The sequence below is a fragment of the Agelaius phoeniceus genome, chromosome 5 (genome assembly GCF_051311805.1).
Source record: "Agelaius phoeniceus isolate bAgePho1 chromosome 5, bAgePho1.hap1, whole genome shotgun sequence".
In the NCBI taxonomy this organism is placed as follows: Eukaryota; Metazoa; Chordata; class Aves; order Passeriformes; family Icteridae; genus Agelaius; species Agelaius phoeniceus.
In genome coordinates, this window is record NC_135269.1 from 47,711,154 (window position 1) to 47,783,242 (window position 72,089).

General features: G+C 38.5%; 1 protein-coding gene across 1 annotated transcript; it reads right to left on the bottom strand.

Moving 5' to 3' along the window:
• Positions 1–24,435: 24,435 nt before the first annotated feature.
• Positions 24,436–50,663, bottom strand: PPP1R3A (protein phosphatase 1 regulatory subunit 3A). The gene is made up of 4 exons (XM_054632341.2): positions 49,870–50,663; positions 29,367–29,425; positions 29,122–29,258; positions 24,436–26,907 (listed from the first exon to the last, which is right to left on the bottom strand). Exons 1-4 carry the CDS (start codon positions 50,661–50,663, stop codon positions 24,436–24,438), a joined length of 3,462 nt encoding a protein of 1,153 aa, XP_054488316.2.
• Positions 50,664–72,089: the final 21,426 nt, after the last annotated feature.

Here is a 72,089-nt window from a genome sequence, read left to right on the forward strand (position 1 = left end):
TGATTACAACAGTATTAAATGTGTCCCTTTACTTGGGAACTCTGGTCTTGACAGCAACTAAAATTACTTTAAACCCCATCTCTTCTCCAGACAGAATTTCCTAGCTCCTGCTGTGTGGCATCTACCACTAATCTGACATGCCAGAACAGTGGCAGAACAAAGAGGAAGCCATTGTAAACGTATTTATTTTTTAAATCTGCATAAAATGACTATTTCAGGGATGCACTATTCAACCTCTTACTGCAAAGTTTAGTCACCCCTAATCAGTCTTCAGTGTAGAATTTTATCAGCAATTGCAAAAAGAAGTAGTATCATTTCATAACTGCATCTGGAGGCATCTGTCTGTATGGGGAAGTTACAACAAAATATGTCAGGGCATGAATTTCAAGCACAATAACTGCTATGCTGTAAGTCTCTCTGTAGATGCTCTGCAACACTAAGACTTTGGGGGTTTATTCCAGTTTAGCTTAATCCATTTTCACAGTGGACTCCTACAGAGGAATTAGTGTCCACAGAGAGAACTATTTCTTAAAGGAATTCTGAGATATTTTCCAACTAGACAAGCACTAATTGTTAATATATTTTAAAATATATATTTCCCCATAGTAATGAAATAACAAACCTGAGTACTTTTTCAGAGGAAATTAGAGATCCTCAGAGACTAAATCACCCCCATCTGCTATTTTGCAACCCGTGTTGTATGGCAGCCTCTCCTACTTACACATGCTAAAACAGAGCACGAACAAAGAGAAACTCTGGCACATGCATACATTTTCCAAATTTACATAAAATTAGAATTTCCAGAATGCATAATGTGCCAGCCATCTCGAAGTATTGTTAGTCTGACTTGTCTTTGAACTGGGTTGGTACAGTATCGATTATATATGAAATAGGGTGTTACTTTCCCTGTAGTACAGGCTGTGTTGCAGCAAATGTCACTAAAATATAAAAAAAAAAAGTGCCAGACTGCTCATATAAAGTGGCATGCAGAAAGCATGCATGGTCTTTTTTTTTTCCTTTTTTCCTCTTTTTTTTTTTTTTTTTTTTTTAGCTAGGATTTAATTTCTTCATCAAGGTTTTGGCTTTCCATGCCTGAAAAATGTAAAATGTAAGCAACCAGACACATTTCCTGACACTGAGTTACCTGTTTCACTGATCAGAAAGTCTTATGTGTTGTCCATCAAGATGGGCATCAGCCAGTGAATCACATCACTCCTAGCTGGGACCTTTCAGATATAAATATTATGATGCTAATGTGAGTGTTACTTAGTGTCAGAATTTTAGATTGATTTTCAATATCTAGAAATTTAATCCACTGTCTGAATTGCTTCAGGTCTGCCCTAATGAATGTTACTGGCATATCACATCTTTATTGATGTTATTTTTGAGACAGATATGTGAGAAGAGGGACTACACAGAGACAGCATTTCCCTCCATTAAGAGTGCAGCAAGCCAGCCCAAACAATATCCTGTCTGCTGAGGGTATGATGTGAGATTTATTATGAAAGTTTTCTCTGCCTTTCAAGCTTAAACAACATTATCAAACTACCATAGTTTATTGGGGTTTTTTTAGGACCCACGCTAAGGGAAAACAACATATTAATGCAGTGAAAATTGTTTGAAAATATTAATTTTACTGATATTATTAGTAAAAGGATACATTGCCCCAGCATGTATTAAAAGGGTACCCTAACAATATTTAGAATGCTTAGAACAATGAAATATGGCACATCAGCACTATTTAAAACTGTTTCCCAAAAGAATCTCACTGTTTGTTGAATATTTTCTTGCTCTAAATTGTGCCAAAAATTCTAATTCATCTCTTGATATTCCATTTTAATTCTATTAAAAGAGTATGAATATGAGTAATAGCTGTTTCATGTAACAGCTTTCAGGGTACAAAAATGTCATGGAACAGAAATGAATAGAAAAAAAAAAGTCAAGATTTCCTGGGTGTTATTTAAATATTTCCACTACACTTATTGGGAGAGAATAAATTTCAGGTGCTAGGTGCTAATCAGATGAGAGTAAGTTAATGGAGGGTCTCACAGCATCTCCTTATTTGTGAACTGAACATTTGTGTTACTGATATTTAGCAGTTACCTCTACTAAGCAGAGGTAGAGGACAGCTGAGAGAGGTTTCAACAGCCTCCAACTCTTCTGAGGAACTTCTTTGCCTTTATCTTGTTCTTCACTTCCACAGTAATAGTAGATCTAACCATTTGTTGGGTTTTACTGATTTCAAAATGGTTCTTACTAGACATAAAGTAGATGCTTATTTCAGTTTTTTTCCACATAATGATACTGTAGATTCACACCCTGGTCTTACTGCCATAAATGCCTGTCTTTGAAGTTGAGAACATGATGCTGGAAAAGCTTGCTGACATTATGCAGACATGTTGCTTTTGTCCTTACCAAGTAATTTCTAAAATCAGCATACTTTCACTATGTTTATCTTTCATACATGAAAAGAGTTTGAAGTTTAAGGATTTTTTGGTTTTGATTAGTTTTCTTACTTTTGCATTGACACACCTTCATTTTAGTGAAAAGAACTTATGCAATCAAAGAAATTAAAGTTCTAGGGAATCTTCTGGTGGTCTTTTTTTTTTTTTTCCTAGTACCAACCTAATTGGAAATATACATTTTTCTAGAGATGCTCTATGAATAAACAGGATATGTTAATGAGCAGCCATTAGACAGGATTTCCTCTGTCATGTGGAACCCTCCATATCTCACTAAGGAAATAACCACTTGTGAGTCTTTCCTTGAAACTGGGTGTATCGTATTTTGTGGCAATTTTCATGTCCCCTCTATTCATGTATATCCCTGTTTCACCTGCACATACTGCATTTACATTTAGTGGTACAGTTTCTATTTTGTTGCACTATGACTTCATATATCCTGAAGGCCTTTTGGATGCAGAAATTGTGTCATGGTAAAGCTCCTAATAGCCTAATTAAGACAATCATCTAATGTGAAAAAGCCTATCAAACAGGAAAAAACCCCAAACCAGCACCATACCTTTACCTTTATTTTCCTTTTCTAAAATACCCTAGAGACATAACACAAACCCCAGCTTGGTTGATGGTATCTAAAATGTGTCATGGCACTTCTTAAATGCTGATGGAATAATACACTGTGTAGTTGTAAACTGGTTTTAGACAAGTAGTTTTCATTAACTTATTTTCTAACATAAAATTCTATTTCATTTTTGGTACACCATTCTTCATTAAGTTCTAGCTCCAGTGATCCAGATATTTGATAAGGAATAATTTCAGTATTTTTGTTCAGTCTAAAGCAGCACGACTTTCATGCAAACCTTCTGGAATAATGTAATATTTTGGCATAAGCTTCAGATGGTGTTTCCACATAGAAAATAACAACCATAAAGGATCTGTGAGTTACCCACTTAAAGAAATTTTACCTCTCTTTTGACCCACTGCTCTTTCAAAGGCAGAAAATAGATCTGAGTACAAATATTCCACTCGAAACTGTATTTCTCCTTATCTTGGGAACAGTGATGCACTTTTACACTATATCTGAATTTGTTTTACCCAGTACTATACTAAGTTTTCCTTACAGAGAGCAACACAGTGCTAAACTAAACATCTGACTTGATAAAAGCTGGAATTACCTTCGAAGCCACACCCCATGAGCTGTACTTCTAATTTAAAGATCATGTTGTAAGTACCTTGATGCCTGTGAAATGTTCCTGAAAGAGGTGAAACCTGTGTTAGAGAATCCAAGACTACATGAACGCACCATGAGCACAGTACTACAAACCTGCCTGAGTGGCCACCACAAGGAGCACTTACTGCAGTTCCTAAAGACAGCAGGGAGTAAATAAAGGCAAATCCCAAGCAGCCAAAGAGGAATGATAACCAGCTTTCTGAAAGGTCACAGCAAGGCACATTCCTGAAGAGGAGGCACCTATATTTTCACAGGGGAAATTCTAAAGAGATATGAGATTGTGCTCTCTGTCACACACACAGCACCTAAAACTAGAAAACACAAGATTGAGTCAAACAGACCATGCAACTATACCTGAAATACTTTGGACTCATCAGGATACAAAAGATAGGAGAGAACTTAATAAATTATGATTTTTTAAAATTGTTTTGAGGTATTTTTATCCATGATGGTAGAATTTGGCAGTGGATTGTCTGTGCCCGAGACATGGGTGACAGTTTTGGTCCAGCAGGCGTGGGAGAGCATCCCTTTCCAGCATTGGCATGTGGCTTTGGGAAGGTTTTGACTACTCTCCCTATGTCTTGGAGATGGACTAAAGAAGTCTAGCTGGCCCCTAGAGAATAAGCTCATGCAAACCTGCAAGGCACTTTCAGATCTGGAAATACTCACAAACATCACAGCAACACTCAGCTGATCCCCCTGGATCACGCTGGCTCCTACCACAATTATTTGCTCTGGACATGTAGGGTCTGAACAGGTTCCATGTTGCTCCACTAATTTTCTCATACTCCACAGTACTTTCTACTTGCCCTGCAAGGACACTTTTAATTTGGGCCCAGTACTATTAGGTCACACAAACCATCTCAGGCCCAGAAGACTGCCCAGACTTGCAGGTTTTTGCAGGTGCACAGAGCTCCTTCCTGGCTCTGTGGGAGCCAGAGAAAGTCCAGAAACGTGAAGAAAACCAGGAAACCCAGCTGGACTCATCTGTCTTGGACAGATAACACAGGCCTGTAGTCTCTTCAGCTCTTTTATCTAAGTTTTCATACAACCTCAAGCACTGGTTGCTCATTATTTCAGAGGTGGGAAGCCATTACTTCTCCAGGATGCTTTTGTGTGGAATTAATGATACTGTGGTTTTAAAAGACTGGCAAATGGCTAAACTGCCCTTTTAATGTAATGCCTTCAAGGAGAGAAGGATTCAAGTGCAGAAACAGATTATTAGTTTGCCAAGGTGATGCAGTGAATTGGTGCCAGAAGTATTAGACTGGAAGATGAAAATTTCAGAGGTTCCACAAAATCAAAAGGCTGGTTGAAGCCTGAGGGGTGAAGAAATGAGGCACTGCAGTTGTGACAAAGCCTGCATGTATTTGTTGTTTCTAAAATGAGTGCTGGGCTGTCTAAATAAGAGCAGAAATACAGAATTGGACACCAGACATGACCTCAGCCAGCAGCCACCATCTGCCTGCAGCAGTGCTGTGTCATCATGCTGCCATAGCTTGTGACTGCAAAATTAGTGGGTCTGCAAAGAGTTTAAAGTATAAGGAGAACCCATGTCAAAGAACAGTAGTCCCAGAATAACCCTCAGGATGTTAAAACCATCAAGGTACCTGAGATCTGAGAGATCCTTTCCTCCCAACCACCACAACTGACTCTTCCTTGCTCTTTCAGTCCCCACAGTTTTCTGACTAAAATCAAAATACTGTGTAGCACTTTCTTGTTCTCCAACATGGGTGCAATTTGTTTGGGTTTGGGTTGGTTCAATTTGTTTGGGTTTGGGTTGGTTTTTTTTTGTTTTGTTTTGTTTTGCTTTGGGGTTTTTTTGGGTTTTTTTTTGTTTTGTTTTGGTTTGGTTTGGTTTTTTTGTTTTTTGGTGAGGTTTTTTTTCCTTTTTTTTTCTTCTTTTTTTTTTTTTTGTCTCAACTGGGACAATGGCTGCAATCTCTCTTGGTCTCTTGTATGGATAAGGAATATGGGTACCTCTTAGGGCACTGATAGGTCACATCCCACATGGAGAAAGTCAGGGTAGGGAGGCCCCAGATGTGCCATTCAGGGTTGATTTTCAGGCATGTATGTAACCATTCTTTCAACACACACTGGATTAAACCAGCTCATTGTATTACCATGTATAAACATTTTTTACTCTTACTCTACAATAAATGTAGGGGTGGTTGTAATATCGACTTGAAATAAGGAATTATCATCTTTAAAAGACTGAGGAAGACTGAGCTAGAACACAAAGAGGTTATTAATGCTTTTGAAAATATACCACCTGGGCTTGAGTCAATAGGTAGTGAGGCAATTAATAAAGAGCAAGGCTAACAATATATTTGTATTCTCTTTGTGCACAAAATGTAACTGAATAGACATAAAATCCATCCCGTTATTGTCTTTCTCTTCTTGTGGAGGTGATGGAAAGGAGATGAATGTATTTAAGAGTGTTTTCCTATACACTGTAGTCTTGTACAGTATCCCATTAACATTACAGAATAGGATTGGTACTGCAATGAATTATTGAGACAAGAAGCTCTATTCATACTTCTCTATCACTTGGTAGGGTATGTGCCTTGACTTTCCTACGAATTCACCAACTTTCTGCAGAAATAAAATGCAAATTATGGCTACTCCAGTAAATTCTCTCTCCAGGAAAGCTGGAATCCTAAAGGTTTTAAAAATACCAATTTCAAGGAAATTAAAATACTTTTTCATTAAGACTTTCTGTGCATTTATTTTTAAATGCTTACTTTATAATGGTACATTGCACTAAACCTTTCACTTTATATAAATTGTAGGGTGCATGCTGTCAGCTGGTTTTAGATTGAATTCCTGCTGGAAAGGCAGGTTGCCTTTTCCCCACAGTCCCAGTTTCATGTTTCCCTCCTCTCTTCATAATGGAGTATCTTTCTGTGCAGTCAGTTGAGTTCAGTTAGCAAATTATTTATTTTTCTGGCATTCCAGGTAGACCATGGTATGAGTGACAATAGATTTTACATCTGAGTAGATGGGTGCAAACCAAATTAAGTTTGTAGAATCAGTTTGTATTCCAAGGTAGGTTATTAGCTCAGGCACATTTAGATACCCTGTTCCAAGCCAGAGCTGTATTCCAGCCCAGATCAGTGTATGTTTGTGCATACCTTGAGTGGTCCACTCCCAACCAAGTTTTAAGGTTGTTTTAGAGTACCAAACATTAACTCTAGAGTTTTTTTTGCCAAAATAAACACTAAATCAAACAGAAGCAGACCTTCCTGATAGCCAATCTGTACAGTACTGTTCAAACAGCTGGAACACCTAGTGCTGTGAGTCCCAGTACTGGGAAATCATAAATAAATTGCAATCCGTTTCACAAGGTTACAAGTTATGAAAGTTGCCCAGTTGCTCAATTCTTTGATGTTTAGAGGATGTTAGTGCTCTGAAAGGGTTTACTGAATTTGGTCTGATGCATTGAGCAGTCCTTTTTCTATATTCAAAGTTTATCAAAAATGTTGTTAAATGCTATATACATTCACTATTTATTTTTGTCTGTGAAGCAACACAAATTCTTGGGGGGGAAAATGAGCACAGAGAGAAATCAGGTCCCTGAGGAAAAAAATTTCCAAGCTACAAGTGCTACAAGTGAACCAGCCACAGATTATATAAAGACTTGCTCAATGAGCTCTCAATCTTCTGCATATAAACACTCACCTAATCTTCCATCAACCTCTTTTTGGTATAACTCCCACTTCCCATAAACTACATTTTGCATGCTTAAAGGTGATGACAAAGAAAAGAAAATAATATTTTAGAATCTCTATGAGCAGGATTAATGAGTGGGTTAAACTCAGTCCCTTTGAATGGGAATTTATTGATTCCCACTGTAACGTAAAGAAGAGAATGATGGAGGATTCACTTACTCACTTTGTCTAACTCTCTTTGGTGTGGTGAACTAAAAAGAACTGGAGGTAATGGTTGTGAGATTGTGAAAGGAATATATTAGACCTCAGAAACCTGCATCATTTACCATTCCACCAATTCTTAGTTTTCCTCTTACATTCTTACTTTTATTGTTGGCAGCTTTAGGTGCACATATGCTATTTTAAATTCAGAATTTGAATAAATTCACAAAAGAAAATTATGTGCTCACTTTACAAGGTCAAAAGCATTTTTTTTTCACTGACAACTCAGCCTGATTGTATTGGACATTTAAAATTCAATTTGTGTTATTTCTGCCAAATCTGGTACATAAGCATTAGCAATAATGATTTGGAAGCCACATTTAGCTGGTTTAGCTGTTATTCCTAATGTGACCATAACTATGGCATCTAAGTGGAGTACTGATAGCCTTGTTAAAGATTCATGCAGTGCCCAGGACACAGCTCTATTCTATAGCTACTTCAGTGCTGCTGGACTGACAAATATAGCATTGTTTTTCTCACTGTAGTGTGACTCACTCTCACCATAACAAGATAATACTTTTATAAAATAAGTTTTCTGAGCACAGCAGCATGGAGCAATAATTTGTGAAATAAAAACAACAATAAATGAAAAATTAGCATTTAAAAAAACTATCTGTAAATCTCATTCTTATTTAGCTTATTTTGGACTTAGCAAATGTGATATCTAATATCAAACTGCTTTTAAAACAGTGATGCAAACTTCAATTTATGCTGTCATGTCAGTGCAAACTGTAATAACTCAAGAATTTTGCAATTACTGTTCACTACATGAACTTAGTTGTTTTTCATTTTATACAAGTCAGCATCTTAAATCTTGGAAAAGCTATTGATATACATAGGTGTGAGAACAGCACATCTGTGGATCCTTCTGTGCAGACACTGCAGGTGCAAATTCTGTGCTATGTCATGACCCACGGTGCCCTGTTGGCTATGATGTGACTTCAGCACATATGAGACATTGCAGATTCTATTTCTAAAAGCAGCTCCTGTGTCCATCTAAGATATCTGGCCCATATTCTGCTTCAGTTGAGCACCCCAAATCACAAGGCACATTCAGAAATGTGCCAAATGTTATGCGTCTTTCCTGACATTTCACTTGTGAGCTGCCCTATCACTTCTTCCCACTGGGCAGCTTAAAGTCACATCTTGACATCTTGATGGAAGACCTCGTGCTGCAGTAGACCTAACCTGCCACAGAAGTTTAAGAAACTAAGGAAATGCTTCTAAACAAGTAGATTTTGGCTTCCTGTTCTGCTGGCTTTTTCTCTGCTACTTCTTGTACAACAGTAATTAAAGAGGTGGGCAGTACAAACTACATTTAGTCCAAGCCCCATGTCGTATATGTCCAGAACTCTTTTTAACCCTAAGGTGCAGATTCTGCTACATTCAGAGTTCTGCTGTCTTCTCAGATGCTTCAAGCTCTCCTTGCTAATACTGCATGTGAAAAACAGAGGAAGTACACAGTGTGAGATATGCTAGGATATACACTTGAGAACATAAGGGTGGGCTTTGGTGAGAGAAGTCATAATAATAAAGGCATCAAAAAGCACACCAAACTCCCTCATCTCCGCAGCTGCCCCTGTGGAAGGCAGAGCCTAAGGCATAGTGCTGTCCTCCCATGCCATGCCACTGCCACCAGATGTCCTTCTCATCACTGGGGCCTGTGCCACTCCAGCTGTGTGCAGGCTCTAGTCTGAACCAACACCACCATCACTGCCACCCCTGGCTGATCTTCATGCCTCCTTCTGGGCCTTCAGCACGGGCCTGTTCTGCTGCTGCCTTTCCCCTGGAGCTGGGGCCAGGGGCTGTGTGGGGTGTGCCAGCAGGCAGTGGTGGCACTGCCAAGAGCTCGCTGAGCACGCTCCCACACTGCCAAAGTGCTGGAAGGTCATGAACGAGGGGAAAGGGCATCATGGGCCATGGAGAGGTGGATCAGGCATACACTCTGCATCCAGTGTAGCAACACCACATGGGTCTCAATTGTTACAACTTAATTTTTCATTTTTATTCTTTGAGAAGTGAGATTCTGAAACTAGCTTCATATTCGGGGTTGGTTCAGAACGGTTTATCTCACATAGTGCAGTCCCATTAGGATTGGAAAAAATGCAGCCTCATAGCAGTTAAGCTGGTAATAAACTACTACCTTAAAGTATTTTTTCCAATTAAAAATAAACCCTATATTTTTATACAAATAAAAATGTCTTACAACTTTACATCCTAATTATAGTTTAAAAGTGCCGAATTCTTTGAAAAAATCATTACAAGCCAGCTAAAGGGAGAGTGGAAAACAGTTTTATCATAATTATACAATTGTGAAGTTTTACAATAAAGAAGTTTCTTAGAATTTCTGTTTGTCTGAAGTGCCTTGTAGATTTCTTTACAGTGTTTTAATTGCACAATCAAAAGAAAACACCTGTTTGAAATTAGCAGACATCCAAATAAAGAACAAAGATATGCATTTTTGACAATGAGAATAATTAACCACTGGAAGAAACTATCAAAGGATACAAAGCATTCTCATTCACTCTCCTTAAATCAAGAGTAAGTCTGTTTTAAAAAGACACTGTCTCTTATTCTGGGATCTTTTATTTGAAGTTCCATGATCCGTGCTATGCAAGAGATTGTAATAATGATGGTAATTTTTTGCTAGAGATGTCAGAGAATATTTTGGCTCCTGGGACAGTCACATAGCACGTCCCTGAGCTCTGGCTCCTGTCAGCTGCCAGCAGCCTGCAATCCCTCTTTCCTGCAGATGAAACAGTCAGCAAGTTTTAGAGATATTTATCCCTATTTGGTCTGTAACTTTCACATTGTCCCTAGTACAACCTTCCGCCTTGAAACCTCCTTACTTGTTAGAATGAAAGCAATATTGTAGTTGCTCTGAAAGTATTTTGCAAAAGGAAAAAAAAAATTGCATATATTTAATTAAACTCAAAGAGTTTAATTCAGAGGTGTTTTAAGCATCTTTCATTGATTTCACTATCCCTACCTTTAAAAAAATAGCTGTTCCTTCTTAGACTTGAATATTTGGACCTTGGTGTTCCAAGACATGTTCAAGCTGTGAAAAAAATGTGGTACTAAGCATGGACAGCTTACATGTATGCTGCAAAGCAGTGAACCAAATTCCACTCCAGTTTACTGCTTTTATACCCTAAATATTTCTCATCCACCTGCTTGTCAGCTAAATAACTAGGGGATGTGTCTGCACTCAATAAAGGACAGACCCAGTCGCCTCGGGATTTGTCACCCAAATCCAGCCTACCTGTCTTGTATCCTCTAGGCTCTGCAGGAGGATAGATGCTGAATGGGAAAGCTATTGCTGGCCTAAGTAGTCCTTATAAGTCAGGGAGAGATTTCTGCTAGGAAATCCACTCAGGTACTGTGGGATTATGCTGAGAGACAGTTCCTTTCTGCTATTTCTCTGTTCTGTCTCTTCCTTTCCTCTCAATTCTTTGATCTGCTCCTTGTAAACAGAGTGGATCTCCTGAGCGAAGCAGTGATTCACAGCTACCTTAGCCACAGTGACCACAAAGCAATTTAATTTAAAAATTGGCTCCTGTTGACAGGAGCAAAAGCAGCAAAACTCCAGCTACTGGACATGATGAGGGCAGACTTTGGATTGCTCTGGGAATTATGAAGTATGGTCCCCTCGAAAAATGTTTTTGCAGGTGTTGAAGTCCATCAGTGCTGATCACTTTTTAAACATCCCTTCCTAAAGGCAGAGAAACAGGCAATTCCCAAATGTTGGAGGTCATGCAGGTGAGGCAGAAAGTCAGCTCGGTTGAACTTGATTTCTTCACTTGAAAATAAGGCAAATTAAGAAAGTGTATGCCCAGTGGAAGCAAGGTCAGGTAATATGGGACAAATACAGTGATACTGTTTGCCACTGTAGGGAGAAAAAAATTCACATAACCAAAGCTCAAATGGAGTTGAGCCCAGAACTGTGGAGTACAATAAAAGCAATTTCTTCAAATATATTAATGGCAATTTGCCAGGTGTAAAATTAACATTGACCCATTACAGGATGAGGATGGTCACCTCACAAACATGGACATGGACAAGGCAGAGGTGTTTAACATGTTTTTTGCCTGTCTTCAACATGGATAAGGGACCAAGGGGGTCTCGGTGCCCGGATTTGGAGAACCATGGCTGTGAGAATGATCAACTCTCAGTCAACCCTGAAACTGTGCAGGATCTGCTTCTCCAGCTGGATCCCTATAAATCTATGGGGCATGATGGGATTCATCCAAGAATCCTCATAAAGCTGCTGATGTCATTGTAAAATCTCTCTTCATGATTTTTGAGCAGTCTAGGGAATCTGGAGAGGTCCCAGCTGACTGGAACCCTGCAAATATTTTCTAGATTTTCAAGGACATGAAGGAGAACCTTGGACTATAGGGGTAGTCTGTTGACTGTCAATCTCACTTTGGTACAGTTATGGAGAGGGTTATTTTCAGAGGTATTGAAAAACACCTGAAAGACAAGGCAGTCATTGGTTACAGCCAGCAAGAGGAAAGTCCTGCTTATCAAACCTGATGTGACAAGTCATGACAAGGTAACCCCACCCAGCTGACCAAGGGAAGCCAGTTGATGTAAGCCCTTTGGATTTCAGCACAGATTTGATACTGTCTGTCACAGGATCCTTCTGGACAAAATGTCCAGCACTCAGCTGGATAAACACTTTATGTGATGGGTGAGCGACCGGCTCATGAGTCAGGCACAAAGGGTTACAGTGAATGGGGTGACATCAGACTGGTGACTGTCACTAGTGGGGTTCCACAGGGCTCCATCCTTGGCCCTGTGCTCTTCAACATCCTCATACAGGACTTGGACATTGTACAGGAGGGGGTACTGAGCAAGCTCACAGACAATACAAAACTGGGAGGAGTTGTTGACTCCTTCAAGGGCAGGGAGGCCCTGCAGAGAGGCCCTGACAACACAGAGAGCAGGGTAACCACCAATCAAATGAAGGTCAACATTGGAAAGTGCCAGATTCTGCACCTGGGATGGGGCAGCTCTGGATGTATGGACAGACTGGGGAATGAGAAACTTGAAAGCAGCACCACAGAAAGGGACCTGGGGGTCCTGGTCTATGGCAAGTTTAATTTGAGTGCCCTGGCAGCCAGGAGGGCCTCCTGTGTCCTGGGGTGCATCAGGCACAGCATCACCAGCCAGGCAAAGGAGGGGATTGTCCTGCTCTGCTCTGCACTCCTGCAGCCTCACCTCGAGTGCTGGGACAGTTTTGGGTGCCACAATACAAGAAAGATATAAAAGTATGAGAGAGTGTCCAGAGGCGGGCAATGAAGATGGTGAAGGGCCTTGAGGGAAACCTCCTTTTGAGGAGTGGCTGAGGTCACTTGGTCTGTTCAGCCTGGAGAAGAGGAGACTGAGGGGAGACCTCATTGCAGTTACAACTTCCTCATGAGGGGAAGAGGAGGGGCAGGCACTGATCTCTTCCCTGTGGTGACCAGTGAGAGGACCTGAGGGAGTGGCCTGAAGTTGTGTCAGGGGAGGTTTAGGTTGGATATTAGAAAAAGGGTGTTTGGGCAACAGATTCCCCAGGTCAGTGGCCACAGCACCAAGCCTGTCAGAGTTCTAGATGCATTTGGACAGTACTAACAGGCATGTGGTGTGACTCTTGGGCAGAGCTGAGAGTTGGACTCAATGATCCTCATGGGTCCCTCCAAACTTAGCTTATTCTGTGATTCTGTGAAATCATAGCTCAGTGGAGGTTTCTGCTGCACCTAGGCACCAGGCAGGCACCTCAGAAAATATCCTTGTTGTATCTGTCATTTTATTCAGTGTTTTTAATTTCCACTCATTTACAAGAGATGATTATGTAGCTGCAGCCATAAGAATTTTGATATGGGAAAATATTCAGCCCAAAATATCCACTCTTCATAATACAGAGCAAAAGAAATAATAGCAAATAGAGGCTGTTAATGAGGTATAACAAAATGGTTTATCACTGTAACATGTTAAAAAACCTGTAGCCAAACTTACCAAAAGCCTCCTACAGTGCAATTTGTTAGACCTTCCATTCACTCTCAGGTAACATAAACCTGCTCCACAGGTTGTGTCCTAGGCATGTGGTTTTTAAATAGGATTTTTTTTTTTTATCACTGCTGTCCAATCCTCAAATTTTTATTGGAAGGATTTTTCTGCTATGAATTTGAGTGACTCAGTTGTAAGCATCACTATGAAATTTTCATCAATTTCTTGAAACTGCATTTGTGACATTGCAAAATGACACAATGAAACTTAACTTATGCACATTTTAAAATTAATATGAAATTATAAAATTATATGCACATTATAAAATTTATTTACAATTTATATGAAAAAGGTTTTATGAACAAATCTATGTGAAGAATTTGTCTAAAGTTTATGTATTTCAGACTCAGGTTTGTGGAATAATTAGGCTGGCTTGACTTTGTCCATCCACCTTCAGCTCTTCAGCACCTTCACCATTACCCAGTTTATGTATGTATTTTTGTCTTTGTTTCCTCCAAGCAGATGTGGGCTCATTGTGCCATCCTTTGTGCAAACCAAGGACTGCTTTCCCATCTCAGTAGCTCAGAGCAATTCATCCCAGGGAGGGCTCACTGATCAAACTTGGCAGTGTGCTGAGGCACCTCTGCCCATCAGGAGAGCAGCCTCTGCAGACCCAGAGTATGAGCAGACCAAGCCTCCACTTGTCTGCAATGCACTGGTTTGACACACCTGCATCTCTGCACAGCTGCAGGAGCCTTCATGTCAGGAGGGGCAATTACAGAGTGGTTATTAAACAGCTTTATCTGTGATGCCAGGCATGAGGAAGAGTATTGTGAACACAGCAAGGTAGGTTTTAGAAGGGGAGTTGCAATTTTGAATGTTGTAATTAGAGAGGTTTTCCCTGAAAACTTCAGCAACTGTAGGACTGCATCTTTAGAAGAGAAACCATTCCATAGGTGTTCCAGGCTCAGGAGTTTAAATTCTCTGCTTTTGTACTCACTTCTATCTAGACTCACCATAGCAGAGCTCTACCTGCCTGACTGCCAGGACCAGTGTATTTTGCAGCTGTCCACTTTCAACCATGATTTGTTTACCTCTAATGTAATGGTAATTTATGCTATGGTATGGTTTTATTTGTATATAAGTAAACTATCTACTATATATTTGAATAAATATGTCATTGTACTAAGTTAAAGTAAAAAAAAAACAAATGCAGTCTTCATAATGTCAAATTGAATGGGAGTGCTTGTGGAATACAAACAGGAGGACATAGTTATTAAAGAATGGGTAACATGCAAAAAAAGGAGATTTCCTGGACCCTTAGTTTGGGGGTTTGGGGAGGTTTACTTGAACCTTAGTATTTAATTTATCTGTCAGGAAAGGCAAGGCCCTTGTGCCCAACGCGGTGTCAGCATTCTGACTGAGCAGCGCTGCTGGATCAGAGGGTGGTTGGACTGACTCAGTCAGGGAAACACACCAACAGCTAAAGGGAGACCCCACAGCAGGTCTTTCCACTTTATGATCCCTCTGGATCTTCCTCTTATTTGAGTAGAACCCGCTGCCAGTGCCTGTGGAGGACCCACACTGACAGAGTAACACTCTTTATTAATATAAAATTGTGACAGGTCAAGCTTCAAGGATTGTTGGTGATAGTAGCTGACTGCAAAAATGCATTCAAAGCAATACACAGAAAAGCTCCAAAAAAATTATTTAGCACAGACAGGGATGTCAATAGCCATCCCTACATAGAAGAAGACAGGCCCATTGACTGACCTCAGCAGTTGCAATGGAGCCTTCCCTAATTTTCCCCCTATTCTCAACTTTTATGCTATTTCTTTGTGTTTAGGTGGAGCTTGAGTGACTTTATTAACAAATTCTTTGTTTACTGATGGGTGTAAACTTCTCCCACTTCACTTTTAAAGATACAGTCAAAAAGCATATACAGTGCATGCCCGGTGAGGGGTGGTCATACCTTGGAGGTGGGTAACTTTGGGAGGCAGGTGTGTGTTAGGATTACAATTAGGGTATAATCTGAGGAGAGTGATTTTGCCACCGTTGTTTGCTCAACAGCAAGACATCTCCTATCTCCCCTGGTTGGCAGGTGTTGTGCAGCTTCTCAGCTGCAAAGTACCTCAAAAGTACCTCAGCTCAAAGTACCACCCAGCAAGGATTCCAGCAGAGCCTGGCCACAGTCTCTCCATTCTGCTCCACCCTCTATTCCATCCCCCTTAGCAGGTGCTGTGGTTGTAGATTGTGGCGTGGGGCATCATCAAGGAATAGATTTTGAGTATGCCAACTTCATCCCATCCAGGAACCAGCAACTGTATTTTATAATTTCTATACCATTATAATTTAGATTAAGATGTGAATCAAACTTCTTGGTTTCCTCTAATTGTATCCCCAGCCATCTTTCACCAACTCGGCATCTGAAAAGGAAGTTGTCTTAATTATGGCTGTAATGCCAGACAAGAGGCAAATAAGGTCAAGAAAGAGACAAGTTAGGTATTGAAAGGTAGATGAAAATTTTTGTTACTAATTTAACTTAAATTAACATTAAATTTTCTTTCAAAATACTGTCTCTTCTCATGCACTAAGGCCAAATAATGTTTATCTAAATATAATTAAGGTCTCAAATGCTTAAAACAAGAACCAAGTAGATCTGAGTAATGTAAAGCCACGGTCATAATCCAGTGAATCGTGGAAGGCAGGGTCCAGAGTGCCCCAGGTTGTGATCTTCTGGTCACCCTAATCAAGAGACCTGGCATATACTGATGTCATTTCCCCTTTATGACCCCAGAGAAGGAAATGAAGATGTGCAGAGGAGTGATGGGGCAGCCCAGTCATCTCCAACCTGGAGTTTGGAGCAGGAAGCTCTCTAGGGCTAAGACTCCCAGAGTATTGGGACATCAGCCACACTGTGTACACTGGACTGCAGCTTCTACCTAATTCTGAATTCATTTAAATTCACTGAGTACCTTTCTATTCAAAAGGGGAATGAGTCCACATCCAGTGGGTTTCTGAGATGTCACTCTGGAACAGCTCATTTTCCATTGTATTACACAGTGAGCACAGAAACGTTATTCAGGGCTCTGGGTTGCACTTCCAGCTGATGGGCACCTGAGCTGTCCATTGCTTCAAGCCCTGTGGACTGTGAAGAAAACTTACCCACAACAGTATGACTGGGGCTAAATATCTCATGGAACAAACAAATGTGAAAATTGTGATGCCTAGTGCATAGCAGAAAATGTAGCTTTGTATCCACACAATGGAACACAGTTCAGCATTGGTTTATTAAAAATATAATAAATGAGATTACAGGTGTCATTAATTTAAAATCAATTTTTATTGAATGTACAAATTCTTGACTTTTGCAGAATTAAAAGGAAAGCACATGGCAAGTCATGCTATTGCCTTATGAAATATCAGACAGCACACTTTATAAAAAACACCATGTTTGTTTCTCACTTGATATGTCTACATTAAAGGATGATGTACAGCCACAGGTGTAAGTCTGTTTAGATTAGTTAGTCTAAAAGGTCATGACTGCAGTTGATAGTGTTGAGTTTCTTACACTGTATGTCTTCAAATGTTTGATAATTTCAAGATAATAGCAGTTTATTTAAACATTTCTTTATACCAAATTGTATATCATGTAATGAATAACACAGTGAATTGCTCTACATGCAGTTTACCATGCACACCAGCATGAGATTGAAGGCAAGGACACAGGTAGCTTAAGTGGTTGCTGATGGCCACATGAGAGGGTGTATGTGAAACACACGGAGCTGAGTCCCAGCAAAGCAGAGTGTGAGCACGTCCTGGCCACACCATCCAAACACTGCATTTACAGCAGCCTGCCCACCTCACCTGCAAGGTTAAGAGAGGCATTGCCTCTGCCCCCAGGAGCATAGCCTTTATTTAACTGGCCTTCTAATACTGATGGGTTTTTTTTTGTTACTAACATACCAGGAGGGAAATGAAAAGACTTGTCTGTGTTTGTGCCTTTTTCTGGAGTGCAGCATGGCTTAAAGAACAGCGATGTGGTGATCACAAATTCAACCTGAACTTCGAAAAAGATAATTTTCCCATTTATAAATCGCTTGTCTACTATGGAACAGTGCAGGCACATGCTTGCTTGATTGCTTTCTTGCTTTCTCCCTCTCTTTTCCTCCAATTTTTATCTGCCATTCTTTCCTCTATTCTCTAGGTTTCATTAGTAATTCTGCCATAATTCTACAAAAATGCTGCATTATATAGAGGGATTATACACTAAAATTACATCACAAAATTGTATAAAACTGCTTGATAAACCAGTAGTTTATCAAGTAGTATTTGTCTTTCATACCTAATCTTATAAAGCTCTTATAAAAGCCTGATTTCTGTCTCCCAAAACATGAATTTACATAGGTGCAAGCCAAGACCCTTTGTGGCTGCTGAGACACTTCCCATAGGCATTGCTAAGTGTGCCTAGCTGCCCCAAGCCATTCAACAGCCTAGACCATTCAAGGAGGTATGAAACTGCACAAGAGTCCTCCTACTCTTGTCCTTTATCAGTCATGGATCTTGGCTCATTCATTGCACAGAGGGATAGACAGGCACATAGCTTGTATGAATAAATAAGGAGTTTCTGAGGAGCTTAATCAGGACTTTCCCCCAAGCCAGTCATTGTTTTTTGTCTTTAAAGCATTCAGGCCGCTCCTAATTGTCCATGGTTGCCCTAAAACCAGAAAGGATTCCTCCCTAATAAAGGGGACTTAATAAGGTAGCTTTTGTCTTTTCCTCAGCAGTTCTCATTTCCTCGTCAGAGACCCTGGAGTCTTGCAGTATGGAGCTGCCTTCTGTCCTCCACTGGAGAAGGTAGTGCCAGGAGCACAAGCAGCTGGCAGCCCCAGAAAGATCACTGGTAGACAGGATCAGAAATTTCCACATAGATACAGCTTGCAGAGTGGCTTAAATGAGCCTGTATGCTCTATGATCTCCCTGTCATCACACACACTCAAGACATGCTCATGCCCTGTGGTCCTTAGGAATCTAAATGTCCTCCTGCAGCCATACGTACTGCGAGAAAATCAAAGCTCCTACATGGCTCTGAACTATACCAGAAAACACAGGGATTGTGGGAGCTTTACTATTTACAGACAGTTTTATATTTCTGCACTAATAAGCACAGGCTGACACATATTCTTGTTTTCTCCTCACACACATAGCTCATGTCATTGGGGACTGACCTGCATAAACAGCCATGAGGCAGGTTTGTGGCTCCAGCCTGAGGCTGTCCCCCCTTGGAGGATTATAACATCCTGAGAAGGAGGCTGTCTTTCTAGTCCTCAGAGCAATGCTCTAGTCTTGAATCATTGAATATTAAGGTCAAGGGCAAGATATTCCCCACTATAATTCCATTAAGTGGCGGTTCATAAGTTACAAAAAGAAGTTAGTGTGTATTTCAATTTTTATACTTTATATAACTAATAACGTATTTGTGTTATCTGTCCAACCTACTCAGAACTTATTAAACTTTCACGTCTCTAGAGAAAGCTGTTCAGAAACTTTCCAATTAGACATTCTGTTTACTATTTCTTTTCCATTCTTCTATGGAATCCTGTTGTCACCTTTCCATTCCCCTTTCCTAGAGCCACCCATACACTCATGAGCACATATATCACATGTGTACCACCAAATCACACATATCACACTAGTTGGATATCTCAGCTCACCTAGTTCATGCCTACTCTGAATGCAGAAATTATCTATTCCCTTCAATCTCCCCATGTTTTTGAGAAATACTGTCCTCACTCAGGCATGGGTAGTTTTGGTCAAAAAATCTCCCCTGACACCTACCTGAATTCTGAATCCTCAGCAGCATCAAGACCTCCTAGATCAGAAAACATCCTGAGTCCTGCCATTATCCCTATAGTTCTAAGGTCTCCTTTGCAGACAGTGCTCTCAGAGGAGCTGCCAGTGTTAGAAAACTCTGCTGGGAGTCACAAAAGGGCATGATTGCCTGAAGTGGAACTGATTGAAGCACCTTTGTACCTCTAGGAGAGAAATTCACAGTTCATGGCTAAAACAATTCCCCAGGCCTGGTTCATGAGGCAATGATGTAGGCCTGGAAAAGTAAATTTATAGTCTAAGGAAGAAGTAAACCTCACTGAACATATGTAAAGGTCTTGGTATTGGTTTTGTACTTTATCTAAATAGAATTTCACATAAAATGCATGATTTATTCTTGAAACAGAGTTTATATCCAAATATCCCTCCAGTCTATGGCTTAAGGAGTTAAACTTTCTCTTTCTCCAGTCCCAAAACTCTGTTTCTGCAAAAAGTCCTTTTTCTGAAGGCAGCTGTTTATGTATATCAGTGCATGAGAGGTCTGCAGAATATGGAACCTGACCTGAAAAAAGCATGTCCCTGCCATCCAGCAACTAAATCCCACTGGCAGGGCATGCATGTAAGACCTAACTCTGCCATCAGAGGTTTTTATTGGAAAACTTTGGCAGTTCCATATTTAACACATTGTCTGTTTTGATTCTCATTCATATTTTCAATGACTAGAGAGTTTAGGTGTTTTGTTCAGGGGTGTAGATACCACTGGGCATATAAAATTTAGTTAAGTGACTCAGAACATTTTCTTATTAACCTTCCTTCGTGGATCTAGTTCATACTCTGTCCTCTTTATTTTTTCATTTCCAGTATTAACTAGGCCTTTAAAGGCTGTAGCTTGTTTCAGAGCCTATCCTCTGTTGAGCCAAAAGTCACTGATTGATAAGAACCAGCAAGCAATTAGCAACAACAAGTGCTTAGGTCATTAATGATGTAGCTTGTTCTGACTACCTCCAAGCAGAATGAATCTGAATGCAGAAATTCTTCTCACTCCTCTCTCTTCTGCCCTGAATTTATATTTAAGCCAATCCAACAGATTAGACATGCTGCAATATGGAAATTAATTTATTTGTTACATGTGCAGATTGGATAATAGCCATGGGACATACCTCCCATGATATGGAATGTAGCTACACCTCATATACCTTGCAATAATGCAAGGAAGTCTTTGCAATTATATTTTTTTTGATCACTATATTTTAGTAGAGTTGAACCCTTTGTGAGCTCAGGATTACCCTACCATATAGGATCACACCTTTCTATTGCATTGCTTGAAGAAATAACTAGAATCTACTAGAAATTAAAGTATTAGTAGAAATATGTTACTGCTACCTTGTAGGCAAGCTTATTATGAATCACTGCAAGAGCACAACACACCACTTATTCCCTGAAGTAAGTAAAACCCAATATTTTGCCAATGTTATAAAGGTGTTTCTTCCATACTAGAAACAAAAGTAAGAGGATTTTTAAAAGATAGCCTATCAAATAATAAATAAAAAAAAGATAAAATTACTTGCTTTGTTGTTTTAAGCACATACATACTTTAAAGTTCGGGCACCTGTGTTCACAGATCAGTCTAGAGTCCTGTTTTGCAATCATAAGGTATGATATACTGATTAAATATTTTAAATATAGAACATAAAATCCAAATCCAAATCTGAGAAATGCTAACAGTATTCCACTTGTGTGTAGATGAAATATGCTTACTCTAACACTCAAATATTTACCCTAAATTTCAACTCTGAATGACTGTATGTGTTAAAATGGCAACCTCTAATGTTTAACCTGTTGGATACAGGAATACAGCTGTTTAAAGCACAATTTCTGTAGAGACTGAAGTAATTTAGCCAAATGATAGCTGATATTTAGGAATCGTTTAAAATACATTGTGACACATATTAAAAGCCCACTAATTTTTAATGAATGTCTGTATTAATAGATCCTCTCTATTTATCTCTTGCATTTTTTTTTCAGGTCATATTGTCTCTCCTGAGCTCTCTGCAACATTTTTCTGTCCAGAGACTGAGTCAATTAATTGACTTTCCTCCATCCATGGTCCTGGGCCCACCAATCATCCCTAACCCCTTTCCTTGCTCTCCAATCAGCTGAGCTGAGCCTTTGACAATGAACCAAATATTTTGTGTTGAAATGCATGAGAAACAAAATTTTCACCTTGCAGATTACATACAGACAACTACCACACAAATGTATAGTTCTACTATGGGATATCCATATTTCCATGTGAAGGAGCAAAAGGATCCTTAAAACACACACTGCTTAGAATCCCCAAGATTCAATACAAAAACACAACCAGGCTTTTCTACTTCCATGCTGACTGAATTGTTCAGCTCTGCTTAAAATAAGGCATGTGTCCAAGACCTTTAAAGTTCTTTAGCTATGTCAGTGCTCAGGGATTTAGACTGTGTCAGATGAAGTCCTCTCTAAAAAATGGACATTACAAATTGCTTAAACTAAATGGTTAAATGGTTAAACTAAATTCTGCTGCATGAAAGGCCTAGGTTTGGTAAAGCTGAAGATATCTGAAGATGGATTTGAATCCTGTAATCCTTTGAATCCTGTGTATAGAGCTTTTATGTAACTGGTCAGGAACCTGGACTTTGGTCCTTGCTCTGAAGTTTATTAATTTTGTTTTAAAGAGCTATGTGGTAAATTAGATTAGAGGCTTTTAACAGCTAACTGAATCTAAAGATTCTAATTTCTGCCATGGTTGTTTTAACTGAAGATTGAAATGTGTCCAATATCTTTGACTTCTCTCACTTGAGGAATCTGCTACTTGACTTCATTGTGACACTTTCAGCAGGACAGGTGCAGGATGCTTTCTTCACTTTTTATCCCTCTATCTGAGGACCTTGATTCTGTCAGAATATATTAGATGTTATTTCAGAGCTTCCACCACGCTGGGAAGTAAAGCAATACCTGATGTCTCTATCCCAGTGAAGCTGAAAATCTGATCCACTTAGACCAGGGACTTGTCATTCTGCAGGAAATGAACTACCAGAAGTATGGCAATGTTGTGACTTTTGAAGATGTATAAACATCATGAAAAGGATAGGTTCTTTCAGCATTTGTGGTCTCCACATAAAGGAAGGTCTGCAATCATTACTTTGGACTTACTTTGATTTAACTTCAATCCTGCTTTAAGTCTAAGCCTAAGCTTTTTATTGGATTCATCTCCTAATGCGTATTGAATTCATTTCTTTATCTCTATGAATATTTTCCTCATATATACCTTTGAACATCTGGACACAGCCTTCCATGTAGCTCCTTAATGCCTCTAGTCCATCGCTATAACTCGTTCATAGATTGCTGTCAAAAGTTGCCAAGGTATCCAGCCATCAAAACACAAACCAGCAGTAGATCACACACATACTTGTTCACCCCACTGAATGCACTACTAAATGAAAATGTTTGGAAGTTTTACCCCCCAGCAGAACAGGAATGCCAAGGTGCCTCCTGTAGCAGAGTGCCCTATCATCCTGAATCATGTGAATAAGTTTTACATGGACTTTAAAACATTTATTTAAGAGCTAAGCTAACAATGAAATAATTTTGCTATTATGTCGCTTCAGCCATATAATGCAACCAAGACTTTCACAGTTCTGGTATTTCACAGTGGCAGTAAGGAAAGTGAAACAAACAGAGCTTTAAAACAACTCTTTTTTATTTCCTAATTTTTATGGCTTCAGCAACATTATGCAGTCTTGGTGCTTCTTTTAATATCCTACCTGTGATAGCATCTGTGGCCATCCTCTGGGAAATGGCTGAAGAGCATCATAACCTGTCCATTCTTTTCTTTATGGACAAAATTTGGGCTTGATCTTGTGTGGGACACCCACAGTGTTGGAAAGCTGCCCATGTGCCTGCCCCACAGGACTGATGCACAAGATCAATTTGGGATCTCCTTAGTCTTTTCTGCCTCACTCAAACCAGACAAAGCAGCCTCACTGAACAGGAGGGTCATGCCCAGTGTTTTCTCTTGGTGTTTGATTAGCTCTAGGTCGCAAGCCATAGGAATAAAACAGTAAATCTAATTCAGACATGCTCCACACAGTTATAGCATTCATTTGTAAAATTTATTTAATGCTTTGTAGATATGCTCAAGCAATTCTGATGAAAAATATCACTCAAAGGCTTTGCTGAGAATAAAAGTTCAGTAAAATTCTCAATCATGTTACTCAGTCCTCATTTGCAAAACCCAAAAACTTTTGTACATGTGAGTGATCAGTAAGAGGCCTGTGTCTGTGACCTTCAATCTTTACAGGGTGGAAACAGCACATCTATTCTGCTATGCAGTTACATCCTGGAAGTTACATGACCTTACTAAGTCAAAGCCTTACATTTTTCAAACAGGAGTACTGCTGAAGCTCTAAGTCGAAATAATGAAATAAAAATTTGGGAAATTGTATTAAACTATCAACAGATGCATTGCTTAGAGCATTGGCTAATTACACTAGCAGATTATCAACTGCAATGTCAGCACCAAAATACTGACTTAGGTTTTATGTTGTTTCTTGTGTTGTTATGTACCACACAGAATCTTGGGAAAAAAATTCCCAGAAAAATATGAAGCTTTAATGCAAAAGAAATTAAGGCAAGTAAATGGTGGGTTTAAGTACTACAGAGACATGAAGCATTGCTTTTTCATATCCTGCTAAGAAGCAACAGCTGTACTTCATTTTAACTTGACGTGCTTCAGAACTCATACTCATATAGGTATTTAATGATCCAAACATAATGGTCCTGCATAGTTTAATTACTTATATGAAGGCTCAACTTCATATGTAATCTCTTAATAAAAGATGCTGCTGTGAAAATCTTACTTTGGTTCTAACAAAGAATAAACTCTTTAACAGTGAAAATGCTTTGGTGGAATTGAAGATTATTGACCATGGATCCTGAGCACAGCTGACAGTCAGTGTTATTCCTTCTTAATAGACTCCTTGTTTCTTCTTCCTTCATGGTATAGCCAATACAAGGAGAACAGGTAGAGTGCAAGGCAGACCATCAAATCATAGTGGTAGAGTGTTGCAGCAAATAGAAGAAACGAGAAGAAATAGAATATTTTGAAAGCATTATGTTTTAAACCTGGAGACTCCCTAGGTAAGTTAAATGCTTCACTCTTCTGGTTGGAAATATCTGCAGAATCAGAAGCGTGTTGGCTTTCTTTCTGTGAGTCATCAAGCCAGTTTAGTGTTTTCCCCCCTGTTATTAAATGATCAGCTGGAGAGTCTGTTCCTCCATTTTCTTTGGTAGACTTACTAATTAAAACTTCTGGCCTCCATGACCTCTCTTGTTGGAGCTCTGCTTGACAGAAAAATTGACCTGTATTCCTTCCTCTTCCTTCTCCAGAAATTGCTGAGTCTGAAGCAGAAGGTACTTCTCCTTTTTCAACTTCAGGAGAGAAGCTTTTGTTAAGACATGTTATTTCATTTGTTAGATTTAAATTGTACCTTGATTCAGCAGCAACCTTGGATTCAAATTGTCTATACAGGTGCTCCATGCCTTTTTCCACGGTGGGCCCTTCTGAAGATGGCACTGATGAGCTTTTATAATGGTAACTAGGCACAGTATTTGTACCAGAAGGTGGCATTTTTGTTTCAGCTTTAGAACAGAAACAGGAAAGTGTATCACCATCCCTTTCTTCCCTATAGAGCTCTTCTGCTTTCTCATGGTATAGAGGCTTCTGAGTGCTCAGGGAACTTTTAGGTACTCCTGAATATGAACCCTCCTGCAAATCTTTCCTTTCCATAGCAGAAGCCTTTACTGCTTGTCCTACAGGTAGAATATTGTCTGCTTGTGCTTTGGCACATTTTTCCCTGCTATTGCAGACAGACTTCGTTTCTCCTTGCAGTGTTTCATGTACGCATGCATTATAAATACCTAAAACTGATTCCTTTTCAAATTCAGTGTCATATAATACACCCACTGTGTTGAGTTGACAAAGAGCATAATGTGAACCATCATTTCTCCCTTCATGTGTATCAAACGCTGTTTCCTTTTCCTCTGTGGGCCTGTCACTTAGTGCAGTCTCTCGAGGTAGCTTAGCAATTACTGCTTTTTCACTGCCAGGCATTTTTTCTGGAGCACTTTCTGATGTTGTTTTAATTATATAAGCTGTACCTGCCTCTGCTTTCTCTGTAATACCCTGCTCAGAGACAGAAGACTTTTCACAACTCTCTGCCTCCTGGCAGGTAAACAGCTCCTTTGTGGAAGTCGCGGTCTGAGGTTCCATGCTCTCCCTCACTCTCCACCGAACCTCACTCCCCGTTTCTTGCCACCTCTGCTCTGCAAAGTTTGCTTCGCTTTCCCTTCCGATTGGTCTCCCTTTATTTATGTTGTCTGTCTCTCTGTCTTTTAATCTCCTGAATCCTCTGTGCTCCTGAGTGTCCTCAGGTCGCTTTTCATCCACCCTGGTGGCCCTCGGTGCCTGCTTGTTCTCAGCTGGCAGAGGTGCTGGGTTCAGGGCTTTGGCATTGTGTTTCCTGAGTGCCTTGAAAGGCTTGGAAGCTTCCTCCTCACCGATTGATGTCAAGTCTGCTACTTCAATTACTTTCTTCTGCTTCCCTAAATCTGTGTTTCTTTCTGACATTTCACTAACTCCTTTTTTTTGCGTGGAATCTGTTGAGACACCAGCACATGCAAAAGTGCCGGCATACAAATCTTCTTTTAAGTGTACCTGAACTTTGCTTTCAATCATCTTGATTTTTCCTTCATTTTTGTCAGCATCTGGCGACAATGAATCCAAAGTTTGGTGAGACATTTGTGGTGCCTGGTGCTCCAGAGCTGGATTAGCATTACCATCCAGCGCCCTTGCTATGTGTGCATTTAATTGCATGGATTCGTCATGCTCTGGTGAAATGGTTTCTGGTCTCGTTTCACAGGCCCCTTCTGAGGTACCAGCAGCATCCTCACTGATGAATAACCTCTCCATCATCTTACTTCCCGAGGAACTGTCTATTTCATCTTTTGAAATATCTGTGTGCCTCTCTCCTTGTCGGCTTGAGCCAGTAGCCATAACATTGGTAGCCTCATTCTGCTTTGTCAGAGGAAAATGTTTTGCCGATAAAAGGCTTTCACTGGTACCAGTATGTTCCAAGGACCGCTCATAGCTGTTTACTGAGCCAGCAGTGACTTCCTTCCCTGGTAGCTGATTATTATAATCTTTTACAGAATACTTAGCTTTATCTTTTAATTCTTCTCCTATCGCATGTAAAGTGTTTTCAGATGAGGAACCGATAGGCACGGGGTGCAAGTCACTGCTTCTTTCTATACAGGTTAGCTTTTTCACCAATCTTTCAGTTTCACTTGGAAAATTAATTGGTTCTGTTGTATATAAATTCCTCTCATCTCTGGAAGAGGTACCTCTAGCTCCTGTGAAGTGCTGATTTAACTGAAACAATAGAATAGAAAAGAATGATGAAAAAATGCTTTGCAAAAATATGCCGAATGAAGGAGGCAGGATTTCATTATGGAAAGTTTTGTTTTCAGTAACAAAGCTTTTATGGAAACATGTTCCAAACCATTTGCAAAATTTGCATTGCGTGTATTTTTTAACATAGGTAATGAGCTTTATGGTGGTGCTGAAAGGAGCAGGAAATAAAATAGTGTTCAGAACCCTCTCTCTTTATTCATGAGTTCAGTAAGCTGCTAGTGGATTTTATACAAATTAAATCTGAAGAGAATATTTCCTTAAAGGCAGGCTAATTTGTTCACTATGCATTTGATTCTTGATTTGGAGAGAGGAAGCCATGGGGTGAGGGGGGAGGACTGGAGCTTAAACAAGGGCATTGATACAGTACATCAGTGTCCGGTAATGTACAGTATTGTCCAGTAAAACAAAGACACATTTCACACTGACAAATACTGTAAGGATTATCTGAGCTTCATTTCTCTCAGGGACCATTTTACAGGCTTCAAACCAGACTGTTTTTAGACAATCTGGTAAGACATGAGTTGGAAATGAGATTAGCGAAGTAAAAGGCCAGAAACTAATCATTCTCCCTCCCAGCTCCCAAATATCATATTGTATTATTCAGCTATGCCTGCTTGTCACTGCACTCTCTTCTCACTTTAGCAGTCACACTGATAGCACTGGCTGATCAATTAGAGGCTAGCTTCTTGGGCACCCCTTTATACATTTGCACTTGCTGTAGATACCCCCATTACAGTTTCTCTTATTAATATGTTTTCTGCAAAGCCTCTGCAAACTATTAATAGTAAAACGTCACTCAAAGAAAAGTGAGGGAGCTAATGTCTCTGCAAATTCTGTTTTAATGACCCTCTGCCAACCAGTGCTCAAGTGTATTTGAGTTCTTCGGTGATGCCAACTGTCAGGATTTAACAGTGAGATGCCTGTGTTTTTTTCCCCTCCTCATAACTGACATTTGCATGATCTCAATAATTATATGCAAATCTTACGATTTCCCCTTCTTCTCACATAAGGCTCATGTTACTTGTCAACTGCACAGCTGTCTTGTGAGCCAATGCCTGTGTGTTTCAAAGATTTGGTTTTATTTCCATGTATTATAAGCCTTCATTGTTTAATTCATTAAAGAGCGCACAGAGCAAATTAACATCTAAATTATAGCTCCCCCTTCATTTATTGTACGGACAAGTCTGGCAATTGATAAACAAATGGTTATATTTGATCCCCTTTTTTGTAAAAGGGTGGACTGAGAACAACAAGGGATTTAGAGGTCTTCCTTTGCACATTTCGCCATAAAGAAAAAAGAACCAAAACGTTGACTTTCAGGCAGTGAAAGGTCCCACAATAGGCAACAATTTTCAACTTTTTAAAGTAAAAGACAAGAAAATTTTATACTCAAATGAGGGGAATTTTTTCTCTCCATCAGCAAGAAAAAAAAAGAATGGTTCCCATCTTTCTCTCTTATCTGATTCAGCATTCACATTTTCACAGGTGATAGCTATTATAATCTGTGATTATGAATCTGTGCACCCAAATGATATGAGCTGAGAACAGACACTGGGAATAATAGATTGCTGTATGTGTCTCATTTATTGCCATTTTTTCTTTCATACTGAAAAATGCAAGGCAAACCACACACACACATGCGTGCACACAAATCCAAATAGATTGAATGTTCACCGAGTGTGAAATTCATTGGAAAAAATATAATGTAAAATACTGATACAGAAGAATCTGCTAATATAAATATATATATATTTACTATGCTCTTATTGTTATAATTTCAAAAATCTCATAAGTAAACAGTACTATAAATATTAAAAATAATATAAATAGAAAGCATATATTTAAAAATATTCCCATCCTAGAAAATAGGAGGGAAGATTTTTTTAAATGTTACCCTTCTAATTCCTTAGAACTGTCTTTTAGAGCCTCAGGTAAAGAAGTAAAAGGGATATGTCATTAATTTAAGACCAGAAAAAGTTGATGCACTATACCGAAATCAAAGCACCTTCTATTGTTGAATCAGTTAGAGATTCAGTGTAAGTACAGACCAAGGCTTTACATTTGTAAATTAGTACATCAGTCAGCTCTGTTAAAAGGGGGCATTTCACCAGCTTTGAAGCGTAAATGGATTCAAATCATTTAATACTGTAGATATAATTGTATAACACTTACCAGCAACTCTAATTCTTTTTCATCATCTTTGTGATCACCCTGGTTGTATTCTGCATTTTTGTCTTTTATATTTTCTTTAGCTAGTTTCTTGTCTTTGTCTTCTGCTTGTGAATAAACAATTTCTGGTATGTTTGTGTCTGAAGAGTTAAAAAAAAACAGTTGAATAATTTCCATTATGTTGGTTGTTACACTATTTTTAATTAACATGTGCAGTAAGGAAGAACTAATTAAACCGGGCGTTGTACCTGAAGTCCTTGAGTTATTCCATGTGCCACCATCAGACGTTACCAATATTTCTTCTTTTCTGTGAAACAAAAAGAAACTTCTTGTGTTATTCTGCAAAAATTATTGTTCTGATTCCCCTTAGACTCAAATATAAAGACTACTGGTTAATTACACAACATTTTAATGCTATTTGAAATTCTGAAAATAACAGCTACATAAAATGTAGTGCTTTTTGAGTGACCTGATATTAAGGCTTGGTCATAAGAAAGAATTGGCTGAGAAAATGAGAATGTGTTGACCTTCAGATAACATTGCAAATCTGATGGGTTTTCCCAGGCCTTTTCTGAGAAAGCAGCACAAAGGTGATTAGATGGGTCAGTGACAGGAGAGCATAATTTTGGGGTCAGGCAAGGGTCTGGAAGGATATATGTGTTCAAGAGGCCAGGACTCCCTCTTGCTTGTGTTTTTCAAATATTTATATATTTACAGAGATGGCTGAAAAAGACATCTTTGTTACCTGAAATAAATCAAAATATTCTCCCTGCATGTGTATAAATCCTGTTGCTAAACTATGCCTGGCCAGCAGGAAAAAATTCTGCCTTCCTCAGCCAGTGCAATTTTTTCTGTTGCTTTGCTGGCAGTGAAAAAAAAGGCCAGGTTGAACACAAAAAACACCTACAGAGAGATGCTGAGTGCCTGCAGACCTCATCAATATCAACTGGTATCAATCGAACTGCTAGCAGTTCGAATTGTGTGCTTATAGGGATCTAATTTTTAGTGGAGAAGGAAAAAAATGTTAAGAGAATGTCACTTATGTAAAATGTAAATTATTGTATCACTCCTAATGACTCCTCTATGAGGAGAATTTTTTTTCTGTAGGTCTTAATTTATGTGATTTTCAACCAGCCGTCCACCTCTGTTACTGAAAATTACTTTCTAATTTTCAAATATTAATCTTTTCCCCTTCTATTTTCTCCTAGTGTCTTTCATTTGAATTGATATAACATTAACTCTGCCACCTAAATGCTTAATTCAGAAGGAGGATGCTAAATTTATACACTATTAAAAGAATGTAGACATCTACTGTCACCAACTTTTTAAAAACCAGTCTTTATAGGGTTTGCCAGCCTAAGCAGACAGAAGCTCTTGCCAGTCTTGCATCTGATCTCTGACACTGGCCACTATCAGATACTTCAGGGGAAGATGTAGAATTGTTTAGGAAAATACTTGAAGTAATTGGCACTGCCCTCTTAAATTTCCTCTCGGCCATTTTTTTGTTAGAAGCTGTCCTTGAAGCACAAGATTTAATGCTCTCTCAGGGATTCTTTTTCACCATTAATTGCAATAATACTAAATATTCTTGCAATCTCTATGAATGTCATGTCCCTCTTGAATTCTGGTATGTGCATATCCTCCATTTGATTTTCACTCTTCCACTCACACTGAGTTGTCCTTTCCCCTGCCCGCAGTTGCTATAATCTGCATTTAATTCTGAAAAATGTGGCAGATCCAACTTTTTGAGTTGATCTGTGGAGGTTTTAATATAAACCATTTGTGCTTATTATTTATACACAGGGGTTTTGGGAGGGTGGTTGGTTTTTTTTTGTTGGTTGGGCTTTTTTTACTCTTCAAAGGCTTGGCCTAGTGTTAAATCTAGTTCCCAATTTTCTTCTGCCCTTTTGCATCTTTTTCACTCACCTGCTTCCATAAATCTGGATACTGTGTAGGTTGGGGTTTAGCCATAATACAGATGCATCAAAACATTTAGGTGCCATTGGGATGTGTGCAAAAAGCCCCATATTAGGAGCCAAGACATGTATAACACATGAACTGAATCATCACCCCAAAACAATGATCCCAAAACAACATGGGCCCAGCAGGAAACCTTCCACTGCTTTCCAGTGGGGAAAAAAAGAGCATTCTAAAGTGTCTGCATTTCTTTCAATGCAGCTGACTGCCTACAGCGTTCAGCCATATGGATGCCACAACTCTTGGAAAGCAGGGATGGCACCACTTGCTGCTACAAGGGACTTTTGTCTACTTCTTAAAGGAACAAGAGTTTGACAATTTTTTCATGCAAGAAGCATTCCCAGAAGAAGGGGAACTGTTAATGCCTATATCCAGCTTAACATTCTACTGCTAGCTAGAGTTCATAGCAACTACTGTGACACCCAAGTAGCAGTGCCACCACCCTCATGTGATAAAAAACCCCACTGCACATCATTAATGCAAAAAATACCCAGATTACCAGAATACAGAACATCTGGGGAAAAAGTGGAGGGCAGATTGGCCTACTCCTGATGTAGCTGGATGTACAAGCAGGATCCTTACTCTTTAGCTTAATTTTCATACCTTGGAGAAAGGAGAAACTGAATTCTGCCCCATTTCCTGTGTTACCTATGCAGTGAATTTTTAAATTTTTTTAATTAAATTTTTCAGGGTAAAAATATAGGCACAGTGTTTGAATAAGGATGTTAAGGCTGAGTACCTATTTTATAAACTTTTAAATGTACAGGTATAAAGATGCTTCAAAATGGATAATTATGGGTGCCAGGATGGTGTTACCTTATCTAGCCTTATTGTTCTAAGCATCTGTGTTCAGGCAGTCCTGTATATCATCCCTATTATCAGAGGTGAGAGATTATCACTTCCAAAAGGAGATTCACTCCCTCTAACATGGGAATCATGAGCAAGATGGGGTGACAAATCCCATGAAGGCACTTTTTTACCTCTGAAAGGGACTGACCATAAAGAGAACCTGAACCTACATCTTGGGCCATTTTCTAAAGCTGCATGACTCTCACCTTGTAACTCTAAATTCAAACTGGAATGTAGTTATGGAGTTTTAGTGGCTGGGACTGTAACACTCAATGTATGTGTGATCCAAGCCCCTCAGTTTTACTTTTGCTGATTAGAGCAGAATTTTTCCTTAAATTTTGTTCTAGTAGCATCTGCAGCCCTGGTCAACAAGTTTCTTTTCACAACAGCAACACAGGTGAAGTATGGCAATGATAACACAGCCTCACAGCTACACTGCAGGGCTTGTAGCATAATTTCTCTCCTATTGCACTTAATTTTATAAAGATTTCTGGTTTATACCCCATTGTTTGTGCACACCTGCCCTGCAAATAGCTGAGTGCAGGGAATGTCAATGTAGCAGTTATTTTACTTAATTTAATTTTAGATCAGAAATATCTGTCCTCCTATAATTATTCTCATGGGAAATTTAAAATTGGCTTAAATTAAGGATATTGATACTGTAGTGTTTGAGGATCACAAGGAGCATAAAACAAAAGTAATTTAAATCACTACTTCAATTTAAGAAATGATACTTTGAGGCTATGGGTGCATATAACTACAGGACAACCTCAAACCTATTTGTATATCCTAAGGACTGAAATACTTCCCAAAAGCCAATAAAAATTAGCCCCTTCATCAAACAAGGGCAATTAGAAAGTGTTTGTCTAGTTTGTAAGTTTTTTCTCCATATTTCTCTGAAAAGGTCCTAGCACAATATCAGAATTTCATGAGCAGATTTTTAAATTAGAATATTAATTAAGTTTTTGTTTCAGCAATTAATTATTGCACTTTGTTGTGAAGTATACTCTAAATTTGCCTACATGATGAGAGACACAACATTTGTATTCTGTTAAAAAATGTTAAATTTTATTTTTAAGTCATCCAGGTATTCTTAGAACAATGCAACTAGAAAAAAAATCCATTATGTCAGATTATGCAATTCCATTCCAGCATAAGTAGCCATAAGCCTGCAGAAGCTCTGTTGCTTTTTCTCATTCAGCTGAATGGGGCACCTCTTCATAAAGTTCAACAGGAACTTCTGAATTTCTACCAGCTTAAAAAGCCCAAAACCTATGCTCATATGATTCATTCTTGATGAAATTATCATTCACGTGTCTTGAGTTATAAAAATAAGTCAGGACTGAAAACAGGTTATCATTGTAATTTTGCATTAGAAAGAAAAAATATGAAGTTCAGGGGCTAGTTAGTAGGACTAAGAGGACTGAAAATGAGACTGACATGTGAAGGAGTTCAGAAGTCCCAAAGTTATATGAAATTGGCATCCCAGAGAGGAAATGTTAAATGAAAGATGTGAAGAGTAGACAGAAAATATCTAAGTGACAAGAAAAAAAATTAGCCAATAAACAATATTTCTTTGACTTCATGAAGGGTTGGAATAAACTCAGACATGTCAAAGCTTTTGAACTAGCCATTTTAAGTTAAAATAAGAATTTTTTAGAAGTGAGGTTTCATCAACATTTCAGATAATCTATTAATGACTCCACAAACAAAAGACTTCTCATAAATTCTTCTACCATAGTGCTAGTGGTGGGGCAGATTCTTATAGGAAGAGAAATCTTGCAGGGCATAATTGATAGGAGCAGCAATTCAGAAAATTTAATTATTTCATGCAGTCTGGGAGCAGAACTTGTTGTTTAAATATGCTCCAATTAAGAGAAACAGATAATCTCCAACCCAAATATGAGATACTCAACAGAGGAAAATACATATTCATTTAAAACCTTTGCTATTCAGATCTATTCAAGTGGTCCTATACTGTAACAATATCAGAAGAGTTGAAAAATAGAAGCTATATTTAGGAAAAAGAAGAGAAATAGTGTCAAGGCAACTACAGGCCCAGGTGTCTTTGAAAAGTTTTCACAATAGACTTAAAATAAAAATGAGAACAGAAATATAGATAAATGGAAAACGGCATAAAAATGCCAGACTCACCTGATAATATCTGTCTTTGATAAGATTACTATATTTCCCTTGTCTAAAAATCAGTTATCTGGACTTCATTAAAGCATTTGTTGTGCAGCCACATGGGAAATTTATTAATTAAAGAGGAGAAGAGGGAGATGAGCAGAAGAGCTGGGCTGTGGGAGAGGGGCTCAGTGCCAAGCAGGGTCCCAGGAGCTGGGCTGTGGAGCTAGCAGGCGTGGCTGGGGAATCAGAGAGGACAAGTCATGTAATCAGACTTACTCAGTCATGTTATTACAGACCAAAGCACAAGAAGTCACAGTTAAATTAAATCCATGGTAGAGAGGAAGTTGGGAGACATCACCAACACAGAGGAGGATTGAAAGAAACCGGAGGCCTGGAGGATCAGAATAATAGATAAGGGATGAAATTCAAAATTATAAAGTGTCAGGTTATACATTTAGGGACTAGAAAGAGTTTATGCCACAAAACTAGGCTTTAGGACTAAGAAGAAACAGGTGAACAAGAAAAATTGGATGGTTTCTTTGCCAGAAACCATTTCCAAGCCACTGGTGCGAGATGAGATAGACACTGTGATATAAAGGCAAACAACGTTCAGCAGCAATGGGAAGGTCGTCCTGGGTATGAAAGATTTCCAAGAAATGTCCATGTTGTGGCACCAGGCACCGATAATAACTCCTCTAGAAAATTTGACTAAAATTTCCAAGAATGATTCAAACTAAAACATGTTCAGAAGAGGACTAGAGGAAGACTGGCAGGATGAAAAATCTATTTTAATGAAGTAGACAGATTGAGTAGTTCTATTTTCAGCATAACAAAATAAAGTCTGAGAGGAGGAATAAATGCCCTCTATTGATACAGCAAAGGGGTAAATACTCAAAAGACAAAAAAACCAGCAAGACTGTTAATGCATTAATATAAAGAGTTGACAGAAACATTTGTTGTGAAAACTTAAAAGAAGATCTGTAAGCATTAGAAAAGAATATCCTGTAGTTTATCAGTGTATCAGACACAAGAAACTGAGAAGGAACTGTTTCAAGTGTGGAAACAGGAATATATTTTTGGGAATGAGATTATGCAACCCATTTCCAAAGGGAATAAGAGTTCATGATCCCATAGTCACAGTCCAGCCCTATTTCAAATGCTCCTGTGCAGCTATATGCCCTGGGAGTTATGCTTCCAGGATTTTTAACTATGGAGCAGGAGGTGTTTTGGTCTGGCCTGAAATAGGTTTGGGACTATGGCCAGGAGTAACAAACTTCATAATGGGTGGGGTTTATCATAGCTTGTCATGATTTTAATTCACACAACAATATTTGGCTAAAAATGTGTCTGTATGTTTGTATAACTCAAGGTGCCAGTGTGCTATATCCACTTATGCTAGATCATATCTAAATCATATTATATTTATTTTTAAAAATGTGAAAGAAAGGCCAAAATTGTTGGATTATGGAGAGATGAAAATGTGCCTGAAAAACTCTGAAATTAATGCAACCTGATCAATTATACACTATCTCATATTTAAAAGAAAATGTGGGATAATATTATTTAGTCTGAAATTCAGAGAGGTATGAGGTTGTTAAAGTATTCAAAGAATATATTTCTCAAATATTTAGTTAAAATATGTATAAGGGAAAAAAAATTTAACACTATTTTATTTCAAAACAGTCTTAGGTTTTGTGTATTCTTTCATGCTTCTGATTTTACTGTAGATTCAAACTCAAACCAAATCAAAATTCTACCCTGAAGGTAGAATTGAACGTATGGAAGTTGAGGTAAAGCTAAAACATCCTCATGAAAAGAGCTGGCAAGACTCAAGTTGTTAATCAAACCATAGCTACATTTTAATTTCAGGACAGATTTCTAAGCCTAAAAGTAGTCTCATACAGCAGCAACCTTCAATACAACTAGTGCTTTTGGATCTAGTGCCAAAAATAGCCAGCCTTGCTGAAGAATGATGCCACTGGGATGTAAACAACATGTGAGATCCCTGAAATGAAATAGTTACATGTGTCAGCAGTGCTTTGCTGAGAAGCAGAGGAGCAAAAAGTAAATTAGGGCAGTTAAGTACTCATGTTTGAGCTGTCACTGGAGCCAAACAGGCAATCCTACACAGAACTGCAACCCTATGGAGCAGGGAAAGGGAATATGGGGAGAGAAGGGCAGGCAGCTTAGTTTGGTTATTTTTGTATCATTAGCAGCAGTAATTTCAGAAAGAAGTAGAGAAGGAAATATCTGCATTTAAACAAGCAACAACAAAAAATATTTTAAGATGTTTATGTACACATCAAAAGCAGAAAGCCTGCAAAATGTCTTGAAGACCTGGGTGAGAAACTAGAGAAAGGTTTTCCACATGTAAATATAAAATTCCGTAGTATTGTATGCAATGACATTCAAAATCCACAAACATGCAACAAGAATGAATTTCTCAGGAAAAAGGAATTTTGGAAAGGATCAAGAATAATTTTGTATGTGTAAAGTTCTAAGCAGAGCTTTAAAGTTCTATTCAATTATTCATAAGGCTCAGAAGGATAAGAATTCAAGGTATTTTTTTACTAACATAACCCCCATAACATTGGCTTGCTTTAAAATATTGCTCTATTTGTAATGGTCCTAAAATACCAGTTGGACAGGGGAGAAAATATTTCCAAAACCAATTCACACTGAGAGAAAAATGCAAGAAGGGAAAAAACCCTTGGTACTATCAAAAAATAAAATAGAAAAAAAAAATTTAAAAAGTAAGCTTCATTCTTTCATTCTGGTTTGGGATCCACCAAAGATCCTGATGTGGACCTCCAAAGTGTAGACTTTGACTTCTTTTCTGATGGTGTCTCCATAGTTAATTTTATTCTATCTCACTTACTGAATATATAAACTAAATATTTAATGAGTAAAGACAAGCTCATTCCTTGCCTCCATATTGCTCAGTTCAAAACTCACTATGGGGACAAGTCTCCCTACCAATCTAAACTTATATCTGTGTTCTCAGAATCTGAAGTTATAGTTTGAGAATAAAACAACTCCACAATTTATTATCGCATGCAGTTCTTAGGCCCTGGGGCTGCCAGGGAATTCAGAGCTGAGCTCAGGAAGAGGAGCTACAGCCCTGGCTTGAAGCCACCTTTGTGCCTGCTGGGGCCTTGCCTGGCTGTGCCACAGCACCACCCAGGGTCCCTGATGTGGCTGGAGGTGACAAGGACGCTGAGAATTACCTGTGTGCTGCCTTAAGAGGGAAAATATATTATTTCTCCTCTGGAGAGTTTCTAACATGGAAGACTGCCTGCTGGAGGTGTGTCCAATGGCCTCCCCACCGATCAGTGCTTGAGCTCCTATTTCAGGACTCATGAAAACTGAGAGGCCACAAAACGTCTGCAGCAGAGACGCGTGCAGCGAGACACGTCTGTGTGCCACCACCTGTGTGCTGTGGAGAGAAGCCATAAGGTGCATGTTCATCTTCCCAGGAGCAGACCAGAGCTATGCACAGAGGCTCCAGTGCCCAGAGTGCCTGGCAGTGCTGGCCTCACTGGAGCCAGCCAGCTGGGGGGCAGTAGGATCTGGCCTTCTCCAGAGTGCTACCTGCACGTTGTACCTGCCCAGGCTTTGAGCTCCCGTGTCTGTAGAAAAGAAAGAGCCTTGATAAAGCTAAAGAGAAAAATCATTGTTATTGCCAGACCTGGTGCTTCTTATCTGTTTACCTGCATATTTCATCTAAATGAAGGCAGAATATTATCTTTATGAACGGTATGCTCTCATTTGGAATTGACACTAATGAATGCAAGGCCCTTTCCCCCTCTTGTTTGTACCATCAAATTAATTAGCTCTATTGTGACACCAGTATTTTTCTCAAGTAGTTCAAGGCTTGAGCGTTTTCCTTTCTTTTTCTAAAGGGCATCTTCAGTGCCCTTTATCTACCATAAGAATCATGCATCACTTGTATTTTTCACAACTAATGCTGTTTATTATAAAAACTGATTGTGATGTGAAGATTGTTATACTGTGTGGCAAATTGCCCAAACAATTACTGTAAATGCATGAGCCATAAACTGTACTGCCAAGGACACTGGTAGGTTAGCTACTATAAAAGAAACAATTAGAGTCTGAGGTGAAAATAATAGAGATGAGATGACAGTTATTGAAAAGGCAGAACATCCAGTTTAATGTTGTAAATATAGGTTTGTAGATTACACTGATGGTTTTAAAGTGTTCATGACTTATTGAATGGAATAGAATATTCCATACTTTAGAATGGGGCCATAATTATTATTTCCTTTTAATTGTGATGTCTGATGCATTTGTGAGCAGTTGTTGAGAACATCTACACATTATACTGATTCTATTTCTAAATTATCATCCTGCTTCAAGGGTTGGAGGTTTTTTTTATTTTACTTTCTTCGCATTTTGTTGTTCAGGGTCTGTTCTGAACAAAGTATTTTCTCTTGAGGAACGTGGAGTGCTTAGAGGGTTACAGCAATAATTATTTCAGTTTCAGCCTACACACTTCACTGCTTTAAATCATCATTAGAAGTTTCATCCCTCAGCAACTCCTGCTGAGACTGTCTTAAACTCCAAGAAACAATTAGATAAGAATAGCTAATCTTTATAGCAACTTGTATATAAAGGTATTGATAAGAATTTGCCAGAAATTAAGGGAATATATTTTTTCTTCTTAGAAATCATTTAAATACAGAAAAAGGTTATTGCTATGATTGCTAAAGAATTTCAGTAATTCAAACCAGACTTGGAGTGTATGAAGATTAGGGGGCATAAAAAAAAAAAGATGTGCACCCTACAAGAGGATGTGTATATAACCTATGGTTTATATAACCTGTGGTATATATAAAGAAAATGCAAGAAAATTGGCATTACTGCCTGAGAATATAAAGCAGTCCTCTGTTTCTTTTTTTAAGAGACAAGACATAGGCATAAAAGAAAAATAAAGTTCTAATATTTGACCCTAGGGAGAGCACTAAACAACTGGACACAGAATTATGGCTGTCCAAGAAGGCAGAGGTACTGGACACATCAAATCAGAACAGGGAAGGGTCTTCCCAGGATTTAGAGGAGAGGATGAAATGAGCAGCAGAGCAAAGGGCAGTTTGTGTGAGCAGCCTGTGTGAGCTCTAAACTACCAAACCCATTAGTCAGGGGAAGCTGGAAAAAGCTCTAAAGTGGCTCTGAAAGCAAGTTGCAAGGAAACTAAGTACTCATCTAAAACACTTTTCAGGGAAATGCTCTAGGTAGTTTTCAGGCTTTTACATACTGTTATAAAAGGATGATCTTAATATGAGTTAGGGGTGTCAGAGCTGTGTTGGAATTTGATGGAGCTGCGCAGAAGTTCAGGGAGGGGTTGGGGAGCACAGCTGGGGAGATGGCAGAGCTGTGGGCCTGGGCAGTGGCTGCATCTTCAGACTGAAATAACTGCCTCTTTCCAAAACTCAGGGCAGAGTGCTGGGAACTAGACCTTAAGTATAGCAGAAGTCAGCAGCCTCACTAATTAGAGACAAACCAAGCCTGCACAGAGCAGTGTGGCTGCACAGAACTGTGGGGCTGCACAGAGCCAGCACCATTCCTTGCTCCAGGCTCCTAATGGGCACTCCTGAATTCTGACTTCTCAGGTGGCTTTACCTGAAATATGGCCAGTTCCCACCTAAAAGCATTTTGGCTTCAAATGATCCCTCCTTGTGCAGATGTCATGTTATACATGCCTGAACCATAACACTGTTATTACATGTCATGTGTGGCAGTATCATGGCTGTCTGTTTATGCAATTATTTGATTTCAGGAGATATTTAAAAAATAGAAGCACAACAGAAAAATAATTTAATGTAAAAAATGCAGGTAATCATAAATTAAAATTATGTTAGATTCAAAACTGATTGGACCACAAAGGAAAGGATTCAGAAGCAAAAACTGCAGCCAAAATCAACATCTATAAATGAAGAGCCCTGTGAACACTGAGCAGAAATAACTGAATAATATTTTAAAACATTTCCATTACAACTGATCCTATTAAAATGAAGCTGTATGTAAAATAGGAGCCCCAATTGTGAATCTAGGCAAGACTGATTTTCTCATATGACCTTCAACTACCAGCAGTGTTAGAGAAGGCTCAACCTAGTTCTTAGTAAATAGGTGTCACCCAACAAATGGGACTGACACTAATTAGCTGCCTTGTTGATAGTCGGGAAGCAGAGGACAGAGGCAGGAGGTGGCGTGGTGCACTCACTGTTGGAGCAGCAGGTGAGGGCATTTGCTGGCTGGCATGGCAAAGGAGGCTGGCACTGCAGCTGCTGTTTGGAAACCACCCTGGGAATGGAAGACTTCACTTCCAGGAGAGTCAGGCAAGCAAACTTCACAAGCATTTTGAATGAAAACAGAGCCACAAAGAGCCTCCACCGAAATGTTTGAATTTTGAGGAAGACAACATTAAACAGTAGTATTTCTTCACCTTGAGGGAATACCCCTTAGTTTTTGTCTTCTCACCTAAGAAAAGGGGCTGTTATCAGAAGAGGACAAAAGGTGAGCCTGAAAAAGGACAATAAAGGTCTGTCAGTAACTTCTACACAAGGAGAAATTAGAAAAGAAGTTTGGGAAGTGAAGTTGAAAAAGATGCTCAGAATAAGCAATATATGGTATGATTAATAGTATCAAGGGGGACATTTGATCAAGAGAGCAGCTGTAAGGGAATTTAAGCATTTTTCTGCAAAGATAATTCCCAGTAGGATTCAGACAATGTTTGTAATAAATCTATTTTTATTAAGATTATTGGATTGGTGTTATCCAGGGGATTATATTTTCCAATTACTAATATTTTCATTTTTCAGTCTTAGTTTATGATTGAAGCAGGGACATGGGTGGCACAGAACAAAATGCATTGGCCTGACTTGGGATGAGAATAATCATCGCCTCAAAGCAAACAAAGTCCCAAGAAATTAGTCTTTATTTTCTAGCTCATTAAAAAAGACCTTGAGTTTTAATAGCAAAACATTCATACTTTTTTTTCTTTAATATAGATGTGTAAAAAAAAAAATGTATATGTCCATTTGAAGATTTTAGTGCCATCCAATCTGAACCAGGAGCCCAAAACCAGTTTGGTGCCAGGCTCAAATACAGCTTTGATATAGCACTGGCTATCCCCAAATCTCATGACTAAAGGTATAAAGACTGCAGAAGAGCCCATTGCATAAGAAATCAGTTATACCTCAAATTAAGTTATAGCAAGTACAAACAGAAATGCTGCCACTTTATTCAGATCCTTTCATAACTCTGTCATGATTGTTGTACCTGACTGTGATATCCATGTAGCCATGTTGGAGCAATACTTGTTCAGAAGTGTTACACACATGTTTTACATGTGGATTGGTCAGAAAATTCATTGATTCTTTTGACAGAATGGGCTAAGTATTTCATAAATGGAGAACCTCTTTTCAAAAGATTCTCCAGGGCAGTGTTAGAAAGTCTACAGAGAGATACATGGTGAATTAGTAATGCAGGACTTTTCTATTTGGATATCTATCTCCAGGGCCAAGCTGTTGAAAAAGAGGAAAAGGTGAGTGAGCAGTCAAGTTTTCTGAGGGCTAGGCTTGGCCTAATGTGAGAGGATATGCTTCATAGGTCACTATTTTGTCTGGAAGAGGTATGATCAAATATCAAAATGGTTTTAAAGAAAGGAGCTGGGGCCAATGTTCTTCTCACACTTCTTTTTCCCACTGCTTTAAAATATTGGAGGAAAGAAACTTTCAAGTTTTGTCTATTTTAGATAAATCTGAGAGGAGAAAAACATTAACCTATGTTGCCTCTGGTCTTTTTCTGAATCTCACAGGGGAAAAATAGAGAAGGAGCAGTCTCTTCCTGGGGTGTCAGAAGAGAGTATTTTCCAAGAGGCTGCCTGCAGTGTGCAGAGGCACATATACAAGAAGGTGGGAAGTGCCTCAGATAGACTGTAGAGAGATAGACAGCAGCCAGGTGAGACTAAGACACAGATACCACTCCTGGGCAGGAAAACAGAAAGGGTGACAACAAAAACAAAACCTTAGACAGTTGTTCTTAAGAGAGGGAACTATGATCTAAATCTTGGGAAGCAGTTGTCAATTCAGTAAGTATGTCAATAGGACAAAAATCCCAGGTGTCATCATGACGAGACTTTTATAACCTTTTTTCATTTTTCACATGTTTACTACCACACAGCAAGAAGGCAGCTGTGTGATAGGTATCAATATTTCTATCAAGAAGATATGGAAAAAAACTTAGGAGACACTGGTTCAGATTTACTAGGGTAGCTGCAGAGACTGACAAACTCCCCAACTCTCTACCACAATATGAAGTGTCTCAGCCTAGCAAATCTTGTATTTATCACCCAGCATCTATAAAAGTTATTGCAGGGACAACAATTTTGCATCAAAACAAAATGTAAATGCCAATCCACTTGGTGCACCTAAGTGCAAGGCAAGAAAAACCTGCCAGCTTTGCCTAGCTCCCACTCAATTGTGTAGCCCAGTGCCCTTTAGGACTACAGTTGGTAACCAGCAGTAATAAATCTTCAGGTTTAGTGTCAGAGTATCAGCTGGTTTCACTAATCAGGAGGAGAGTGGAAAGACACTTAGAAAACCAAGCCCCCTATTATGCTTTGGCATGTCAACTAATACTTCTTGTGTGTGTCACTGAAGGTCTAGGGATCAAATAGCCACTTCTAACATTCTCCAACAGTGTTTGAAAGGTCTTACCCTCTCCTTTGCCCTAAGGCAGGGACTTCATTTAACTTTCAAAGTATTTGTTTGGACCATTTTTCCCACCTTTTGTAGATGAGAAGATAATCAACTTTTTATATGGATTAAAATTTAAAAATACCATGGGCAATTGGTTCTCTGGACCTACACTGCAGCTGAATCTATAGCTTCAATGTCAGGGTTGAGGTGCTGGGACTGGATCACGGCTTAAAGTTCATAATCAGAATAAACAGCTCAGATGACACTGGTAGTCATTGCAATGATTAAATATGACTCCAGTGCTCTCAGCTAATGTTGCACTAACTTTAAACATCTTTTCAAGACTAACATTTAGAAGAGTCAAGTTGAATGTAATGGAACAATTTTTTTTCCAAGTGAACATTTATGAAATGTAGTACCTGAATGGCGGACAGGAGAGAGTATTGAAATGGTCATTTACAGCCTGGTTCAATTTGCAAAATAGATATCTTCCTAAACAAAAGAATCATTGAACATACAGGAGTTCATTTAGCAATGTCCTTCTATTTTTCCAAAGGTCCTTTACCAGCAATCTGAAAGAGCATCTGGTCCTGTAAATATTAACATTCAAGGATTGTTTTACACATGAAGAATTCTACAAAGTTCAGTGAGACTCCTGATGTTCATTAAATTATTTATTACGCCTATTGCAGGATCAAGCCAGTTGCTGAATTTAAAAGTTCTAATAGTCAGCCATAGTAGTGTTACAGTATTGGTATATTTAAATAAGCTGATGAAATTGTAGCAACTGAGAAAAATCTTAGAAGGGTAAAGCCAAGCAATGCATGGATAATACAAGTACTTATGATGGCTGAGAAATTAGAGCACTGGTTTTATATGATTTCATGCAAACAACTGAAAAAGCTTTGTAGCAACCAATATTTCCCACACAATAGAACACAAATTTCTGTTCTGTAGCATTGGTGAGAGCAGTTTTTAAAGTAGATCATGGAAATGAACAAGAAACCACTGATACTAATAAATTCCAGTGTAAATACTCTGCTAGGATTGTCAGTACAACAACATGTTATTTTCATGTGTCGTTCCTATAAGTTTTAGAAGCTTCTTTAAATATTTCTAGTGCAATAAATGGATGGCAGAAGGGTGGCACACAAAAGCAAAAATGTGACAGGTTTTCAGCTTTCAGGTACGCTCCAATTAGGAGACCACAAGTATGGGAAGAATGTGTCTATTTGTCTGTGCATGCCATTCTAATCCACATGTTCCACCTCTTTCTTTAACACTTCTGTGATGGCATTCAAAGACTTAAGCCATTAACCTAAATATCTATCTTCAGGGTATTTAATACGTTTCATATTTCAAATAGTATACATGTCCAGATTTTGAAATAATATGATTAAACAGAAAAGAAACATTGATCATAGTTTCTGGCCAAGTGGGATTGTTCTCCATAGAATATTTTTCAAGTGGTTTATTTCAGCTTATTTTAAATTACTTTGGAGAGTAAGGCTGCAGCAATTTCCTCAAAAGATAGCCCTTGAGTTGCTGTTAATAAGCATTCCTAATGCTGAGTCAAACTCAGTTCTCCAGCTTGCTTTTATCCCACTTGTCTGAATAATATATTTTAGAGCACCTTAAATAATTATCTTGTGTCCCTGATAATCATGATCTTCAAGTATGTAGAAAAGTCTTATTTTGGTTCCAGTCCTACCTAATTCTACAGCTGAGAAAGGCTGGCAATGACCAGGAGGCAAGAGAAGGTCTGGGAATACTAAGTCACATTAAACACAGAGAGAGGAGTGTTCCTCATAGCTGGCTCCCTGTGAATGGATAGCTTCTCTAGCAGCTGCTCTCTGGTAAAAACAGTGACTGCAGTCACTTCCTATTAATAGCAATAAACTTTAGTCAAATCCCATATCTGTATGCTGATCAAGATGTAACTCGTGACTTAAAATGCCAGAAACAACCTTGAGATTAAACAGAGGTACACAAAGAAGATGTGTGTTTTAACACCTTTCCTGCTCTTCTTTTCCCTTCCTGATTATGGTGACACACAATCAAAAGAACAAGGATTAAAAGGGAATGTAATTCAAATGCCATATTTTAAATGGACCAGATGGGAATGATACAGTTGTTCTTCATAGCAAAATGCATGAGAGATTATTTCCAAACATCTTTGTCAGAAGCCTTTGATTTTTTTTTTAATCACATCATGAGCTTGTGGGAAAAGCCAAGAGGAGCAAAACTGCATTTCCAGCACAACCTAGGCACTGGTCTGCCATCTGCCTGGGAAGACAGAGCACAGTGAGCACAATGCAGTCCTGCCAAGCTGCATCTTCAGCAAGTTCTACCTCCTTTGCCTCCCATCAGAAAGAGATGATCAGCATTTGAAGAAGGAAAGGCACTCATGCACAGAAGAACTTTTCTCACTGGCAATTTCTTAGAGACCATTCAGCATATTTGCTGTCAAAATTGGCATTGGCAGCCCACAGACATGGGTTTTAATCTCTTCTTTTGCATTGTGCTCATAGAGCAGCTCTTGTAAGAGCCATTGCCCTATTCTGTGTTGTGTTTCAAAGTGGCATCATGGAGGAATGGGAATTGATGCCCTATCACTCAAAAAAGGTACAGGTCAGCAACTACAAAAAAAGGCATAGGATCAATATCAGCTGGATCACAGTGATACACTTGTGGATCAGTTCAGAGTGATATATTTGTTGGCTCAGAGAGCTAAGGGAGGATAACTCTAACAGTTGTGACAAAAATGCTAGCGTTCCCCTTCCTTGTCAGAGGACAGGAGTCCAAACACGGTACCCTCCTGTAAAGCAATTCTCATGCTTATCAGCCGCTTTCCTGGTGCTGTCACTTGTGCTCTGGACAGATGGCAAACCAAGGCCAAGCACAGAAATGGGATGTAGCATCCTCAGTGACAGGGGACATGGCTGCCATAATTCTATCTCTGCACCTTTCAGCATGATCTGCAGGAGTCTGCCTCACACAGCAGCCAACCACCTCCTGTCTGATCAGACCAATGCAGAAGCCTGGTCCACAATAAAATCACATGGTCTAAATCTGAGGACTGAGAAGAATTCACGTTCAGAATCATCATCCATATCCCAAAATCATGAGAGTCAAAAAAGAGAAAAGAGTGGAGCTGATGCAATTAATTTACATTTTTCTGGCTTGTATGTATATATATATATAATTTTATGTGTAAATATTTTATTTATATTTATAAATAGGATGGAAATTAGGCTTGTTTACTGGTAGAAGATTTTCCTCTTCCAGTGAGTCTTACAATTTTAGGACTCTATTTTTCTCTTAAAGTATATCTCTGACTATGTACAAGTTAAGCAAACACTTACATACAAACCCACGCATAAATTAATTAATTTAAACATTATTTTCCCAAACTGTATTTTGTCCCTGTGCATCCTTTGAAGACTTTTGAAAACCATAAAAACTGTTAAAGTTTATGAGGAAATAATTTTAGATTGTTAAAATATAGCTAGAACCAAATATTTTATGAAACTTTAAGAGAAGATTATTGGTTCATACCTAGACACAGAAGCAAAAGCAAATGAAACATGAAATGAAGAGGCAGACTTTTAAGTGATGTGGTACCAAATATCCAAATATAGACAGTTTTCAGCATTAATTATTTGATGCAGTTTTGCTTTTTACTATAATTTTTTTTCAGGTGCAACTTTTGAGGGTTAAGCTCATTTTTAAAATTTATTTCTTAATAATGGTGTCAGAACAGCCTATTAGCCTCATTCACTCATCTTAGTCCTGGATCATGTTCTAAATGGTAACTTGAAATAGTCATATTATTGTGTTTCCCCAGTAACTTCCTCTGAAAGTGAATATTATTCCTTTCAGTTAACTAACACAACTAATCCTTGCTAATGACATTTAATGAGCCACACAAGTATGCCCTAAAGTGGATCAGACTCTCTCCTTAAAAACCATGATCCTGTCCTGTCTTATTTTATAGCTGCAGAGGTAAATTGCACATTTTAAGAGAAAGTATAAATATCTCAGAGCCAGAAGTTAAAAAACAATTAAAATGTTATTACAAGTTTCTAAATTTGAAACTGAGCCCTAAATGAGTGTCCTTTAAAATTATCCTTTTGTTCAGATTGCTGTAAAGAAATCTTTAATTTAAGATGTCCAACTCATGGGTATGGATAGCAATATTCCCTACCTGTCACTTTATTGTGAGAATCATAGATAAAATTGCTTTTACTTCTATCTATCTGTAATGCTGCAACTCCAAGGACAAGCTGGTTGTGTTCGATGACTCCCCCACTTTGCTAAATGTTCTATAACCAGCCAGCATAGCACATAGAAATGCTGTGGAGTTTATCATCCAAATTGAGAGGAGAGAGAGAGATGGGCTGGTGGAGGAGAGCTGGTAAATGGGCAGCACTGCTCAATGCAAGATGAAGGAGTAACAGCACATCAGCAACCTCACTTTGCCAATTTTGTTTGTTTTTCCTGTGCTTTTTTTTGGGATATCAAAGCAAAGGAGTTTTAATGAGCGTCTGAAGAAGAATAATGAGGTACTTTTGCAGATGTCTGCAGGGTGTTCCTCCTCACTCAAAGGGGCAACACGTACAAAGACACTTTGAAAAACAAGCGAGCAATGGAAGTTGGCATCTTAGTTCTTTTGAAACAAAAGACCCTGATGCTGACCTCATTTGCACTGGCAAAAGCTGTGACTCTTGTGAATTCAAAGAAGTCCCTGTAGCATAAAATTAGTCCTGGATTACATACTGCCAGAACTGTCTTTCAGAAGCCTTGGTGACCACTGAAACAATATTCCAAAGATAGTTGCAGCTCATTCTTGCATTTATTGTAAGTTCTCTGTACATTTTTCTGTCACTAAAGAGAGTCTTGAAAGTGCATGGTTGTTAATTGTTTGACAGAAATGTGTAGTAGATCCTAATGTAGACAAGAATTTAAACCACTTTGGTTTAAATATTTCAAACATACATGTGTATATGTGTCTATTTGAACAAATATATACACATAAATGTATACATACATACATATACACATATGTATAAACACATGCACACAGATGCATTCCTCTTGAGTCTAACATAGAGGGAGGCAACTTTTAAAGTCTGATTAGAGATAAGGTAATTTTATATTGAGAAGAAGACATGTTATCTCCTTTCCCATTTTTTAAAATCACCCTGTCTGACTTACACATAAATCATTTAATATATCCATATAAAAGAATATCCCCCAGAAGGAAGGCTTCTACAACTTTTGCTAGCATTATGCCTGTCATGAGAAACTTTAGGGAATTAAACCTGTAGGAGTCATTTGACCTTAGATGTCAATGGTACCTAAATTTTCAGGTTATTCCTGAAACCATCTGGAAGCCCAGGGCTCGCTAAATTGAGACTCAGCTCTCCACGTCCATCATCTGTTCCTTGTGGGCCACCTCAGCTCAGGTTGGAGTCATACTGCCTGCACATGCCTATGGTGTTTGATATCACAGCCCTTCTGCAGGGCATCTCGGGCTATCCTACTTGTCCAGAACAGGCCATGTGACACTCCTTAAAACCTGACACAAATGTCAGGAATTCAGCACAGGACATGTAAAAGCATTGTTCCCTCTGCTCTGACATACTGGGATGTTCCTTCATGGAAGTATCATCTTGAGGGCTCCAGAGCTGGCCCAAAGGACACTTGTCAGGAGAGCTTTGTGGACTGGCTATGAACCAGACTTTGGGCTAGTTTTGGGGTGGCTCCTACCCTGTGGTGTTGATACAAGCCCTAAGCTGTACTGTGCACCTCTCCTCACAGGGCTAACGTGTGATTAGGGCTGGCAGAAGTTCCCAGCACAGCAAGTCTGGTTTTGGGAATGAAGGTTCGTCACAGAGGAAGCCCTGGCTGTCTCACTCTTCCTTAAGCTCTCACCACTACTGCAGCTCTGTTCCCCCTTCCCTACCACTTCAGTCCAGTGGAAGGGCACCGGCAAAATCAAACAGCACTCTCTTGTTTGGAAAGAGTATGGGAACTAAAACCCCAACATAAATTCAAAACCACAACGTTAACTTAGTTCTGACATCTGAGTATTGAAGAGGAAATTGCAGGTAAAATACAGATTTAATTCTGCAGAAGTCCAAATGATTTATAGTAAATTTGGGGAGGAAAATAAATGAGAATTAGATTTTTGCATGCAACATTGTTTTGCTAACAGAAAGAACATAATTAAAAACATTAGGAAAACAGAAGTGACTATTCTCAAGTGTCTCTCTTTATATGCTATTAGAGTATAAGTTAATAATTGCCACTTTATAATTAACATATTACTTGTCTATATTTAATCAGAACAGTATGGTATATAGAAGATAAATTCTATGCATTTTTTAATATATTACCAATTCTGCCTTATAAAACATATTTCATTTCAACCATTTGTGAAACAGAAGCATGAACCAGTGGCGGGGAAAAGGAATTATAGCCCTAATATACAACTTGCATAATAGCCCAACCACATGCAGAAAAGTTTGCACCAGCTATTTTAATTGCTGGATTCTTCCCTAAGTTATCCACTTCTGCTTTATGAACCACCAGTACCATTTCTGATTTAATAATTGTATGTAGAGAAAGAACCATGAAATAAATTGTGTGAAAACCCTGCTTTTGTTTTGCTTTTAAATTTTTGTTGACTTACAAAGGAAATGGATGCAAATTATTTTAACTGTACAGCTACCTTAGTCTGGAACAACGATCCCATTGACATCAGCTCAGTTTCTGTACTACAGAGATCAGAATTGGTACACAGTGCATAGAGGGTTTATAGACCCTCACACTGCTTTTCAAATGAATGCCATGCATAAAATTATTATCTAAACTAATCTGTCTGCAGAAATCACTGGTTGATATATACAAACACTTTACTGAAAGAAGTCTTGGTCTAATTTTTCATTTACAAAACAAAAGTAAAATAGAAGAAAATAAAATGGGCAGTCTTGACTCAAGTAAGCACACATAGAAAGTCAGAAGTAGCCAGCTATATTCTGAATTACCAAAAATTAAGGTGCAACCTCACCTGCTTTGTGTTGTCTTTAAGCATCCTTTAAGACTCCTATCTGTAGCCTCTTTCTGGGATTTATTATCCACCTTGGGCACAGTTTCTTTCTTGTGACAAATCAGTGTGTAATTTTTATCGTCATTGTTTGCCCAGAAGGTACCAACTGATGTCTCGTAGCGGATACAGAATTCCACCTTAACTCCATCTTTCTGGAAAGGAGGCACCACAGAAATCTTAAAGCAAAACTGATCTGTCTCACTACCACAAGAATTAGGCATGAACTCTGCGAGTATGTCATAGTAACTGAGCCAGTTATTCAATGTCATTCGAACATACACCTGTTTTTCAAAGGATACATTGAGGACTCGTATAATGCCGTTCATACAGGTAATCCCAGGCAGGAGCACGACTGACTCCAACACTACTTTCTGATCTCGCACTTTTTGTAAAAGTTCTTCTTGAGAAGCAGGTAATGTAAACTGCTGGGAGAAAAAATATTCATCCTGAGGGAAAACTTCATCTTCTACATAATTTTCTTGTCCTGTATTAGGAAATTCCCAGATATCGAACTCTTTAACAGAGACAAGATCAAACCCAAATGCATCAGCAAATGAAACTTTTCTTGAGATGTTGGTGGGAGTATCTGCCTCCTCTTCCTCTGAAGCTGAAGAATTCCGTCTTCGGGGACATGGGGAGAAACGAAGTTTAATGTCGATATTAACATCTTCGTCGTCTGAAGTGGAATCATTTCCCGTGGGGACTCGTAGGAAGTTAGCCCTGTTAACCTCACGAGGTCCTTCAAAAGACTCCATTGGGCTCTCTGATATAAACTGAAAGAGAACTGTACAACTAGTAGCAGCTGCTATTTGAGATACTATGATTTAAAACAAGGATTAATGTTACAGTTGACATTGCAAAAGGGAGTCAGGTCTATTAATAGATGCTATGGTGTGCGAACTATGTTGGCCTTTCTCCATCTGACAGTATTAGATGTTACAATTTTGGTGATACATTTGAAATATTGTATTCCCTATTTTTATGTGGCTCTATGTGCTAAGAAGAAGAACAGCATTTAAAAACTGTTCTTTGCATAGTTAAATTGCACAGAGCTATTTTAAGATGATCAACTTATGTTGCACAAGAAAATCATCATATTGCACTAATGAGGAGCTATTCTTTTCTGATTAGGATGTATACCTCATAATATAAAAACTTTCTATATTGATAAAATATTCCTATATATATTTTCAGGGCCATTTTTGCAATATTTTCAGATAAAATGCAATGTCACATTCTGCCCCAACTTTATACCATGCTGACCCAGTGAGCCAGATATTAGGACTATGTCAGCTTCTTCTAGCTAAGAAGTGGCCATCACCACTTCAATGAACCAGGAATGCAGTAAAACATTGAGGTGAGTACACTGGAAATGAATTGTAGTGTTCCATTGTAAATATGGCTGAGCCCACCATTAATTAGATTATGAAATTATCTTGTGCTGAACTGCATTTAGCATCATCCAGGCAAATGGAGAGAAAAGCAACTGAAAGAATTAACTTTAGCAGCCACCTCTGAAATATAAACCTGTTTCACACAGCTACAAACAGGAGGAAGGAAGTTGAACGCGTGTTCAACATTTGTGTGGACATCTCCCCATGATATGAAATGAAACAGAGGCTTCTTAACCAACTTATTCAGATAGCATTTGACTTTCATTTTCATGGCACTCCATGCATAGAAAGATTCAGTCTTTATAGAACAAAGATCTTGATCTCAAAATGTCACCTTTTTCATCACATAATTTAATGTTTCCTATTTCCCTTGCCTATATCAAAGAGTAAGCTGACACCTCAATCTCATAGTACAGTATAGGTTAGGATATATAGCAAGAATGTCTTCAAATTAACCATGACAGAGACTGACAGCATTAGTAGCATCATCACAGATTTCAGCACAGTTTAGAAACCTAATTCTTCATTTAGGACACTTTGAATCTTTCCTCCTGTTGTTATAGTTTCACTGGTAACTTTAAAGCTCATCTAGGTATGTCTTTTTCCAGACAATAAGGTAAATGGCATCTCACCACAAATCATCTTTTCTGATGAAGCATCGCCTCCATCTCCAGGTCTTACCAATGCTCCATCAAAACCCTTCAATAGCCATCCCACCTGCTATTGCAAAAACATTACTAATTCCCTAATCATACTTTGAGACAAAGGAGTATCAGAAGAGATTTTAAAAATAGCTTTTCACCATAAACTACACAACTCCTACACTCCAGTAATGTTACTGACTTTGAGCTAGTACTTTACAATGCTGTATTTTTTAACAAAAAGAAAACATGTGGAAACTAGTTTTGCCTCTAGGCTGCATGAAAATAAGTTAAAAACTGGTTAAAGAGAGTTTTAATTTATTGATTAATGTTGTTGCAATTTTTTCTATTCTTAATGCTTGCTGAAACCAAATAGTGATTTGTCTTGGCCCAGTCCAGCACTAATTCAGTTAAGGAGAACCTTTCCAGAGGCTTCAGCAGCTGTTAGACTAGACATTATGCCCAAGCTAACAAAAAAATCACTGCATTCCATCATGCCGTGACAAGGACTCCTTAGGAAGGAAGGATAGGATGCAGAATGTTCTGAAGACAAAGACATATAAAAGACATATTTTTGTTTAAATCAATTACTGCCAGTGACATTAATTAATGGATATTATTCTGTACATCTCTATCCATCTTGCCATTCACTCAGTTCAAATCCTTTACTTCTGTCCTGGGTGTAAATAAGTATGGGAGATGGGAAGAAAAGGTGAGAAAAGGTGTAGTTATTAGTTTAGGTGATTGACATCCAAGTGAACACTGATAGACAAAGTCTCCAGTCTTGTGCCATTATCTAGTTAGAGAAAGAACATGTACTTAGTAAGGGCAGTTAAAATAGGAAACAGAAAAATGGTGTGCATGAAATAATATGAAAGAGGGAAAAGATTCTGCCTTTGTACAAGAAAGAAATACCAATGGCTATGAGGGAGACCAACAAGCACAACTGGGAACAGAGGGAGACCACACTCTAGTTGAAAATAATGTCCTATCTACTAGCTTCAGCTTCTTCAGTGCAGAGGGGAAGAGGTTTATGTCTCTTCTCCATTTAATTTGGTTCTTGTCTGAACAGTTTGCACTGAGTTAAACTTTTCCTAGAAGTCCACATATTTTTATTAAAAATATACAGAGAGACTTTCACCAAATCAAGCACACATATACCTATGAAGATTGCATTAACACTGTAAAAATAATATAATGAAAAAGAATATCATTTATTCTCTGCATCTTTTAAAATGGTGTTCTAAAATACCTAAATCAGGCAACAGAGTAGCTATTTCCCTTCAAAGTATAACAGCAGCAGGTCATTATAGAACATTTTAATGTGACAACTTTAATGAAGCTTCATTTCTCTGAACACATCAAAACCAAATGTTGAATCAAGACAAATAGTTTCCAGGTGTCCTTAAACACTGTTAAAATAACAGTGGAAACAACAGATAGAATTAAAAATGTGTAGAAAATAAGACAGCTCTACATGGGTTAGCTGCTGTATTGAGCAGCATAGTAAACATTAGAGGGAAAAACATTACAGAATTAGCAGGCTTTGGACCTAATTAAACACACAACAGAACAACAAAAACTATAGTCAAATGTTTTTGTCATATATATTATTAGCACTGACCAGTTGTTCTTTCTTTGCTTTAACTGGAAGAAAAGAGGCTATACCTTTGCAACAAGTGGAAAACAATTACGTCTTAAGCATGGACTAAAGATGAGCAGTATAAAATCTGGTTCCACTTGGCTTCCTAACAGTGCATTCCCCAGTGCCCTAGAAAACTGCACTGTTTTAGCAAATGGTATGAGATGTATTACCTTCTGCACTGCTATTAAATAAATCTATTAGGATAAGGCATAAATATGAGAGAACGCTGCAGAGAACGCTGTTCTAGATGACTGTTGAATGGTCAAAAGTGCTGAACCAGAGGTAGACTAAATATTTTAAAGGTTATATACTTTAGAAAGAAACATTGATGGCATATTTTGAGAGCTATTTTGAAACAACAATTAATTCTTTAATTCTACATTAAAGCATGTCAAACTAAGAAAGAAGAGATAGTATTACACTTGAGCAATATTTTATTTCTAAATCCCATATGACTGTAGTTAAATTTTAGTAATAAAGGCTGAATGAGGACAAAGGCTGCCCTCAATTGTTTTCTGCTCTTTGTTACAGATTGTATGCACTGTCAGACTTCTTAACAAAACTTTGTCCTATGACTGCAACTGGTCTACTCTGTGACCCAAAATAGAAACTAGACCACTTCCAATAACATGTGCTTGTTTTCACAGTACCAAGCAGAAAAATTGCAAGCTTTGTAAATATATATATATAGAAAAACAAACATCAGAATTATTGTAAGGGGAGACCTGGATTCATACAATCAATACTAAGACATTGAAAAAACTCTCTTTAACCTAAATTAAGGGGAGAGGAAAAAACAATCCTTGTACAGTGAAAATTCAGAACTGATTACATTACTGGAACAGAATTTCCAAACGCTCTTTTATCCCAATTCATCTTTTCAAGAACACATCATTTATTGAAAAATTTACAGGATAAACTATTGAACAAGTCTGGCTGATAAAGCCAGTCCCTTATTTTTATGGTGCTTTGTGGGAAATCTCATATTTCTAACCATGCAGTGTTTTAGCAGCTTTGAAGAGATCATGGCAACAAAAATGATGCTTTAGTAAGGTGTGTGCAGACATTTGAAGAAGGATGTGCTTCCTCAGATTGGAAAAAGTTTGCATAGTAAGAACACACAGTATGCTGTCTCTGTCTCTCATTGCTCTTTTCAGATAAAACTGGACATTGAGTGAGTAAAGGCTGTTTCTCTAATGTAAGAGCTTTGTAAACATTTCAAGCAGTGGCAAGAGGGTTCCCACAAAGAATAAGGATAAAACAGGGAACTTGTCTTATTTTTTTAGCTGGGATCTTGTTTTGGGCAAAGGGAGGAATTTTCATCTTTAACAATAAGACTCAGAGGAAAATAAAAGATAACTTCAGAAATAATGTGCAGAAAGAAGAAACAAGCAAGACACTCAGGAGTATGGGATTAATATCTTCCTCAGTGGCATATCTGAAAACCAAAAACTGTGATCTTGGAGATGCAGCCCTTCTAAATGTAGGGGTTTTTGCTCACCCTTTTGTCTTTCATTCCCTGTAGGATCTTCCTTCACTTACTGAAAGAACTGGTCCTCTGTTCAGATATGGAGCCCATTCAACACAATTTTTCTCTTTTTATAGGATTTGAATTCAAGTATCATGTATTTGACTTTTGATCATTTACTGCATTTAAATTTCTAATTCTTCAGACTGGCTCCTTTTAATAACTTCTGTTTCCTCAGTTTCGGAAAGCCTGTCCTTAAAACTGAAAACCCTAATAAATATTGTTTTCTTTATTCTTAATTTAATTTGTATATTTGTAGGCACTCCAAATCTGGGTTGTATGCCTTGTCATTCTTTACAATCCTTCAATTTACAAAGTCACTACTAAAATAGCAGAACATGTGGTTGGTTCTGTTTCTTTCTTGGAACTATGGGTAAAGGAACATGCAATCATAGTGAGCAGCATTCCTTCTCCAATCTACAACTGCAGTGTTCCATAAAAACATAAATTTCAGTAGAAATAACCTAATATAGAGAATCTGGTGTTCTGAATTAAAATCAAGTTTTTTATATTATTATTTTAGGAACCCCTTTAGGTATAACCTGCTTAAAGTAGAAACAGCAGAAATGGCATGATTGTAATAAATAGTCTAACATGCCAGATCACACATTTGAGAGATAATCTCAATAATTTCTGCTATGACTTGACAACCATTCAGCTGCAAATAAGAGAGGAGGAGACAAAACTGGGTAAATTAGTCATCAGAAAGTTATGAAAAACTACCAGTAACAGAAAGATGATGGCAACTTTAGGATGTTCCAGGGAGACAATTTCTAGTAGGGATAGAGCAGGTCAAATGAATGCCTTCAAAAGAAATGATTGCTGAGACTGAAGACCAAGAAAAAAACCTGTTAAATAGCTCATCATGTCATCACTGGGATGTTTGAACAGCCAAGGCTGTTAAAATACCAGGTACATCCCATTCACAATGATTACTGGAAAAGTGTTCTATTAAATCTTGCAAGCAAGCAGGTGGCACTTCTACTCTGGCACAGAAATATCAGATAACTCATAGTATCTGTAGTGTTGGATTATGAGTCTTGTTTTCTAATCTAAAAACATCAGGCTGCCAACTGAAACATTGGTTGGTCAATTTGAAGCCCTGAGACAAGGCTTACTAGGGCCCAATCAAGATGATCAGTCAGAGTATGAACTTCAAGATCAGGAGCAAAGGGATCACTTTAATAGATACCCTAATGTCCCTCTCTCTTTGACAGAACTAGCTTCTGAAAGGAGCAACCAAGGGTCATTTTCAGAACCCAAAAGAACCTGAACAGCAGCATCAACTTCAACCTTGTAAGGTTAAATCTTTGACGCCATTCTTGATACCTCAAAACACAGACCTCATTTGATGATACATATTTTGGACATTGAAAGTGACCCAAAAGTAAATACATCCTCTTTCAAAGCTTTCACCACATTGTTTCATTTTACTTTAGAACATATTTCAACATATTTAATAACATTCCTAGACTAATCTCATGACATCATAGAATCATTAATCATGGAAAGCTTTGGGGTTCCAACCCCACTGCCATGGGCAGGGACACCTTCCACTAGACCAGAGTGCTCAGAACCAGTCCAACCCGGCCTTGAAAACTTAAGGCCAGGGAGTATCCACAACTTCTCAGGGCAACCTTTTCCAAGATGAGATGATTTTCTTTTCCATAATAGTGCAGGCCTCAGGAGGCTGAGGGCTATGTCAAAGTTCAAGTGACAGCTTGTGCTTTGGGGGTGACAAAGCACAGAACTCTCTGACTCTGAGTGGTAATTGCTCCCTCAAGCGGTTTCTTGGGTTGGCAGAACTGGTCAGTTGCATACTCAGCATGAAAGTTAGCTGCTATCAGAGAGTTAATAAGAAAAAAAGGGGAACAACTTGTGTTTGGGTTTGTTTTGTTTTTTTTCTTTTTGCTTTAATTCAATTTCATCAAGAATAGCTACACTGCAGCTATAAAATTTGACAGGTAGTTTCCTTTCACACAGTACTTTCTATTAGCAGGTAAAACAAATGTTTATTGTACTAAATACAACATGTTTGACTAAGTGTAGAGAACACAGGAACCAACATGTTGGTTTCAGTTTGTTTTGGATATCACTGGAAAGTCTGATCCTTTCGCAACTCTATCGAGGCACCATAAATTTCTCATTAATCATTATGTTTCAATGGGGAACACTGAAGGGTGTTTTCTCAGATTATAATGAAGTGAGAGGCTAACGTCATGGTCTGTTTATCTTTGTACTTAACATAGTATAATTATTTTGGGATTTTTTTTTCATTCAGCTAGGACTTGCACCTTGACTTTTGTAAACATAGGCAGTTCAGTTTTCGTTGTTAAGGATGTTGACTTAACAGAGTATAAAATAGAAATCTGGGTACATTAGAGCAGCACATTTGAAGTCCAACTTTCTTTTCTCCTGCTGGTTATATTCAGAGGACCAATTATTCAACTGGCCACTTGCAGTAAAATATCAGAACACTTAAAATAAATGCCGGGTTTCAGGCCGCTATAATGAATGAAGACTCTTCTGAAAGCAATGAAGGAAGTCTAGACATCTGTACAGTAGGAGAAGAAGAACGAAAACTGGCTCAAGGGATTCAACCCCAAATTTCCAGCTCTCACATACATGCCAAAAAGGGTCTTCCTGTGACTGTGGATGAAGGAAGATTTCTGGATAAACCACCTCTGTCATATATAGCTTTGATTGCAAAGGCGATACTTTCTTCCCCCACAAATAAACTGAATTTGGCTGCTATCTACAAATATATTGAAGATAATTTTCCTTTTTACAGGAACAAAGGTCGAGGTTGGAGGAACAGTGTAAGGCACAACCTTTCACTAAATGACTGTTTCATCAAGGTGGGAAGATGTGAGGATGGCAAAGGAAACTACTGGAGTATTCACCCATCAAACTTAAAAGACTTTGTCCACGGGGACTTCAGGCAACATCGAAGGTCACGAAAGCGAGGGCACCAAATGGAGGTAGAGCACTGCCTTGCTGGGAATTATTTCGCACCATGGGGACACTATCCTTCCTGCCCAGCACCAAATATGCTTTACCAAACACATTATTTTCTGGATCCGCTGTGGAAACTTCTGTATGCTGACAGACTGCAGTTTGTGCATGAATACCAAAAGTGGAATGTAAACAGTCACTTAATCATGGGGAAGTTTTCACCTCAATTACAGACTGATAAACCCCACAGCACTTCTGGGGACTGGTTTTATGGATCTCCTGCCACTTCAGTTATGCAGCAGAATATTTTCCTAAATATTCAGCCAGGTTTACCTAACTCCCTTTTATTCTTTTCTCAAAAACAACACCAAAGTGAAGCATTCAGACACATCTGTAAGTACTAGAAAGTATTTGAAGTGCTTGAATAACTTCACAGGCAGCTTGGGACTCTGTCAAGATATAATATATATGTTGTGCAATTTTTAAATTTTGTATATGTTTAAAGACAGCAGAAAAGCTTGATTACTTATATAGGCCACTGATTATCCATGATTATTACCTAAGTGTATTGGCTTTGAAACCACAACAATGAATTTTTATTAATTCTGCTGGTCAATGGCCAGGCATAGATTACTTCAGTATAAAAGTAAATCCATTCACAATGATTGCCTAATGAAATTATTTTTAAATTGTTCTGTATTAATCATATTACTGTATACTACTGCTCTATTGGATTCAAATTAATACACATGTATGTGTATTTATAACTATATATTCAAATATGTACAACCATATATTTACTGTTACATTATATTGAATAGGAAGGATTAATAATTTTTTACTTTTTCATTTAAGAATGTCTTTGAAATTATACTTGTCACCTCCCATACTGCTGGCAATACTGAATTATTCTTCTACTCATTTAATATGATACATTGGTTAGTACTCAATCAACACTATTAATTCTGATGAATTGTATTGATCAAAAAAATCTCTGTACATTTATGTATCTTTAATTGTTAAATTGTATACTTGTTCTTGTTTGAATAATTGTGCATATTAATAAATATTCCAGGTGAAATAGAACTGTAATATTTTCTAAAATATGTTTTTAAGTTCAAATCTGCTTTTTAAATGCACGGCCACATATTAATTAACATACTTAAATGATTATTTAATGGCAACATGGCTAATCATGAGTTTATCCATTAGCTGGGTATCGTCCATTTAAGAAATTTTCATTTTTCAGATATTTTCACCTATTTCTTAGGCTCACTTAAATACATTTTTAAAATGTATGCATCTATCCAGCAACCTCATGGCAGCAGAAACTTATCAAGTTTCACATAGGGAAGTGTAACAAACATTATTGTGAAAAAAACCCAGCTATGCTAAATTATAATACTAGAAGAACTTCCTTTGACACACTTGCTCACAGAAAATGAAGATGAAGGCACTGGAGGGCCTCAGTCATGAAGTACCCTTGCATGTGGACAAAACCTGAGAACTGGACAAAGGTGGGATGGAGGTGGGATGGGGAGACTGGCTAGAGGAAACAGAGATAACTGGAGCTGGGACAAAGAGCATAGACATTTTGATCAAGGAGCTGTGAGAAGCCCAAGGAACACAAATTGTGAATGCCAGGCAATTATAACCAGATGACAATGAAAGCTAGAGATAAGATTCAGGGAAGGTTTGATGAGTAGTAGGTGGGGAAAGTCTCTGCCTGCTATAGTTTATGTATTGGATAAAATCTAATATTCATAGTTCTTTAGCTGTCACCAAATTACTTTAAAATTTCATGCAAGAACATGATGCTCCTGTTTTTTCTCACTGGGCTTACTTGGCAAAAGCTTGTGAAGCACACCTGAGGATATTCCCAGAATGACACACTGTCATTCAACAACATCTTCCCTGCTAAGTAAGAGCTGGAGAAGGGTATTATAGTGTACAACATGACACACTGCTTTAGCTATTGTGACCTATCACTTACCCGGTTTTCCTGTATGCCTGAAGTAACCATTTTAGTTTGCTCAGGAAAAGGAATTGTATTTTACCAGATTAGTGGTGTTGGTGGAAATGTGGCATGCACCAGTCCTTACTTATGCTTCCAGATCTTTGTCCCAGTTTCCGGTGGGAATGCAATAACAGTAAATCATATGAAGGAGACATTCTTCTGCTGAGATGCTCAGATTTTATTTGAAGACCACTTTGAAATAGTTTTCATACCACTAGTGATACACATACCACAGCATGAAAACTCCCATCTTAGATATTTCCACTATGATTATGTAGCTGTCCATATGCTTTCTTATGTTTTATGTTTTATTCAATGTGTTTTAGCTTTCTGTTTGTTTGTACAGCAACCGCATGCCACATAGGAGGAGGATTCTTTTCAAGTAATAAGCAACTATTTATTTTATCCTCATCAGTCAGTGGGTATCCATTGCTTTCTAACTGTGCATAGTTCAAACCCTGCTCTGAAGACAAAATTACCCAATCACTATTATATTATTGTCCTTTGAAGCCATAATATAATTTATTTCCAAAATAACCTGAGAGATGAGGAACATATTGAAGCACAGAACTACAAGTCAGAGGTCAACTGTACACATTCACTTTGGACACAGGTTTGTGACACCACTGTGTAGCACTTTTTGTTCTCAAAGCCCAGCAGCTGAGCTCCCCTTGCCCTGGCTTTCCACTCTGAGTGTTCAGAATCCTCCCACGACACAAAGCAACATAGAAACAAGTGACCATCTTGATAAGTTCAATTTCGACAGCCAATGAAAGAGGCAAATCTGTATCTCCAAGGCAAGCTGCAACTGCCATAAAATAGAAATCACTCTTTCTTCCTATAAACTCCAATAGAATTTGAAGTTATTTTACAAAAAATATCGATAATTTCCTCATTGCATTATTTTAATTGATATAGAAAAAAGGTCCACCTTGGACCTTTGAAATATGAAATATGACAAAACACCAGATTTTTTCATACAACTACAGGCAATATTTTAATGCCTTCAGCTGAGGTAAGGGCCAAGTTATGAATACATTATTTAGACAACATGCCATTTTTTCCCTGCCCTAGTGTCTGAAAGCTTTACATTGCAATCTTAATACTTTTTTTAATTTCAGCTGAAGGAGTAGGATTAGTATGTAATTTTGTGATGAAAATGTCAAAGTAATAATTTGAAAACAACTTGAAGTAAAAATTTCAAAGAAATAAGAAAAGAAAATCAAGTTGTGTATTTTACCTGAATCTAAACCCCCAAACACACTTAGCATAGAAAAAGAAATAATTTTCTGATCTTGAAAAATAATCCTCCAATTAGAAAGGACATTGGATTTCTGATACAGGAAATTAACATTTAATGAGAAGACAGAAATGTTCTTGAAAATTAAACAGATTAATTACATGCTTGTACAGGAATTTATGAGGCAGTACTTATGGTGTAAGAGACTCCCTAAGAAGCAAAACCAACAGTTACAGCTGCTGAATTACAGAAAATCCAACAAGAACACAATATCTAAAGACTGCATGTTGACAAGTTCAGTATTTTCCAGCTGAAATGTATTACTGGGGTTGATAACAATGTCAGGAAGACAGAATTTTAGTATTTTGACTATAATCCTCTGTTATACCCATACATAAAATAGAGGTCATCTTTTTACAGCAGATCTACTTTAGGAGTCCACAGATGCAATGCCAGTGTATGACATAAATAGCTGGGATGGAGGTCAAATATGCTCTCAGAAATAAAAACTGTCAATTGCTTTCATCTTCTTTTTGCACTAAATAAAATTTTGAACATTTGCTAACACTTTAAATAAACTATGTCTTAATGAGGAGCACTAAGAGAATTGGACCTGAACATGAGAACCTTTAATTTGGGTAACAATACACAGGTAACAGTGTAGCCAGATAATAACACTAACTTTGCAGTTGACCACCAGATTATACAAATATTTATTCTAAAACTTAAGTTTTAAGATAGCTCTGATTGATAAGCACAGAGTGTTAGTACACAGTCAAATTTCTGATACATTTGCTGCCCAGCAAGACTTCTGACTCTGAGACTTGTCCTCTTTCATATTGAAAATAGCCACTGTCCAGGGGCACAAATGAAACCTTTGTAGAAAGGGAGGCCTACAAGCCCTTTAGCCACTCACTTATGCACACTGACTTATGCTCACCCAACAGTTATCCATGGCTTGTGCCCCCTGAATAGGCTATAGAAGCTGACCTTTGGAGGCAGTAGAACAGAAATGCTTCATCCACTGTGCTGAGGCTCATGTACATGGATACATAAAGAATTTGTCAGGTTTGGCCTGTAGTGACACCATGAGGGAAAAAAAGAAAAAAGGGAAACATTCAAAGCTTCTTTGAGAGATGGTCTAATCGGAAATGAGGTTATGAAAATGAAAGTCACACCAAAATGATTTGGGATCAATAAAGGACATAGATATGGCTTATTGATTTAAGTGTGCCCTCCTGTAGCTAATTCTTTTAATTTCTTGGAAGTGTAATTTTAATTAGGATCTTCCAAGGTTGGTATAATCTGACATGTGTATGTTAAAAATATGGAAAAAAAAAGTTAAAAAGTGTTCGTTATTTATATTACACATGAAATAGCAATAATCACTTACAAATTTAATTATTTCTGTGTAATGACAAATGGACCATGCAGACATGAGTCAAACTACACAATTTTTGTACCATAGACCAACTTTGAACCTTTTTGCCAATACTGACTCCTGACCAGGTGCATCCCATCATGTGAGAAATGTCCTCGGAGAGGCTACTGAAATGGTTGAAAGCCACCTCAGAAGCCATGGACCACCTTGCCCCTGTGATATTTTGGCATAGATGATGTGACTAAAAAAAGTTGGAGGTCAGACTCTCCTGAGGCCTTTAAAACTCTTTTAGTCTGTATTTACACAGACTAAAATGTCCTAAATGTTTAATAGGACATTAGATATGATGTCCCTGAATGACTCCTCTGTGTCTTATCAGTTCCCACTACAACCGAGATCTGATCATCAGCACTAATTATGTCAGCCTTTCATTCTCCTCATGGTCATTTAGCATTTACTCTTTCTGTTTCTGTGTTCCTTTGTTGTCTTTCATTCCAATCTGAATTTCCCACTTCAAGTTTTTCTGTAGCTCTACTGTGCTACCTTCTTATGGCTTCGGCTCAGCTAACAGTCAAAGAACCCTGGATGCCAGTATTCCCAGTTCATGACAGACAAAATGATGTTTATGCCAATATACTGTAATAAGGCTTTAACTCCTGAAAGAACAATATAGAAAGAAGATACAGCTGCTGATACTGATTCTATCAAAATCCATGAAAAAAGAACTCATTTCATTGGAAGCAACGGAACCTGAAGTAAAACTGTGGCTTGAAGATTTTATTTCTGTCATAAGACCATACTGCACTAATTTTCCTGTGTGCCTGATAGATTTCTTAGCTCAACCTATAGTAAATTTAACTCAGTAATAGTTTCTAAAAAAGGTCATGAGACTATTTCTACAGAAAATATATGTCAGCAGAATTTGGTAATCCAGAAGAGTTTACAGTATTAACTAGGAAATGCTACACATGAACTGAACTAAGTATATTTCTGTACAAGAAACATTTTAAGCAGCTCAATAGTAGGCTGTTGAGATTGTTTATCTAATACAGAAATGTTTCCAGACATTTGAAGTATGTGTGTTTGGGTGTGCACACAAGCACTTGTGCTTATTTATGAGTGCTCAAAATCTCATTTTTAAATGGTATGACTTTGCAACAGCTTGAAAAATCTATATAGCAAGCACAGTGGGTGTAAAAATCACATCAATGATGCTCCAGTATTAATAGCTGGTGTGTTGGCTGCCTTCACTGCTCCTCATATTCATGACAGAAAAGCTAGATATGTACAAATGATTTTACCATCATCTTACTAGTACTAACTCAAAGATGAGATTAAAAACTGTAATTCTGTTTAATCCATGTAGCCTGTGACACAATCAAAGAAAAAAGGTAATGAGAATGAAACTTATGAAGCAGAAGTAGAAATAATGTCATAAAGGATAGTCCATCAGTTAAAACCTCTAGATGCACATCTGATTGCCGCAGATGAAGAAATCATTGTTTAAAACATCAAGCACCAGGTTCACAGACAATTCTGAAATGCAAAGCAACAAATTAAAGAGCACACAGTAAGAGTCAGAATCAATCAGGACAAAATTTATGTCATGCTTGAAAGCCTTACTAGAATTCATACAGCAATGCTTCAGTTAGTAGATCTTTTGTTAATTGAGATACAACAATACATACCAAAATTTAGTGAGAAATGGCAGATGTGCTACTAGCTGATAATTACTTTGCAAATCTGAATCAAATAATAGCTTTCTAACAATTAGAGTAATCATAGTAATTTTAAGGGTGGAGAGAACAAGGATGATATCAAGTTTGTGATATAAAAAACTGGAATTAATACTTGAATAATCTCCATCATTAATCAAGAAATAAATCCATCTTGCAAGTGGATTTCTTGAGAGCAGTTAATAACTGCCATCACACTTTCCTGAGCCTGCAATCCAAATATAGATAGAAGAATGACTGATATTAGTTGTCTGAAAGTGACAATTCCCTTCTGAATATCACCAGAGCACGTGACCTGTATAATATGAAGTTTTGAAGTTAAATGATCTTATAAGGAAATAATTCAGCAGCTGGCTTGATGACTATTGTGCATCACAAGCACAGAGATATTAGGACTTTGGTAAACCTGTTGTGCCTTAAGTTAAGATGAAAAAATAGTGCTATTCTTTGGTGTGTATATATTTAAACTAAAAATCAAAATTTGTTTTCCAGCAATTTCAAAGCTTTTAACTGTATTCCTATAATATCCAAAAGATTTAAGCCTCAGTTTAAGGAAGATGCACCACCCAACAGGTCGTGGGATATTTCCCAGGCATGCTGATCTTCCTGCAGAAGCTGTTCCCTCTGAAAAGGTTTGGAACTCACAGTCAGTGAAAACTAAACTGGGTGTTTTATCTTTCCACAGTCCAGTAGCACAGGGCAGCTTCCTGCAAGGAGGGATGTCTGAAAATGCAGTCCCTTCTGCAGCACATCCTTCTCTATTCACTGCAAATGCATAGTATGTCAGGGGCCAGATAAGAGATCTTCCTCTACCTCTCAAATGGATTTCATAAAGACACTCACAAATACAGACTCTCACTCCTTCTTCCTCCAACTTGCTTTCTTCTTTTTTCAGAATCTAATTAAATTCAGGACAATCTTTTGGTCCTCTAGGCACCTGACTTCTGAATGTTTGAATGTTAGTAGCACTGTAGCTTGTTAAGAAAAGAATCTAAACAACAGAAAAATTTAAAAAAAAGGCAAGAAAAAAACCATCATAACTCTGAGAATACAACCTGAAATTTCATTTGTCAAATTCATATTTTGGTTTATATTTTTCCTTAATAGAGTGATTCTTAGTTTATGGAAGTCAGCTATACCTTTTGTGCCAATATAAATGACTGTGAAAGGCAGCAGAAAATAGGCACAATGTGTAACAGTGAATAAATACATTGTTTTACAGACTCAGAACATGCCCAAAAGCTTTTTTAAAATCTACCATCAGTCTGCAATCTGACAAACTCCACAGAGACCAATGACAGTTTGTACATTTGGGCTATCATACATTTCAAATAATTAGTATGGGGAATGAATGTGAAAGCATAGTCCTATGTTTCAGTGACCAGAAGACACCTATTCATATAGAACAAGAACAGATGAATTAAACTCTGCTGGGAAAAAAAAAAAAAACAAGGTGCTTGCTAAACCTTTGGAATTAATAAAGTAATCTATTAGCAAACAAAAGCAGAGGCAAGTTTCCAGCATCCAGCATGCCAGTGAATTGTTTCCTAGAATGGCAGTTTGATGTATGCACGTGAAAAGCAGCTAGAACAGCTAATTTTTCTAACTGCACTTCAACAGAACACTGTCACTTGAAAGACCAAGGAAGAAACATGTCCTAACATGGCCAGTGGATGTTACTGTGAATTTATGCTGTGATTTAAACAGTACAAGAAGAAACACAAGTACTACAAGAGACAAACATTGAAAGAAGAAACAAAATTTTAATTCTACTGAAAAGCAGAATTTTTTTCAAGTACCTTTTTTTCCCAGAAAACTATTACAGCAACTACTCTAAAACAAAACTACCCTTTTGTCTGCAGAATGGTAAACTTCTCCGTAGTATCTTAACAAAATAATTAAGACTTTTCCACATTAGTGATTGGCTCATCCAGGCAAAGTACCTATGTAGACTTATTGTGAAATAATGGCTTCTTCCAGAATTTGCTGAAGAGTGCAAGCCAGTATAGACAAAAAAATAGGGCCCTCTGTGCCTATATGAGTGAAGACAACAGCCTCAAATATACTTTTATGAATTTTTATGTTCTGTGGCTTACAAGAGAGACAGACTAAATGCAGGGGTTTCTGTACCTGCTATGTCAAACTGCCTATTTTCTTAACTAACTGGCAGAAATTTATCCAACACATCTAATATACCTGGCTTTTTTGACAAATATTTCATTTGATAAGTTAAACAAACCATCTCCATTTTCCTTAAAGTGCCAATACCATATTTTTGAATAAAAGAAGAATTCAAAATGTGCTAGCCCTGGTTCAGTGTGGATCATTTAACAGTTGTTTATTATCCCAGCCTCTTAGAGGTATTTCAGATCAGGTCAGAATCTTTTAATAGCATCAAATAACACTGATTGACTGGAGGAGTCAAAAGGACACATGTTACGAGGGAAAGAGAAGCAAGCACAGCATGACTATTGAAGGCTGATAACAAAAGAAATGCTCCCAAATTTGTAGAATGGGAGCCAGTGAGGGCCAAGGTTAATGTGACTTTTCTGGGATGCTGAAGTGAAGAGATGGAGAAGATGAGCAGCATGTAAGTACACGGTCCTCACTAAAGTTTTGCTCTATTTTATCTCATCATCTGACTTAGAATTTGTCCTTTTGTGGCATTTTCCTGTGTCATGGCAGGACTCCAGTCCTGCATCCTTTCTCTGGCAGCTACTTGCCCAGAAAGAGGCCCTGAGAAGGGGAAAAGCGCTTCCCATTTCTTCTGTGTCCTCTGAATTGCTATCTCTGAAAATTCTCTTTACTTTGGACTTGGATTTGGAAGGCTCCACAAGCTTCCACTGTTTGTTGCTTTTTAATATTTTGCAGTTTTCACACCAGTGTAAGGGGAATTGTGGGAACCAACAGGACTTCTGAAAACCAAGGTTTTATACAGATGAAGCCACCACACTGAGTATGTGGAAGGGACAGGGCCACTTGTTCAATGGGGAGAAGACAGACAATGGGGTGGAGAGGGATAGGCTCTGGTATAAAGTCTGTTCGTTCCTGAATCAGAGACATTGCTCACTCTGGCTTATCACAGACTCCACCTGCCTCTCAAAAACCTGGTTCAGTCAGGAGAAAATGTAAAAAAGGAAGAGTGGCAGTAACCTGGCACAAGTAGGAGCTGATACCGCGTTCTCACAAAGTTTCATCACTGCTTTGGATCCATCATGTCAGTGGTGTGAATGAGTGAACTGTGAGCAGTGCTCAGAACTCAGAAATGTACAGCCTCACAAAATGGTGATCTGCCACTCTAAAGGAAAAGCTATATATTAGATAACGTCACAGCCTGTCAGACTTGTGACCTTTAATTAAAGCATGTACAATCATGCTTTTCAGTCCTCTCAGCAGCAATAGTCAGCTCAAAATGAGATATTTTCAGAGGCAGAAGGTTGGCTGGCAATGGGTCAGAAGGGGGGATGCTGGGTCAATCTTTCTAAGGTTCTGGATAGGTCTAGTGAATTAGTAGCATCCTGCTATCCCAAGTTGTGCCTTATATCAGACTTCATAGAGGCAAGTGACACAAGACTGACACAAGAGACTGAGATGGAAGATGAAACCCTTTTGTGCATTGACTGCGTCTGAAACAAGATACTGGGCTATGCTGGCAGTCTGTGTCAACAACATTCTAACTCAGAGGTTACTCTGTGAGTACCTTACAGAATCACTGAACTACTTGATTTGGAAGGAATCTTCAAGATCATTTAGTTCCAACACTCATGTCAGGGGAGGGTATACCATACACTAGACCAGCTTGCTCAAAGCCTTATCCAACCTCGTCTTGAATGCTTCTAGGAATGGGGAATTCACAACTTCTCTCAGCAGCCTGTTCCAGTGTTTCACCATCCTCATAGTAAAGAATTTCTTCCCAATATCAAATCTAAATCTACCCTATTTCAGCTTAAGAAACACCTTGGCCTGTCACTACATGCCCTTGTAAATAGTTCTTCTCCAGCTCTCTTGCAAGTCTGTGTAAAGCAATTCATACTGCATGGGGGAACTGCACATGCAGTATAAATAACCTCATCCTTTCCCCAGATTTTTCATAGCATCAGTGCTTCCATTCCTTCAAACATTGGTCACTTGCTTAGAACTGTCTGTAAGAGTTGTCTTCATTGCAAATTGTAGTAGTGGGTGTCTTTGGTGACATGGTTATGAAGCTTTGGAAATGACTGCAATTCCCATTTCACTGGAAGTTCACTGATAGGGTGCCAGGGTGTGATTGTAACCTCCATGAGAGGCACTTTGTCCCATTACCATCCCTGAAACCATGCAGTCACTGGATTTAGCTTTTTTCATATATCTACCAAAGGAATTTGTTTGCCAAAAAAAAGATCAGCCTTACACTAAAGGTTAATGCTGTTGTAAGAGAACTGAAGAATAAGGACATTACCAAAAATAAGAGCATCACCAGCAGCTTTAGCAAAAGCCATGTGTCTTCCTGCAAAATGTAGAATGTCCTAAAATTCTTTCCTAATGTTCCTGTTTGTCAGTGAGTTAGGTACATGGTGGTTTAGGGACACAATTTCTTCATACTTATCTCCTATTTTTGTCATTTGCATGCTTAAATCCATGTGCAATGCACTGTTAATTTACCCCACAGTGTTCCCATGGAACATAATTTTTATGCACATAAACTATCAGTGTAATATCTAGAGATGAAATCCAATGGAAACAGTTTGCTGTGAAATCCAGACTTTGTTCCCTCATTTTTCCACTTCACTGACTGTTGCTTTTTCCAAGTACTCCTAGAGATCCCTTGCGCAACCCCTCATTATGCTGCATTATTACTTAATTTGGGAAATAAACTAAAAGTATTTTTTTTTATACAATCTAATTTCCATAATTTTTGGGATGATGTTAAGACAGTTATTGAGAAGACAAAATGTTAATCAATTTTATTTCAAAACCACATTGAAATTCCACATAAATTGGTGCTAGAGTGCAAATGCTTCTCAACTGGGAATGGCGAAGGGAGGGAAGAGAAATATATGCCAGCTTTCAGTTTAATAGAAAGGATGTGAGATCCGTTTTATTTGAATCAAATACTATTTAGCAACTTAAGCATCCGGAGAAGATCTGATAACTTGGGTAAAATGTATTGATTTCTCTATTGATTTTTCTAATATACTTTCTCTGTGAGGGAGTTATAACTGAAAGTAGCAAGTGACCCAGCTAATGCCAGATCTAAGTAGTGTGCAGATGTTCAGATATGCAAGATGGGTCATCATCACTAATTTCCAGAATGTGACAGGTCTTAGTCTTCCACTTGGAGGCAATACATGGTATTGGTTCTTTCTCTCTTGGCTTGCAATGTTTGAATTTTTTTCCAATATGAAATTTATGCATTTTTCCATTTCTATGAAAAAGTGGCTTTGTTCATAAACTAGATGTATATATGGATTAGATAGTATATGGCCTTTATACTCTATACACTGACTTTAACCTTAGGATCAAGCATATAAAGCCTTTTTCTGCAGTCCCAAAGCTGATTCATTAGTTGAAATAATACAGACGACCACATAAAATACCTGTGGGTTTCTGAACAATTTATTTCCAAGAACAGCTCTAAAACTCTGCAATGTTTGTCACACCCTCTGAACAACTTTGTATAAGCAAAGGATAGCAGGAATTTCTTGCACTCTTGAAAACACTAGAATTTCTGCTATTGCTTTCAATGGGATCTGAATTTCCTGGGAGCAGAGGAAATTTATCACTGAACTCACAGAAGTTTTATTTTCATAGAATCATAGAACATGCTGAGTTGGAAAGGATACATCAGGATTGAGTCCAACTCCTGCCCCAGTGCAGGGCACCCCAAGAATCACACCAAGTGCCTGAGAGCATTGCTCAAATGCTCAAGCAGTACTTTGTACTGCTAGTTGTAGCATTGCAGTGTGCTTTCTTAAATTCAGAGCATAAATTTAGAGCATAGCCACAAAGTACACCTTAGAAATAGAAAAATTACAATAAAAAATAAAAAAGAGGAAAAAAAGCCTAAAAAAATCCCAGTAAACACAACCTTGAATTACACTTAACATTATACGTATTTGCACACAGGAAGTAACACTTGAAATTCACTTCCAGCAGCAGGAACTCAGACTTTAAGTTTCAGCTCTAAAGGTCCACGAATAGAGACTGCAATGAAGACTATTCTGGGCCCTCTGGTCCTTTAAGCAGCTGTCCACAGCATTTTCTGCATGTCCTAACTGAAAAGGAGGTTGATACTGCTCCTCATATGGTAATTACCACAAAGGACAGGGGAAAGCTGGGCCAAAAAAGTAAATGTCTGCACTATGAGCAGATTTTGCTACTCTTTTTGCAGATGCATCATAAAATAACAGGTCACCCCTTCAGCAAGCATTGTGCTTACTCCTAGTTTCTCTGATAGACTTTATTCACTGTTTACTTCAATAATCAGAATGGAGAGAAACTGCCCAAATTACACCATGTTACACCAAGGCTTCTAGATGAAACACCCAATAAGGTGGCACAGACCTGATCCACATCAAGACTCTTCCAATTCCAGAAGTAAAATTTTACCTTGAGATTTATTCTCTAGATTTGTAACATTTCAGAACCAATTTCTGATCTCTGGCATGATGTTAAAAGAAATGTTGCACCCAATGGCTCTAAAAGATATGTCCTGAGAATACACAGTTTGGAAAAAGCAAACAAACAAACAAACAAAGAGTAGCAAGAGTAGACAAGCTGAGCTCGGCCTGCTGCACTCCAGGCACCACGGGCTGCCCCCAACCTCCTCCGAGCCCTGCCCTTAGGGGTCAGTGTTAGTCCACACAGAACAGCAACAACTCAAACCCAAACGGAAGCCAAACAAAACCAAATAAGAGTCCTTCTGTTCAGTGCTGCTGAATCCCGGAACGCTCCCCTGCATGCCCCGCACAGGCCCACCCTGGATATCTCCCCGCGCTGCTCTAACAGGGCGCGGAGCAATGAACGCGGGGAAGGGCCCGGGGCGGCTCTCGCCCTCTCTCCCTCCCTGCTCCGCCGCCGGCCACGCGGGGGCACCAGAGCGCCGCGCTGCCCGCTCTGCCCGGCGGAGCGCAGAGGGCTCGGCGGGGCGCTGAGGGCCCGGCGGAGCGCTGAGGGCTCGAGAGAACGCCGAGAGCCCGGCAGAATGCTGAGAGCCCGGCGGAACGCTGAGGGCTCGGCAGAACGCTGAGGGCCCGGCGGAACGCTGAGGGCTCGGCGGAACGCTGAGGGCTCGGAGGAGCGCTGAGCCCCCGTTGGTCGCAGGTCACGCTCCACCCTAACCCTAACCCGTCAGCCGGTCGCTGAAGGAAGGGAAGAGCTGTCTGAAGGGTGCCGCGGGCGGGGCGCGTTTACTGCGCCTTCTCGTGTGAATGGAGTGTTTCCAGCGCCAGGGTGTGAGTGTGGGTGTTGGCAGAGTTTCTCTAGCAGCTTTTTTAGCTCTTCTCTGCCTTTGTAGTACTTGTTCTTAGCACGTGGAAACAGGTCAGCAATTCATCTGTGTCCACCAAAAGTCACCGGACACCCTCCTCTGTGTGCTGCTCCATGGTGCCAGTGCCAGCAGAGCTCCTGTCACCACAACTGAGAGAAAATAAACATACGTCCTTT

Coding starts and splice junctions, on each gene's coding strand:
- PPP1R3A (XM_054632341.2), bottom strand. CDS start 50,663: ATGGAGTCTTTTGAAGGACCTCGTGAGGTTAACAGGGCTAACTTCCTA. Junction 29,426..49,869: donor TTAAAGACAACACAAAGCAG/GTGAGGTTGCAC, acceptor TTTGTTTCACAG/AAAAGAAGAAATATTGGTAA. Junction 29,259..29,366: donor GAATAACTCAAGGACTTCAG/GTACAACGCCCG, acceptor TTAACTCTTCAG/ACACAAACATACCAGAAATT.